Here is a 72089-nt window from a genome sequence, read left to right as displayed (position 1 = left end):
CAGTGTGAATGTGCCAGGTGAGAGCGTCCCACTGAATTTGAGGGGGTCAGTGTGACAGTGACGCAGTAAGTGTGAGGAGTTCAGGGTGATTGTGATTCAGTAAGTGTGAGATGAAGAGGCTAGTGGTGACACAGTAAGTGTGATGGGGCCAGGGTGATAGTGATGCAGTAAGTGTGAGGGGGTCAGGCTGGTATTGACACAGTAAGTGTGAGTGTGTCAGGGTTTGAGCGACGCAGTAAGTGTGAGTGGGTCAGGGTGACAGTGATATAGTAACGGTGAGGGGGTCAGGATGCTAGTGACGTAGTAATTGTGAGGGGGTCAGGGTGATAGTGATGCAGTAAGTGTTTCGGGGTCAGGGTGATAGTGCGCAGTAAGTGTGAGGATTCATGGTGGCAGTGACGTAGTAATTGTGAGGGTTCAGGGTGATAGTGACGCAGTGAATGTGAGGGGGTCAGAGTGACAGCGATGCAGTAAGTGTGAGTGGATCAGAGTGACAGTAAAGCAGTAAGCGTGAGGGGATCAGGGTGATAGTGATGCAATAAGTGCGAGGGGATCAGGGTGACAGTGACACAGAAAGTGTGAGGGGGTGAGGGTGACAGTGATGCAGTAAGTGTGAATGGATTAGAGTAATTGTGATTCTGGACGTGTGAGGGTGACAGTGACGCAGTAAGTGTGAGGGTGTCAGGGTGAGAGCGACACAGTAAGTGTGAGGGGGTCAGGTTGCCAGGGACACAGTAAGTTTGAGGGAGTCAGGCTGGTAGTGACAAAGTAAGTGTGATTCTGCCTGGATGACAGTGACGCAGTGAATGTGAGGGGGTCAGGGTGACAGTGACGCAGTAAGTGTAAGTGGGTCAGGGTGATAGTGATGCAATAAGTGTGAGGGGGTCAGGGTGATAATGATGCAAAATTGTGAGGGGGTCAGGGTGACAGTGATGCAGTAAGTGTGAGTGGGTCAGGGTGATAGTGACACAGTAAGTGTGAGGAGTTCAGGGTGATAATGATGCAAAATTGTGAGGGGGTCAGGGTGACAGTGACGCAGTAAGTGTGAGTGGGTCAGGGTGAAAGTGAAACAGTAAGTGTGAGGGGGTCAGGAGGATAGTGAGGCAGGATCTGTGAGGGGGTCAGGATGATAGTGATGCAGTAAGTGTGACAAGGTCAGAGTGGCAGTGACACAGTAAGCGTGAGGGGCTCAGGGTGATAGTGATGCAGTAAGTGTGAGTTGGTCAGGGTGACAGTGACGCAGTAACTGATGAAGGGGTCAGGGTGACAGTGACACAATAAGTGTGAGGGGTTGAGGATGATAGTTACGCAGGTCCTGTGAGTGGGTCAGGGTGATAGTGTGGCAGAAAGAGTGAGGGGTTCAGGGTGATTGTGACGCATTAACTGGGGTCAGGGTGATAGCAACGCACTACGTGTGAGGAGGTCAGGGTGACAGTGACGCAGTAAGTCTGAGGTGTAAGGGTGACATGGATACAGTGATTTTGAGGGAGTCAGGCTGGTAGTGATGCAGTCAGTGTGAATATGCCAGGGTGAGAGCGTCGCACTGAATGTGAGGAGGTCAATGTGTGAGTGACGCAGTAAGTGTGAGTAGGTCAGGGTGATTGTGATTCAGTAAGTGTGAGGAGAAGAGGCTAGTGGTGACACAGTAAGTGTGATGGGGCCAGGGTGGTAGTGATGCAGTAAGTGTGAGGGGGTCAGGCTGGTATTGACACAGTAAGTGTGAGTGTGAAATGGTGTGAGCGACGCAGTAAGTGTGAGTGGGTCAGGGTGACAGTGATATAGTAATGGTGAGGGCGTCAACATGATAGTGACGTCGTAATTGTGAGGCAGTCAGAGTGATAGTGATGCAGTAAATGTGAGGGGGTTAAGGTGATAGTGAGCAGGAAGTGTGAGGGGTCATGGTGACAGTGATGTAGTAATTGTGAGGGTTCAGGGTGATCGTGAGGCAGTGAATGTGAGGGGGTCAGGGTGACAGTGATGCAGTAAGTGCGAGTGGGTCAGAGTGACAGTGAATCAGTAAGTGTGAGTGGGTCAGTGTGACACTGACGCAGTAAGTGCGAGTGGGTCAGAGTGACAGTGAATCAGTAAGTGTGAGTGGGTCAGTGTGACAGTGATGCAGTAAGTGCGAGTGGGTCAGGGTGACAGTGAATCAGTAAGTGCTGGGGGTCAGGGTGACATTGACGCATTAAATGTGGTGGGGTCACGTTTACAGTGAAACTGTAAGTGCGAGGGGGTCAGGGTGACAGTGACGCAGTCAGTGTGAGTGCTTCAGTGTTACAGTGACACAGTAAGTGTGAAGGGCTCAGGGGGACAGTGACGCAGTAAGTGTGGTGGGATCAGGCTGGTATTGACACAGTATGTCTGAGTGGTTTAGAGTGACAATGACATAGTTAGTGTGAGGTGTTTAGGGTGACAGTGACGCAGTCAGTGTGATTGTGCCAGGTTGATAGTGATGCAATATGTATGAGGGGAAGAGGCTGGTAGTGATGCAGTAAGTGTAATGGGCTCTATCTGATAGTGATGCAGTAGGTGTGAGTGTGTCCAGCTCATAGTGAAACTTTAAGTGTGAGGAGGTCAGGGTGATAATGGCGCAGCAAGTGTGAGGGGGCCAGAATGACAGTGACGCAGTAAGTGTGAGGGGGTCAGGGTGAAAGGGTCACAGTGAGTGTGAGTGAGACAGGCTGGTAGTGATGCAGTAAGTGTGAATGTGCCAGGGTGATAGCGTCGCACTGAATGTGAGGGGGTCAGTGTGACAGTGATGCAGTAAGCGTGAGGGGGTCAAGGTGACTGTGATTCATTTAGTGTGAGGTGAAGAGGCTAGTATTAACACAGTAAGTGTGATGGGGCCTGGGTGATAGTGATGCAGTAAGTGTGAGGGGTCCGGCAGGTAGTTTCACAGTAAGTGTGAGTGGGTCAGGATGATAGTGATGGAGTAAGTGTGAGGGGTCAGGGTGACAGTGACGCAGTAAGTGTCGGGATGTTCGGGCGACACTGACGCAGAAAGTGTGAGGGGGTTAGGTGGACAGTGACACAGTAAGTGTGATTCTGCCAGGGTGATAGTGACACAGTAAGCGAGAGGGGGTCAGGGTGATAGTGATGCAGTAATTGTAATGAGGTCAGGGTGATAGTGATGCAGTAAGTGTGAGGGATCGAGGCTAGTAGTGATGCAATAGGTGTAAGGGGCTCAGTCTGATAGTGATGCAGTAAGTGTGACAGGGTCAGGGTGATAGTGACAATGTAAGTGTGAGGGGGTCAGAGTGATAGTGTCGCAGTAACTGTGAGGGGCAAACTGTGATAGTGACGCAGTAAGTGTGAGGAGCTCACGGTAATAGTGATGCAGTAAGTTTGATGGGGCCAGGGTGATATTGATGCAGTAAAGTGTGAGGAGGTCAGGCTGGTATTGTCACAGTAAGTGTGACTGTGTCAGGGTGCGAGCGACGCAGTAAGTGTGAGTGGGTCAGGGTGACAGTGATATAGTAATGGTGAGGGGGGTCAGGATGATCGTGATAATGTAATTGTGAGGGAGTCAGGGTGATAGCGATGCAGTAGATGTAGGGGGTCAGGGTGATAGTGAGCTGTAAGTGTGGGGGTCATGGTGACAGTGATGTAGTAATTGTGAGGGTTCAGTGTGATAGTGAGGCAGTGAATGTGAGGGGTTCAGGGTGACAGTGATACAGAAAGTGTGAGGGGGTGAGGGTGACAGTGAAACAGTAAGTGTGAGGGGGTCAGAGTAATTGTGATGCAGGAAGTGTGAGGGTGTCAGTGACGCAGTAAGTGTGAGGGTGTCAGGGTGAGAGCGACACAGTAAGTGTGAGGGGGTCAGGTTGCCAGGGACACAGTAAGTTTGAGGGAGTCAGGCTGGTAGTGACAAAGTAAGTGTGATTGTGCCAGGATGATAGTGACACAGTGAATGTGAGGGGGACGGGGTGACAGTGACGCAATAAGTGTGAGTGGGTCAGGGTGATAGTGATGCAGTAAGTGTGAGGGGGTCAGGGTGACAGTCACACGGTAAATGTGAGGAGGTCAGGGTGACAGTGATGCAGTAAGTGTGATTGGTTCAGGGTGACAGTGAAACAGTAAGTGTGAGGGGGTCAGGATGATAGTGACGCAGGATCTGTGAGAGGGTCAGGTTGATAGTGACGCAGTAAGTGTGACAAGGTCAGAGTGGCCGTGACACAGTAAGCGTGAGGGGCTCAGGGTGATAGTGACGCAGTAAGTGTGAGGTGGTCAGAGTGACAGTGATGCAGTAGCTGTGAGGGGGGTCAGGGTGACAATGACACAATAAGTGTGAGGGGTTGAGGATGATAGTGATGCAGGAACTGTGAGGGGTTCAGAGCGATAGTGTGGCAGAAAGAGTGAGGGGTTCAGGGTGATTGTGACGCATTAACTGGGGTCAGGGTGATAGCGACTCACTAAGTGTGAGGGGGTCAGGGTGACAATCACACGGTAAATGTGAGGGGGTCAGGGTGACAGTGATGCAGTAAGTGTGATTGGGTCAGGGTGACAGTGAAACAGTAAGTGTGAGGGCGTCAGGATGATAGTGACGCAGGATCTGTGAGAGGGTCAGGTTTATAGTGACGCAGTAAGTGTGACAAGGTCAGGGTGGCAGTGACACAGTAAGCGTGAGGGGCTCAGGGTGATAGTGATGCAGTAAGTGTGAGGTGGTCAGGGTGACAGTGATGCAGTAACTGTGAGGGGGGTTAGGGTGACAATGACACAATAAGTGTGAGGGGTTGAGGATGATCGTGGCGCATGAACTGTGAGGGGGTCAGAGTGATAGTGTGGCAGAAAGAGTGAGGGGTTCAGGGTGATTGTGACGCATTAACTGGGGTCAGGGTGATAGCGACGCACTAAGTGTGAGGGGGTCAGGGTGACAGTGACACAGTAAGTCTGAGGGGTAAGGGTGACAGGGATACAGTGAATTTGAAGGAGTCAGGCTGGTAGTGATGCAGTCAGTATGAATGTGCCAGGGTGATAGCGTCGCACTGAATGTGAGGGGGTCAGTGTGACAGTGGCACAGTAAGCGTGAGGGGGTCAGCGTGATTGTGATTCAGTAAGTGTGAGGTGAAGAGGCTAGTAGTGACACAGTAAGTATAATGGGGCCAGGGTGATCGTGATGCAGTACGTGTGAGGGGGTCAGGCTGGTATTGACACAGTAAATGTGTGTGGAGCAGGATGATAGTGACGCAGTAAGTGTGAGGGGGTCAGGGTGACTGTGACGCCGTAATCGTGAGGGGGTCAGTGTGATAGTGACGCAGTAAGTGTCGGGATGTTAGTGCAACAGTTATGCAGAAAGTGTAAGGGGGTCAGGGGGACAGTGACACAGTAAGTGTGATTATGCCAGAATGACAGTGACACAGTAAGCGTGAGGGTTTCAGGGTGATAGTGATGCAGTAATTGTGATGAGGTCAGGTTGAAAGTGATGCAGTAAGTGTGCGGGAACGAGGTTAGTAGTGATGCAGTAGGTTTAAGGGGCTCAGCCTGATAGTGATGCTGTAAGTGTGAGTGTGTCCATCTCGTAGTGAAGCTGTAAATGTGAGCAGTCAGTAATGATAGTGACGCAGTAACTCTGAGTGATCAGGCTGACAATGATGCAATAATTGAGAGTCAGTCAGGATGATAGTGTTGCAGGAACTGTGAAGGGGTCAGGATGATCGTGTCGTAGGAACTGTGAAGGGGTCAGGATGATAGTGACGCAGTAAGTGTGACAGGGTCAGGGTGACAGTGACATACTAAGTGTGAGGGGCTCAGAGTGATAGTGTCGCAGTAGCTGTGAGGGGCTAAGTGTGATAGTGATGCAGTAAGTGTGAGGGGCTCATGGTGATAGCGACGCCGTAAGTGTGAGGGGGTCAGGGTGATAGTGATGCAGTAAGTGTGAGGGGGTCATCTGGTATTGACACAGTAAGTGTGATTGTGTCAGGGTGTGAGCGACGCAGTAAGTATGAGTGGGTCAGGGTGACAGTGACATAGTAATTGTGAGGGTTCAGGGTGATAGTGACGCAGTGAATGTGGGGGGGTGTCAGGGTGACAGTGACGCAGACAGTGTGAGTGGGTCAGTGTGACAGTGATGCAGTAAGTGTGAGTGGGTCAGGATGACAGTGAATCAGCAAGTGCGAGGGGGTCAGGGTGACATTGACGCAGTAAATGTGATGGGGTCAGAGTGACAGTGAAACTGTAATGCGAGGCGGTCAGGGTGACAGTGATGCAGTCAGTGTGAGTGGGTCAGTGTTACAGTGACACAGTAAGTGTGAAGGGCTCGGGACAGTGACACAGTAAGCGTGAGGGTTTCAGGGTGATAGTGATGCAGTAATTGTGATGAGGTCAGGGTGAAAGTGATGCAGTAAGTGTGCGGGAACGAGACTAGTAGTGATGCAGTAGGTTTAAGGGGCTCAGCCTGATAGTGATGCAGTAAGTGTGAGTGTGTCCATCTCGTAGTGAAGCTGTAAATGTGAGCAGTCAGTAATGATAGTGACGCAGTAACTCTGAGTGATCAGGCTGACAATGATGCAATAATTGAGAGTCAGTCAGGATGATAGTGTTGCAGGAACTGTGAAGGGGTCAGGATGATCGTGTCGTAGGAACTGTGAAGGGGTCAGGATGATAGTGACGCAGTAAGTGTGACAGGGTCAGGGTGACAGCGACACAGTAAGTGTGAGGGGCTCAGAGTGATAGTGTCGCAGTAGCTGTGAGGGGCTAAGTGTGATAGTGATGCAGTAAGTGTGAGGAGCTCAGGGTGATAGCGACGCCGTAAGTGTGAGGGGGTCAGGGTGATAGTGATGCAGTAAGTGTGAGGGGGTCAGGCTGGTATTGACACAGTAAGTGTGATTGTGTCAGGGTGTGAGCGACGCAGTAAGTGTGAGTGGGTCAGGGTGACAGTGACATAGAAATTGTTAGGGTTCAGGGTGATAGTGACGCAGTGAATGTGGGGGGGTGTCAGGGTGACAGTGACGCAGTCATTGTGAGTGGGTCAGTGTGACAGTGACGCAGTAAGTGTGAGTGGGTCAGGATGACAGTGAATCAGCAAATGCGAGGGGGTCAGGGTGACATTGACGCAGTAAATGTGATGGGGTCAGAGTGACAGTGAAACTGTAATGCGAGGCGGTCAGGGTGACAGTGATGCAGTCAGTGTGAGTGGGTCAGGGTTACAGTGACACAGTAAGTGTGAAGGGCTCAGGGGACAGTGACGCAGTAAGTGTGGGGGTGTCAGGCTGGTATTGACAGAGTAAGTCTGAGGGGGTTAGGGTGTAAGTGACATATTTAGTGTGAGGTGTTCAGGGTGACGGTGACGCAGTCAGTGTGATTGTGCCAGGTGAATAGTGATGCAATATGTGTGAGTGGGACAGGCTGGTAGTGATGCAGTAAGTGTAATGGGCTCTATCTGATAGTGATGCAGTAGGTGTGAGTGTGTACAGCTCATAGTGAAGCTGTACATGTGAGGCGGTCAGGGTGATAATGACGCAGCACGTGTGAGGGGCCAGAATGACAGTGACGCAGTAAGTGTGAGGGGGTCGGGGTGACAGTGACACAGTAAGTGTGAGGGGTTCAGGCTGGTTTTGACACAGTAAGTGTGAGGGGGTCAGGGTGACAGTGACGTAGTTTGCGTGAGGGGGTCAGGGTAACAGTGACGCGGTCAGTGTGATTGTGCCAGGGTGATAGTGATGCAGTAAGTGTGAGGGGGAGAGGCTGGAAGTGATACAGTAAGTGTAAGGGGCTCTATCTGATAGTGATTCAGTAGGTGTGAGTGTGTCCAGCATGTAGTGAAGCTCGAAGTATGAGGAGGTCAGTGTGACAGTCACGCAGTAAGTGCGAGGGGGTCAGGGTGACAGTGACACAGTAAATGTGAGGGCGTCAGGGTGACAGTGACGTAGTTTGTGTGAGGGGATCAGGGTGACAGTGACACAGTCAGTGTAATTGTGCCAGCGTAATAGTGATGCAGTAAGTGTGAAGGAGAGAGGCTGGTAATGATGCCGTAAGTGTAAGGGGCTCTATCTGATCGTGAAGCAGTAGGTGCGAGTGTGTCCAGCTTGTAGTGAAGTTCTAAGTGTGAGGGGGTCAGGGTGATATTGATGCAGTCAGTGTGGGTGTGTAAGGGGACAGTGATGGAGTAATTGCGAGGAGGCCGATGATGTTGATGCAGTAAGTGTGAGGGTGTCTGGGTCATAGTGATGCAGGAACTCAGGGATCAGGCTGATAGTGACACAATAAGTGTGATAGGGTGAGTGTGATAGTGGCCCAATAAGTGTGAGGGGGTCCTGTTGATAGTAAAGCTATAAGTCTTAGGTTTCACTTAGACTGAATCTCTCTCCCTCCTCTCCCTCCCTACCTCTCTGACACACTCTGTCTCCCTGGTCCTTCCGTCTCCCTCTGACCCAGAGACTAGGGGTTGGGTTGATGGTGAGGCTGCATGTGCGGGGATTGGGGTGAGATGTGGGAGGAAGGGAAAATGGGGTAGAGACTGAATTGTGGGAGGGAGACAGCGATGGCAGGACAGTGAGAGTGAGAGTGAGCGGGGGGAGAGGAAAGAGTGGCGGCAGGTGGAGAAACCAGGGTTGGGGGTGTGTGTGAGAGGGGGAGCAAGGGAAAGTGAAAGGAAGAGTTGGTGAGAAAGAGTGAGTCTGCAGAGAGAGGGGGAAAGAAACGTGTAGAAAGAGTGGGGGAGAGGAAATTGGGAGTCCAGGTTGGAGTGGGGGAACAGAGGGTGTTAAACCCAGCTCCTGAGCTCAGGGCGTGGTGCCCTCCCATTTCCTGAGGACCAGGACGTGGGGCTGAGTCTGTCTCTCTCCAGCTCAGCTCCTCCAACTCAAAGACACACAACAACATCAGTCACTCTGCTCCTCAGCACGCTTTTATGAACATTTTTATTGTTTACAAATGGAAGTGCTGGATGCAGTCAGTGGGATGGTGCCTTTTTTCACTGGCCCCTTAGTTGATTGAAACGTTGAAATGTGACCCTGTAACCTCCCCACCACAGCCCCCCCCCCCCCCCCCCCCCCCACGTTGGATAAGATGGACAAACCAGCGCAACCCTCAGTCTGTTACCATAGCGACAGGCTGCTCCATAGCTGAAACACTGAACTGAAATGAGAAAATCCTGAATGGATTGATTAATGAGGGAATTTGATTCATGGATATATTCGGGTGAAGGGATATTTCAGCACATTCTTCAGCTGCTGCCTGAACTTAGTCTGGGTCACGGCATAAATCGCGGTGTTTGTGCAGCAACTGAGGAGCTGCAGCATGAAGCCCAATTCCCGCACAGAGCGATGGAGAAACACAGACTTATACCCAATATCATCCAACCGGGTCCATATAGAATACAGCATTAACGTTGACCATAACAGGATGAAATTGGCCGAGATCACAAACAGTAAAATTATGGATTTTTTTCGGTTTCTCATTTCAGTGTCAGACTGAGCGTCCCCATTGTTGTGAGCGCGGAGTCTCCTGCGGGCTCTGCTGGTCACTAAAATGTGTCTGACGGTGAGAACATTGAGCAGCAGAATCAGGAGAAATGGGACACACGAGGTTAGAATGTGGTTGAGGAGCTCGATTGTGACCCAGACACTGGAGTAACGAACAGCGTTTGTTACCTCACAAAACCAGGGAACGTTCATCAGCCAATACCGAGCCTTGAGATTAAAATACCAGAAAATGTTCTTTAAACAGCTCAGCACAGTCACTGCTCCCAGAACCACAGCCGCCGTTTTCTCACTGCAATATTTACTTTTCAGCGTCTGGCAACAAATGGCCACAAACCGATCAAAGGTGAAAGTGACGGTGAACCAGACAGAGCAGTCAGTGGCTGCAGAAAGCAAGACGGCGTGGATATTACACACGGGGACGTAGTACCTCAGGAAATAAAACTGTTCCCGATAAACAATGGGAATGTGTCTCAGGACCAGGTCGAGGATAATGACCAGGAGATCCGCCACTGCCATGGCCCCCAGGTAACGTCTGACACATGGAGACAATCCACAATCTTTATAAAGCAGGATGTAGATGGTCACTACGTTAACTGTGAGGAAGGAAAACAAACCCATTATCCATCAGCCTGGAGGCAAAGGGACCCGTTTGATCGGGGACCCAATGAAATTTTCAAATGTGTCCCTGTATTCAGGGATTTATTAAAACAATTGGAGCTGGCATAACAAATGGGAAGGTCGGAATTACTGACAAAAATGTGACATAAACCACAAGAAACCCTCCCTCCCCAAATACACAGAGACACATCCATAAGAACAGATAGGTTTTAGAACATTCCCACACACTTGAGAGCAGACACAGATCACTCCTTCCCAGTTCCTAATACGGAGGGTGGGAATGTTGCTGTCCTGAAGGATTCTCTCCCAGTTTCCTGAAGATAAACGGAGTTTGGGAATTTCTGTATTTTGGTCTAAATTGTGGTCGATCCTGTGTCGTGAAGAAATGTAAACGCAGATAAAACGTATTCACCCCTTTAACTGCCTGAGGGGCCTTCGGAACAGTGTCTCCTTCTCCCTGGAACGGGATCTCTTCCCTCGGGATCTTATCGTTTGTTCAATTCACTGACATCCGGCCATTCACAAACAATGTCAGGGCAGAACGTTCCGGTGAATGTCAGTTATAGAATGTCAGGGACAGAACGTTCCGGGGGATGTCAGTTATAGAATGTTAGGGACAGAATGTTCCGGGGAATGTCAGTTAAAGAATGTTGGGGACAGAACGTTCCAGGGAATGGCAGTTATAGAATGTTGGGGACAGAACGTTCCGGGGAACTCCTTGACCTGCCCATCACCTTTCCCCCCTACCCACCCCACCAACACAATGTACTGCGCCTGGGCACACTGTAACACTAATAGGGAGAGAGACGGAGGGTCCAATCACAAGAATGGGAACTAAAGGCATTGCCACATTAGATGAAATGGTTAGTTATACCACATTCTCAAACCACCTCACAGAAACAGCCCAGACACCATAAACCCCGAGGAGATATCTGTTCACCGTGGAACACTGTGCAGACCAGGCCAGTGGACTGCTCAGTACAACCCAGCAATCTGTCCAGATTCATCCATTGCACTGGTCAGTACAATCAAGCAATCTGTCCAGAGTGGAACATTGCATAGATCATGTCACATCACTTATCTTCAAAGGCAGGCTAGACATCTGTCCAGTTTGGGAAGCTGTGATAGAGAAAGAAAAGCTGCAGATGCTGGACTCCCAAGTAGACAGGCAGGAAGCTGTGAGAACACAGCAGTCCTGACAGCATCAAGAGGTGGAGAAGTCGACATTTCGGGTGTAACCATTCTGTAAGAGTCCTGAAGGAGGGCTAAACCTGAAACATCAAATTCTACACGTCCTGATGCTGCCTGGATTGCGGTGTTCCTCCAGCAAGTATTCAGCATGGGAAGCAACGCAGACCACAGCAGTGCATTGGTCTATAAGCCCAGACTAGATATCTGTCCAGAGCTGAAAATGTGTTGCTGGAAAAGCGCAGCAGGTCAGGCAGCATCCAAGGAACAGGAGAATCGATGTTTCAGGCATCAGCCCTTCTTCAGCAACCGGCTATCTGTCCAGCACGAGGAGCTGTGCAAACCACAGCAGTGCATTGATCTATAAACCCGAATTAGATATCTGTCCAGCACTGAGAGCTGTGCAGAACACAACAGGACACTAATGTGTAAACCTGAAACAAATATCCATCCAGCATGGGGAGCTGCACATACTACATCATTGTATTATCTATAAACCTCAACTAGATAGTCTGACCAGCACAGCGACCTGTGCAGTGATCACCCGTGAATTCATCTGTGAACCAGGAGCAGCTACCGTCCCAGAATGTAGGATTATGTACACCTCCGCATTGCATTAATCTGTAACTCAGGAGCAGTTAACCTCCCAGCATGTAGAACTGTGTACACAACCCCAATACATTAATCTGTAAATCAGGAGCAGTTACCCTCCCAGCATGTAGGACTGTGTACACCACCCCAGTGCATTCCTCAGTAACACTGTGTGAGATCCCTGCCCAGTGTGGAGAAACTTGCAGCCCATGCTGGAAGTGACGGGATATGCAGCTCTCACCCATTTACAGCTCCATCTCTCCATTGTGCCCTGACAAGGGGGTGCTGTGGGTGTGAGCATCACTGCCAGAGAGAGATGGCAGGGGAATCAGTTTAAATATCACCACACAGGAAGAGTTTGGGGTATAGACAAAGATGGGGAGTTTGAGAGACAGTGTCATTGAAGGATATGGTCCCAGGTTGCAGAATGCTGAAATGTAGACACTTCGATAGCATCCTGTCACATGAGCCAGTCTTCCCATTAAAGATGGGAAAAAGGGATTTTGGTGTGAGGTCAGATGAAACAACAGCTGCTGCATTGTTTTGAAATTGCGTTTATGTAATTGCTGAAGAGTTGGAGTGGGGTAATAAGCAGTTAAGAGAAATGGGGTTTCAGAGTTGTGAATAGTCAATGAAAAATGTTCACTTTCAGAGTTAAAAAATAAATTGACATTTTTGTTCAAACAGTGGAATTTGGGAGTTCTCTGTCACTCATATTTTTACAGTTTACAAGACAAACTGAGCATTTCTTTATGTTTAGTTTAAATTACCAGCTGAGCTCAATGTTGTGTCCGAACAATTGCTGTGTGTGTATCTGTGTGTCTCTGTGTGGGCAGGTCTGGCAGTCTCTCGGGTGCTTAAAGTGATGCAATGCCACCATCTGCTGGCCTCCCCACGCCACTGCACAGGCATTGGCAGAGGGTGAAAACCCGCAGGGATTCATTCAGAGAAGGGTAGGGGGAAGGCACCTGCTCACAGCACCATCCAAACTGATGTCTTATCCATGTATTGATCTAAATGTCCTTTAAACGTTGTAACTGTCTCTGCTTTCACCACTTCCTCTGGAAGTTTATTTCACACCCAAGCCAGATTCTGTCGAACATAATTCCCTCTCATGACTTTTGTAAATCTTTTTCCTCGCACCTTAAAATATCCCTCAGTTTTGAATCCCCAACTCTAGGCAAAAGACATCAGCCCTTGTGTAAAGTTACCGCAGAATCTCATATTCTTCAGTGAAAACAGTCCCAGCCAACCCAGCCTCTCCTTGTAGATCACTCCCTCCTTCCCCAGCAACATCCACGTTAATCTCTTCTGAACCCTCTCCAGTTTAATAATATCAAGGTCAATAATATCAAAGTGAATAGTCAAGGTATTTTCTTAGGGCACGGGGAGTCCAAAACTAGAGGACATAGACTTAAGGTGAGAGGGGAAACATTTAAAGTGACCTATGGGGCAGCTTTTTCACCCAGGGGGTGGTGTGCCTATGGAATGAGCGAGCAGGATGACCAGGCTGGACATAGTATTCCAGAAGAGGTCTCACTAATGTCCTGTACAACCACAAGATGACGTCCCAATTCCGATACTCAAAGGTCTGACCAATGAAGACAATTGTGTTAAACACCTTCTTAACCACACTATCGATATGAGATGCAAATTTTAAAGGACTATACCTAACGGCCTAGGTCTCTGTTCTACAATACTGCCAATGACCAAACTTTTAATTGTATAGGTCCTGTTCTTGTTTGATTTAACAAATCCAATGCCTCGCAATAATCCAAACTAAACTCCATCTGCCACCCCTCAGCCCAGTGTGTGATATTACTGCCGCCTCACCCTCCCCCTTCAATTTTAAAATGCTCATCCCTCTCCAGGATGCCTGCACACTCCGGCCTTGATTTTCACAAAGGCTCTGCGCTTGGGTTGCCTTGAGCGGTTAGAGGGAGGAGGGACATATTACAGACACAGTCAGTGGGAAGGAAAGGCTGGACAGTAATCAGCGGCTTGGTATCATTTCATGGTTTTAGGAAGAGGGCAGTCGCACGTTAGAGGTGGGTAACTGATCGGTGTTTTGGAGTCAGAAATTAAGCTCTTACTTCGTCTCTGGTGTTCAGTAATAAATGTCTATTTAAGACTCTTCATTGGGCAGAGTGTGTCTGCAGGATTTCTTTCCTTAATATTGCAGACTACAGATAATAGCAATTAAAGATGTTTATAGTTAATTTTGATAGCATAGCAAGTACACTCAACATCCTACAGTTGATACAAATATCTTGCATTTGTTTAACAATACAAAAGGTTTTGTGTAGCTCAGTAATGGTAACCTGATTATAATAAATCCTGACCGAGCTGAAAGTGGGCACTAAAATATGACTCAAAATCTGGGTATGCCAGTGTGGTGGGTAGTGACCCTGTCTCTGAGCCAGAGCTCTGAATTTGATTCCAATTCCTGAACTTGTGCAGGAGTGCTCCTAGCTCTGGACTAGAAGACCTGGATTCAAGTCCTACCTGTTGCAGAGGTATGTCTCATCATGTCAGGACAGGCTGATGAACAAACACACAGGAGAATACTGTTACAGCTTTATGGGTATTGCTGAGCGATGCTCACGTCCCTTTCTCTGGGCACAATGGTCTGGGTGTAAATCCCACAGAAGTGTCTCATGATACATCTGAATAAACCGTTTAAAATGGATTTAGAATTGTGACTTGTTGGAGAAGGAAGAGGTGTCAGTATTGCATTTCAGAATTTAGGCCCAGGATGAGTGAAAGTACAGCCATTCATGTTGATTGAAGTCACAATTCGCAGTAGTAAAGGTTTATAAAATCAGAATGGTCATGGATAGGTTGAGTAGTCAGGGTGTTTCCCCAGGTTAGGGGTGTCCAAAACTAGAGGGCATTGGTGGAAAGTGAGAGGGGAAAGGTTTTGATGAGGCCGAAAGGGCACTTTTTCACACATAGGGTGGTATGCGTATGGAATGAGCTGCCAGAGGAAGTGGTGGAGGCTGGTACAAATACAGCATGTAAAAGGCATCTGGATGCTGACAGACCTGTATTTTTTCAGCAATTTCTGTATTTCTTTAAAAAATGCATTCAGTTTCACACAGGTACTCTGAAAAAAATTAAACAATTTTAATTTTTAATGACGCAGGGGCATATGGGCGGCACGGTGGCACAGTGGCACAGTGGTTAGCACTGCTGCCTCACAGCGCCAGAGACCCGGGTTCAATTCCCACCTCAGGCGACTGACTGTGTGGAGTTTGCACGTTCTCCCCGTGTCTGCGTGGGTTTCCTCCGGTGCTCCGGTTTCCTCCCACAGTCCAAAGATGTGCAGGCCAGATGAATTGGTCATCCTGAATTGCCCGTATTGTAGGTAAGGGGTAGATGTAGACGTAGACGTAGACGTAGGGGTGGACTTGTTGGTGTGGACTTGTTGGGCCGAAGGGCCTGTTTCCACACTGTAAGTAATCTAATCTAAACATATCATCAAATCGACCAAGACCATTCTCTGTTACGCGTATGTCTCTGTGCATGACAGAAGCAATGATGCACCTACATGGAACAGGGAATGTGATGGAGACATAGTTTGGACAATGTACAAGGAGACCTCACACGGTCCAATTTGGGAGAAGATGACATTTCTGTATGATTCAGCTCAGAGAGGGAGAAAATGTAATCTGCCTGAGAATGAATGGCCTATTGCACTCTCTCTCCTTCATTGTTCCTCATCACAACAATGTCTGCGAGCTAAAAATCTCTAAACTCATCGTTACCATTCTTATTTTTATGGAATCCCTGCAGTGTTGAAACAGGTCCTTCGGCCCAACAAGTCCATACTAACGTTCCCAAAAAATTCCCCTATATTTACCCCTTACTAATGCACAGAACCTAGAAATCCTTGATCACTACGGACTAATTTGCATGCCATTCAACCTAACCCACACACTTTGAGCTGTGGTAGGAAACTGGAGCACCTACTAGAAGCTCACACAGACACGGGGAGAACGTACAAACGCCACACACCCAGGCTAGAGTCGGACTAAAGTCCCTGGTGTTGTGAGGCAGCAGTGCTAACCACCGTGCTACCCTTTGGATGGTCCCTGACCAGAATTCATTGGAATCTACTCACTGCCTAAAGCAAAGGGAATTCAGCCAAATCCAACTCTCCCAGGATGAAACCCCATTGCTAGCAGCTGTGTGAGTACAATATCTTCAGTTGCAGAATAATGTTTTGAACAATCTTGCAATTTTTCCTTTGTCATGAGTTCCAATAATATCTGGACAACGTTCTTTCAAGTTAAAATTGGAGAGATTGTGTGTGTGTGTGTGTGTGTGTGTGTGTGTGTGTGTGTGTGTGTGTGTGTGTGTGTGTGTGTGTGTGTGTGTGTGTGTGTGTGTGTGTGTCAGTGTTTTTAGAAAGGGAAATATTGATTATATTATTGCAATACACAAACGGTTTACCATTCACCTTTCCACCATAGTTTCAGTAACATTGCTCTGGATCATAAAAGTGCTTTTTGAGCAGATTAAAGAAACTAGCCTGACTTGTTCCTAAAACTGACCCTGACCCAGTATGAGACAAATATCATCTGCGATATCACAAACCTGGTTACATTTAACATTTGTTATGAGCAGTGGAGGAGTGGGACTAGAAAAGAAAACAGTGACCCCAAAAGCCGGGGAACTATAAACCGGTGAGCCTGATGTCAGTGGTGGGTAAGTTGTTGGAGGAGATTCTTAGGATTGCATTTACATACATTTGGGAAAGCAAGCGCTGATCGGAGTAGACAACTTGGCTTTCTGCATGGGAAATCATGTCTCATTTATTTGGTTGAGTTTTTTGAAAAGGTGACAAAGAAGATTGATGAAGGCAGTTTGGTAAACATTGTCTATGTAGACTTCAGCAAGGTGTTCATTTAAAGAACAAAGAGCAAAGAAAATTTACAGCCCAGGAACAGGCCCTTCGCCCTCCAAGCCTGAGCCGATCCAAATGTACTGTCTAAGACTGTCAGTCAATTCCTAAGCATCTGTATCCCTCTGCTCCCCAACTACTCATGCATCTGTCCAGAAGCATCTTAAATGAATCTGCCGTGCTTGCCTCTACCACCTCTGCTGGCAACACGTTCCAAATGGCCACCATCCCTCTGTGTGAAGTAGTTGCCACATGTATCCCCTTAAACGTTCCATCTCTCACCTTGAAAGCATGACCTCTCGTTATTGAATGCTTCAACCCGGGAAAAAAGGTTGTCTTTATCCACCCTGTCTATCGCTTCATGATTTTGTAAACCTCAATCACGTCCCCCCTCAATCTCCTTTTTTTCAGGTGAAAATAAACCTAACCTACTCAGCCTCTCTTCATAGCTCGTATTTCCTTCTGATTGGTAGACAGATTAGTAAGTTTCAGTCAAATGGGATACAGAAGAAGCTAGTCACAATTGGTTCGAAGGAAGAGGGATATTTTTCAGCCTGGAGGCTTGTGAGCAGCAGTGTTCTGCAAGCATCCATATTGAGTTCACTGCATTTGATCATTTATGTAAAGGATTTAGATGTGAATATTGGGGCCATAGTTAGTATGTTTACAGATGACATCAGAAATATGGTGTCGTAGATTATCTCAGAGTACAACGAGACCTCAATTAAATGGGACAAAGAGGCAAAGAGTAACACATGAAGTTTAATTTAGATAAATAAGAAGCTTTGCATTTTGGGAAGGTAACTCAGGGCAGACATTATATACTTCATGGTCAGGTCCTGGGACATGGCAGGTAGACAGAGTCATACAGAACACATTTGGTACATTTGCCTTAATCAGTCAGAGCAATGAGTATAGGAGTTGTGGTGGTATGTTGCATCTATACAGGATGTATGGTGAGGCCACTTTAAGAATACTGCGTACAACTTGGTTTTCTGCAGAAATGACTTACACGGATGTTCCAGGACTGGAGGTTTGAGCTGTCGGGAGAGGTTGATTAGGTTGAGGTGTTTCCCCCGGAGTGTCTGAGGCAGAAGGGTGACATTATAGAGGTTTATAAAACCATCAGGGGCATGGATATTCTGAACAGCCACGTTCTGCTCTCCAGGATAGGGGAGTCCAGAACAAGAGGGCATAGGTTGAAGGCGAGCTGGCAAATGATTTAGAAGGGACCTGAAGGTAAATGTTTCACACACAGAGTGGTGTGTGTACAGAAAGTGCTGTCAGAGGAAGTGGTCAAGGCGGGTACAATCGCACATTTAAAAAGTATCTGAAAGGGGAGGGATATTGGCCAAATGCTGGCAAATGGGACTGGATCAGATTTGATATCTGATCGGAGTGAACAGATTGGACTAACGGGTCTGTTTCCGTTCTGCATGACACTCTGATTCTATTAGATAGATGATGAAAAATTCTGAAAGGATCTTTCAAGTCGGAATTCTCTTCAGTGGAAGTTTATCGTGCCTCTAAGTTCACATTGATTGAAAACTGCGTTAGGTAAATATTTGACAGGGAGGTGAGTCATGCATAATAGGATGGAGACAGGAAAGTTTGGCTGAGTCCACAACCTGATCAGCCACAATCTTAGTGCCTGGTGGAGAAGGCTCAAAGTATCTAATGACCCACTCCTGTTCCTCAGCCCCATGTTTCTGTGTTCCATTTAGAAACTTAAACCTGCTAGACAGGAACAGTTGGAGTCCACTTACTCCTATAACTTGGTGCACAGAAACAGAGGAGACCATTCAGCCTTTCAAGACGGTCGCACACGCTTTGAGGTGATTTGGGAAATGTAATTGGAAAATCCAGGCTGGGTATGAAAGAGGCCCCTCATCTCTCTTTAGAAAGCGTCCCCTATCTGCAGCTTGTGCTTTATTTGTTGGTCAGAATCACTGTGAATACAGCCCACATACCTCACCCAGAGATGGGTCACAAAATCATCTTGTCTCCATGATTGCAATATGCAATACCAGAACATTCATAAATATAACACCCACTAACTTTCCAATAACAGAATGTGAGAACATCAGAAACAGCGGCATGTCATTCACTCCGCAACCTGCCTTACCCTTCACTAATGTCATGGCTGATATGCTCCTGGCCACAATTCCTCTTTCATACCCAATTCCTCACGGCCCTCACCTCTCTGACAGGTCTATATCCATCTATTTCTTCTTCAAATACGTTCAGTCATCTAGCTTGCCGAACACTCTTGAGAAGAGAAATCCTGACATTCAATACCACCTGTTTGAAAGAAACACTTGCTGCTCCTGTATCATGGCCTATTGATGTGAACAAAAGAGGTTGAGACAAGGATTCAGGTAAAAATGACTGGCCCTGATATCAAGGCAGTGGTTGACTTCTGTTGACATCAAGGAGCTGGACGTAATGGGAATCAGAGTAAACTCTCCAGTGTTTGGTGTCAAACATGGCACAAAGGAAGATGTTCATCATCTCAGTCCTGGGTCACCTCTGTGAGAGATCCTCAGCGTAGCTTACTCTTCACAAACAGCTTCAGCTGCTTCATCAATGTCTCCCCACCCTCACCCTTCCAACCATAAGATCAGAAATGGGGATGGTCTCTGAATATTCCACAATGTTCAGAACATTTTGTCCCCGTCAGCTCCTGAACTGCTCTGTGTCCATATGCAGCAAGACCCAGGCTCCATTGAGACTTGTACTGTTAAAGTGTCTGTAACATTCATGTAACACCACTACCTGACACTGCACATTGCCACAGTAAAACAAGAGTTCATTCAGCACCTCACGCTGGGTTCACAGGAATATCAGGAGGTCGTTCAGCCCATTGACAGTATTAGAGTAGAACAGGGACAGCCCATTCAGTTACTCCAGCCTATTACTCAGGAAGAGAAGGAGTCTCGTGTGATGGACCACACCAGAGCCCCTTGAAAATATTTGACGGCAATAGCCTAGACTCGAATGTTTTCTTATTTTCAAGGAAGTGTAGATTTTCTGTCCCAGATGCAATGTGACTGGTAAAACTACTCGCTGTGAAGCAAAATACCATCTATTTCAACACGAAAGAAGAAATAAAACTACAGAAAGAGGAATTTAGAATAACGTAATTCTATTGGCCAAGTTAACAGAATAATAGATCTTGGAGCCATTACTAATGAACTATTCCAACATAGAAAACTCCCATAAACACAGCCCTTGGCAAAAAGGAAAATTCAGACACAGTTTGTCATAAATATTTCTCCAATCCAGGAATTAAAAACAACATCAAGAGAAAATTCAGAGAGAGTAGCAACCAGGAGACATTCACTGATGCTTCCAAATCTATAATTTTTGATGTTACTGAGAATCCAAAACCCAGTCATGCTAATCTGTGAGACCTGGCCATACCCATTCAGGCTGCATTAATATTAACCTAAGGCCTCATTAGCTGTTTACTCAAGTGGTCTTAACTAACCAGGTTGGTAACAATCGTTCAATCTCTCTCATAAAAGAAACCCGGACAAACTCACCTCTTAAAGCTGCATCATTGTCACACTGGTCAGTACATCGAGCTGTCAAACAGGAACCAGGGGAAACCCAGTCAGGCCCTTGGCCCTGTCCAATTGGAAGAGGAAGAAGCCAGTCAGTCCATTGAGCCACTTCAGAAAGAGTAGGAGGCCATTCCCACCTTATTGCACTTACACGGGGGCAGAATAATGTAATTTATTCTGATTACTAATGAATGTTTTATGCCCAAAACGTCGATTCCCCTACTTCAAGGATGCTGCCTGACCTGCTGTGCTTTTCCAGCAATCGATTCTCTACTCTGATCTCCAGCATCGGCAGTCTTAAGTGTCTCCTAAATGATGCTCTAACATGATGAAAAAGAGGAGCAGAAGCTGCACAGACAGACTGCTCCACGTTGTTCCTCCTGGGTCCGTTGCTCATGATGCACACGTGGGACTTTAACATGGTTTTCTTGCGGTGAGGAGGGAAGCCATATGTCTTGTGTGAAGTCTCAAGATGGCATCTTTTATCTCCGAGAAGACAGCCTGGTGTTCTCAATGTAGGGCGGAAGCTGGTGGGAATGGCTACCTGTTTCAGAGGGAAGGTATTTTGGCTGCTGTTGGGGATAGTGAACAACATGGCGTTCACTACGGGTTCGCACACCGACTGCAAAATAACGTGGGGAGAGTTAATTTAGGCATATAAACTATTAGGAAAGCCATGTTAGACTGATGAATGGAGTCTCTAAGTTCAATTAATGGTGATCTTGTTCATGTTGACCTTGTCTCGTGCATGTCCTGTTCAGTGTTACCTGTGTGCCTTACTCTGTCCAAGTCTATTTCCACCCTATGATCTGCAGTGAAGAAGGCTTTTGGCACACTGGCCTTCGTCAGGCAGGACATTGAGTATATAAGTTTGGAATTTATGTTGAAATTACACAGGACTTTGGTAAGGCCGCACTTGGAGTATTGTGTTCAGTTTTGTCAACTTGTTATAGTGAGGATATTGGAAAGATTGCAGAAGGAATTTACAAGGACTTTGCCAGGACCAAATGGTGTGAGTTATAGGGAGAGGTTGGACAAGCTAGGAACTTTTCTTTAGAGTGTAGGAGACTGAGCGGGGACCTTATAGAGCTGTATAAGATCATGAGGGATATGGATAGGGTGAATGCTCTCAGTCTTTTCCAAAGTTTAGAGAATCGAGGACGAGAGGGGATCAGATTAAGGTTAAAGGGGAAGGAATAAAAGGGAACCTGAGGGACCACTAATTTACATAAATGGCAGGTACGTGGATGAGCTGCCAGAAGATGTGGCTAAGGGGGGTACATTAACAACATTTCAAAAGCATTTGGATAAATATGTAGATAGGAAAGGACTGGAAGGATATGGGCCAACTGCAGGGAAATGGGGTTAGTGTGAATGGACATTTACAATGTGGAGTCGAACCACTTTGTGAATTAAAACCAAACACCCAGAAAAGCTCGTCTCAGGTCATAATCTGTTAACATATGAGTGGCACAGATCTCCTACATTCCACTATTTAAACAAAAATTCGCAAGTTAGTTTCTTAACTTTAATAGTGAACACTAAACAAAAACTATTCACAAATTCCCTCTTTTCTTAGCTACTTACTATCTGACTCCAACTCTGTAAAAATATGCTGTTACAACAACCCACATATTAAACGTTTGAATCTCAAGACCACACAGTTTCTATCTTCCCCGCTGTGTTCACTCTTTCAGCTGCTGATCTCCCTGGGTCATGTTTTTTTTCAACTGCAAGTAAGTTTACATGAACATGTGTCTTGATAGAGAGTGTTTGAGATGGTCAGTTAAAACTCCTGCTCTACAGCAGTTACTCTGCTGTTGGATGGCAGTGGCTCTCCCTCTAGTGTTCAAAATGCTGGGATTATATACTTCCCATGATACAATAACTCTCATAATTTGATTGCTTTCCAGGTGTACGAACAATAATATTCAAATTTCATTGGATTCTGATATTCTGAGCATTATTTAAAGTCTTTGATTGCATTTAAATTGCTGTCAAAACAGCAACCTAAACTCAGGCTTCCATTTCCCAGCTAATCGTTACATTTGGAACAGTCTGACCTTTAGCTGGCATCTGTGGCTGTACGTTCGATTCAGCAAAACCCATCCTATCTTAAAGTGAACAGACATTGATTAGATTCCAGGCAGTAACACACCCCAGGCTATCTGTTATTCTGTATACTAACCTCCTTAAACCCCTCGGTTCGATTCCAGACTGTAACTCACTCCTAGGTATCCGTTATTCTGTATATAAACAACCCTGAACCCCTCGATTACATTACAGGCTGTAACTCAGTCGTGGGTATCTGTTATTCTGTATATAAATCACCCTGAACCCCTCGATTAGATAGCAGGCTGTAACTCACTCTGTGGAGTCTGCTGTTTTGTATATAAAACACCCTGAATCCCACGATTTGATTCCAGGCTGTAACTCACTTCGGGCTATCTGTTATTCTGTATATAACCCACCCTGAACCCCTCGATTCGATTCCAGGCTGTAACTCACTCCGGGCTATCTGTTATTCTGTATATAAACCACCCTGAACCCCACGATTAGATTCCAGGCAGTAACTTCCTGTCAGGGTTGAAAGGGAAGGCTGGTAGTTAGAGGGAATGTTGGCTGACTAAAGACATTGAGGATTTCGTTCAGAAAAAGAAGGAAGCGTATGTCAGGTATAGAAAGGATAGATCGAGTGAATCCTGAGAAGAATACAAAGGAAGTTGGAGTACACTTAAGAGGGAAATCGGGAAGACAAAATGCGACATGAGATAACTTTGACAAATAGAATTAAGGAGAATCCAAAGTGTTTTTACAAATATACTGAGGACAAAGGGTTACTAGGGAGAGAATACCGGCCCCTCAAAGATCAGCAAGGCGGCCTTTGTGTGGAGCCACCGAAAATGGGGAAGATATTAAATGAATATTTTGCATCAGTATTTACTGTGGAAAAGTATATGGAAGATATAGACTGCAGGAAAATCGATGGTGACATCTTGCAAAATGTTGCAGATATAAAGAGGAGGAAGTGCTCGATGTCTTGAAATGGTTAAAGGTAGATAAATCCCCAGGACGTGATCAGATGTACCTGAGAACTCTGTGGGAAGCTCGAGAAGTGATTGCTGGGCCTCTTGCTGAGATATTTGTATCATCGATAGTCACGGGTGAGAAGCTGGAAGACAGGAGGTTGGCAAAAGTGGTGCCAATGTTTAAGAAGGGTGGTAAAGACTAGCCAAGTAACTATAGACTGGTGAGCTTGACCTCGGCGGTGGGCAAGTTGTTTTAGGGAATCCTGAGGGACCGGATGTTCACGAAGTTGAAAATGCAAGGACTGATTCAGGTTAGTCAACATGGCTTTGTGCGTGGGAAATCATGTCTCACAAAATTGATTGAGTTTTTTGAAGAAGTAACAAAGAAGATTAATGAGGGCAGAGCAGTAGATGTGATCCATATGGACTTCAGTAAGGCGTTCGACAAGGTTCCCCATGGGAGACTGATTAGCAGGTTAGATCTCATGGAATAAAGGGAGAAGTAGCCATTTAGATACAGTACTGGCTCAAAGGTAGAAGACAGAGGGTGGTGAGGGTTGTTTTTCAGATTGGAGGCCTGTGACCAGTGGAGTGCCACAAGGATCAGTGTTGGGCCCTCTACTTTTTGTCATTTATATAAATGATTTGGATGCGAGCATGAGAGGTACAGTTAGTAAGTTTGCAGATGACACCAAAATTGCAGGTGTAGTAGACAGCGAAGAGGGTTTCCTCAGATTTCCACAGGATCTGGACCAGATGGGCCAATGGGCTGAGAAGTGGCAGTTGGAGTTTAATTCAGATAAATGCGAGGTGCTGCATTTTGGGAAAGAAAATCTTAGCAGGACTTCTACATTTAATGGTAAGGTCCTAGGGTGTGTTGCTGAGCAAAGAGACCTTGGAATGCTGGTTCATAGCTCCTTGAAAGTGGGGTCGCAGGTAGATAGGATAGTGAAGAAGGCATTTAGTATGCTTTCGTTTATTGGTCAGAGTATTGAGTACAGGAATTGGGAGGTCATGTTGCGGCTATACAGGACCTTGGTTTGGTCTCTCTTGGAATATTGCGTGCAATTCTGGTCTCCTTCCTATCGGAAAGATGTTGTGAAACTTGAAAGGGTCCAGAAAAGATTTACAAGGAGGTTGCTAGGGTTGGAGGATTTGAGCTACAGGGAGAGGCTGAACAGTCTGGGGCTGTTTTCCCTGTAGTGTCGGAGGCTGAAGGGTGACCATATAGAGGTTTACCCTCGGGTAAGGGAGTCCAGAACTAGAGTGCATAGGTTTAGTTTGAGAGGGGAAAGAAATGAAAGAGACGTAAGGGACAACATTTTCACGCAGAGGGTGGTACATGTATGGAGAGAGCTGCCAGAGAGGTGGTGGAGACTGGTACAATTGCAACAGTTAAGAGGAATTTGAATGAGTATATGAATAGGAAGGGGTTGGAGGGATATGGGCCGGGTGCTGGAAGGTGGGACTAGATTGGGTTCGGATATCTGGTCGGCATTGTCAGGTTGGACTGAAGAGTCTGTTTCCATGCTGTACATCTCTATGAGTCTATGACTCTATAACTCACTCCGGGCTACCTGTTATTCTGCATATAAACCACCCTGAAACCCTCGATTAGATTCCCGTCTGTAACTCACTCTGGGGTATCTGTTATTGTACACATAATCATCCCGAATCCCCTTGATAAAATTCCAATCTGTATCCGACTTCCAATTTTAAGGGGCTCTGCACATTAGCCACCTCAATCCTTTGATTCGATTCCAGTCTGTATCACACTCCTGAGTATCTGTTATTCTGTATGTTAACCATCCAATCCAAACCCTGTTAAAATTGTCCACAGTGTTCAGGGATGTGTATGTGAGGTCCATTAGTCAGGGGTAAATGTGGGTAAAATGGTCTGGATGGATTATTCTTCTGAGGGTCATTGTGGTCTTGTTGGGCTGAAGGGCTTGTTTCCCCACTGAAGGGATTATATGAATCACCCGGAACCCTCTCTATTAGATTCCAACGTGTAACTCACTTCCATGTATGTGTGATTCGCATGTTTCAAAAACACCCCAAAACCTTCAATTGTATTCCACTTGATGGAGTTCAATTTAGATAAACACGAGGTGCTGCATTTTGGGAAAGCAAATTTGAACAGGACTTATACACTTAATGGTAAGTTCTGAGGGAGAGATGCTGAACAAAGAAACTTTCAAGTGCACGTTCATAGCTCCTTGAAAGTAGAGTGGCAGGTGGATAAGATAAGGTAGGCAGCGTTTGGTATGCTTTCCTTTATGGGTCAGAGTTTTGAGTATAGGCATTGAGAGGTAATGTTGTGGCTGGACTGGACATGGGTTAGGCCACTGTTGGAATATGGCATGCAATTCTGGTCTCCTTCCTATCGGAAGGATGTTGTGAAACTTGGAAGGGTTCAGAAAAGATTTACAAGGAGGATGCCAGGGTTAGAGGATTTGAGCTACAGGGAGAGGGTGAATAGGCTGGGGTTGTTTTCCCCGGAGCATCAGAGGCTGAGGGGTGACCTTATAAAGGTTTATAAAATCATGCCGGGCATGGATAGGATAAATAGACTAGATAAATACCACTCAGAGGGTGGTACATGAATGGAATGAACTGTCAGAGGAAGTGGTGGAGGCTGGTACAATTGCAACATTTAAAATGCAGCTCAATGGGTATATGAATTGGAAGGTTTGGAGGGAGATGGGCCAAGTGCTTGAAAAAGAGACTAGAGTAGGTTAAGATATCTGGTCTGCATAGACGGGTTGGACCAAAGGGTCTGTTTCCATGCTGTACATCTCTATGACTGTATAACTCTGCGATTTTGTGACTCACGACTTGTTATCTGTTATTCTGTATGTAAACCACGCTGAACCCCTCGATTAGATTCCACTCTGTCCCTCACCTATGGGTATCTCACATGCTGTATGTAAACCCTAAACCCCTCAATTAGATTCCAGTCTAGAACTCACTCCTGGGGATCTGTTATTGGATCTGTGAAGTGATCCTTGTTGGATGTCAGACCGAAGACAAGGTAAACTATATGGTCAAATGATACATTGGGAGCAGGAACACAGAAAGCTGCTATTACATTTCTGTCCTGTACATATCTCAAAGTTTCAGATTGGGGCTGAATTCCTGTCACAATGGGGAAAGTCACAAAAGCAGTTTCTTGTCCTGCATGAATGCATCATTATAACATAAATTCCCGTGTAAGGTAGGAAATGGAGACAGCTCCTGGAAGGTGTCTGTATCTCTGTGTGTGTGATACTGTGTGTCTGTGTATGCATGTTTATGTGTGATTCTGTGTGTCTGTGTATGCATGTTTATGTGTGATTCTGTGTGCGTGTTCAATGTATTATATATGTTCGAACTGTATTGATATTGCCAGTCTCTCTTGCTTTTCCTTATTTATAAACTCAATGGCATCGTTTTGTTGATATAAAATGGTGACTGTGGACAAATCTAAAATGACTGCCTGACTGATTTGTGTCAGGAATACTTTCAGCAAGGGAGAGGGAGCAATGTGTCAAAAAGCCATTTCCATTCATTGATGCTAGCAGAGATAGGAAATGGAGACAGCTCTTTGAAGGTGCATAAAATGCAAATCCCAGAACCTGTTTACAGTGAATGCGGAGAGACAATGTGACATTTCAGTAAGGTGTGCCTTACTTTCCAAGCTACTAATATATGAAGAAACAATATACAAAACCTGATAGAGCTCAATCACTAAATTGTAGATTTGCAGCGTTCGATCAGAATCCTGCCTGGCGAGGCCTCATCCCAAATTGAAGGGTTTTTCAAATGTCACACTGACCATCTGTGGGTTCAAATTGTGTGTTGTCTACAAATAAAAGAAATTAATGCACCTGCAATTGAACAAAATTCTTTCTGGAAATTTGTGCATCTGTTGGTTTAAGTATCTTTCAACAGGATTGAAGATAAATGAGACAGTGAGAGATCGGTAGCACTGTAACCAGAATGGCAGTGCAGTATAAAAGGTATATTAATACTTTCAGTGGAAGGGAAAAACAGAGGAGGATAGTCCTCAAACTAGGAAAGTTGGGAGTCACTAAAGTTGTGTAGTTTGTGACTGCATTGTGTTTATTTGAGTCAAGATTTGCAACCAGTTGGCTAATAGTGCACTTTGTGACTCACTCCCTGTAACAAGTTATTTCACATAAAAAGGTTAACATATCCCTCGATTAGATTCCAGGCTGTAACACATTCCAAGCTATCTGTTATTCTGTATATAAACGACCCTGAACTCCTCGATTTGATTCCAGTCTGTAACTCACTCCGGGCAATCTGTTATTCTTTATCTAAAACTCCCTGAACCCCTTGATTAGATTCCAGGCTGTAACTCACTCCGGGCTATCTGTTATTCTGTATTATTAGGAGCTTAACAAAACTGAACTTAATGGGAATCAGAGTAACCTCTCCAGTGTTTGGGGTCAAACCTGGCACAAAGGAAGATGTTCATCATCTCAGTCCTGGGTCACCTCTGTGCGAGATCCTCAGGGTACCTTCCTCTTCACAAACATCTTCAGCTACTTCATCAATATCTCCCCCGCCCCACTCTCCCCACCATAAGATCAGAAGTGGGGATGGTCGCTGAAGATTCCACAATATTCAGAACATTTTGTCCCCCGTCAGCTCCTGAACTGGTCTTTGTCTGTAACTAGCAGGATACATACTCCATTGAGACTTGTGCTGGTAAAGTGTCCGTAACATTCATGTAACAGCACTGGCGGGCACTGCACATTGCCACAATTAAGCAAGAGTTCATTCATCACCTCACGCTGTTTTCAAAGGAATATGAAGAAGTCGTTCAGACCACTGACACTGTTGGAGAAGAACAGGGACAGCCCATTCAGTGCCTCCAGCCTATTACTCAGGAAGAGAATGAGTCTCGTGTGATGGACCTCACCAGAGCACCTCGAAAATATTTTAAGGCGGTAGCCTAGATTCTAATGATTTCTTATATTAAAGGAAATGTGAAGTGTCTGTTCCAGATGCAATGTGACTGGTCAAACTACTCGGTGTGAAACAAAACACCATCGACTTAAACACGAAAGAGAAAATGAAACCAAAGAAAGAGGAATTTAGAATAACGTAATTCTATTGGACAGTTTAACAGAATAATAGATCTAGGAACTATTACTGATGAACTCTTCCAATTAGGGAAATCCCATAAACACAGCCCTTGGCAAAAAGAAATATTCAGACACAGATTGTCACAAATATTTCTCCAATCCAAAAATAAAAAACAGTATCAAGAGAAATTTCAGAGAGAGTAGCAACCAGGAGACATTCACTGAAGCTTCCAACTCTGTGGAGACACCAATAGTTTCTGATGTTACTGAGAAACCAAAATCCAGAGATCCTAATCTGTGAGAGTTGGCCACACCCATTCAGTTTGCATTAAAATTATCATAAGGCCTCCCTAGCTGTTACTCAGGTGGTCTTAACTGGCAAGCTTGGTAACAATCGTTCAATCTCTCTCATAAAGTAAACCAGGACAAAATAAAGCTTCAACATTGTCACACTAGTCAGTACAATGAGCTGTCAAACAGGAACCAGGGTTAACCAGTCAGGCCCTTGGCCCTGTCCAATCGGACGAGGTTGAAGCCAATCACTGCCTTGAGTCACTTACTCAGGAACAGCAGGAGGCCATTCCCACCTCAATGCACTTACACGGGGGCAGAATGAGGTAATTTTTGCTGATCCCTGATGAATGTCTTATGTCCAAAACGTCGATTCTCCTGGTCCACGGATGCTGCCTGACACGCTGTGCTTTTCCAGCAATTGATGCTGTACTCTGATCTCCAGCATTGGCAGTCCTAACTGTCTCATAATTGATGCTCTAACATGATGAATAAGTGGGGCAGAGGATGCACTGACAGACTGTTCCACGTTGTTTCTCTTGGCTCCGTTGTTTATGATACACATGTGGGAGTTTAACATGGTTTTCTAGAGGTGGGCAGGGAAGCCATATGTCTTGTGTGAGTCTCATGAAGGCATCTTCCATCTCCACGAAGACAGCCTGGTGTTCTCTGTGTAGGGTGGAAGCTGATGGGAATGGCTACCTGTTTCAGATGGAAGGTACTGTGGCTGCTGTTGGGGATTATGAGCAACCTGATGTTCAGTACAGGGTTCACTCGCCGTCTGCACAATAACATGGGGAGCGTTTATTTAGGCAAATAAACTATAAGGAAAGTCACGTTAGACTGATTAATGGACTCTCTAAGTTCAAATAATGGTGATCTTGTTCATGTTAATCTTGTCTAGTGCATGTCCTGTGCAGTGTAACCTGTATGCCTTACTCTGTCCAAGTTTATTTCCACCCTATGATCTGTCTGGCCATGCTTACTATGATCTTCCTACACTGCTCATAAACAAAGAGTTTCCCTGTACTGAGATACACGTGACAATAAATCAAACCAATCAATCCTGGGTAAAGTATGGAATTTCTCTCACTGTCAATGTCTGTTTTGGAAATAAGTGATTGCTGCCACTCCTCGTGTTTCAGCATCACAATTTCTTCGTCTCTCACAGCTCTACAGATTAAACACTCAGCTTATTCACTCTATCCTCATGTTCCTAATACCGGTGTCTATGGTAAGGGAATCATTCCTTACGAAGGATATCAAATCTGTACAGAATGCCCCAAATACTCTCTCAGCAAGGCTCTACAACAGCCGGAAGATGGCTTTACTTATGTACTCGAATCATCTTTCAATGAATTTCAGCATACCATTGACTGCACCCATTACTTACACAGGGTTTGATTCAGAGCAGTCAGCATAGACTTTTGAGTGGGAGATCATGCTTCCCAAATTTCTTGGAGTCCTTTGATGAAGTTACCAGGACGTTTGATGAGGTCAGAGTGATAGACGTAGTCTCTATGAATTTCAGTAAGGCCTTTGATAAGGTTCCACATGGCAGGCTGCTCAGGAAGTCTACATCTCGTTGAATGCGAGGGGAACTGGCCAATTGGATACACAGTTGGCTTGATGGTAGGAAGCAGAGGGTTTAGTGGAAGGATGTTTGTCAGACCAGAGGCTGGGTCCATTGCTGTTTGTTATCTATGATTTGGTTGAGAATGTACAAGGTATGGTTAGTAAGTTTGCAGATGACACTAAAATAATTGGGAGCATGATCAGTGAGAATGTTTATGAAAAATTGCAGCAGGACCTTAATCAGGTGGGAAATGGGCCGAGAAAAGCAAATGGACTTTAATATAGAAGCGTGAGGTCTTGCATTTTGGAAACTCAAATCAAGGTAGGAGTTTCATGGTGAATGGGAGGGTCTTAAGGGATGTAGTGGGCAGAGAGACCTTGGTGTAAGGTGCACGGTTCTCTAAGAGTGGAGTCACAGGTAGACAGGGCAGTGAAGACGGCTTTTGGCACATTGGCCTTCATCAGGCAGGATATTGAGTATGGAAGTTGGGAACTTATTTGGCAGTTACACAGGACTTTGCTAAGGACGCACTTGGAGTATTGTGTTCAGCTTTGTCAGCTTGTTATGGGGAGGATGTTATTAATTTAGAAAGAGTGCAGAAGAAATTTACAAGGACATTGCCAGGACCCAATGGTCTGATTTACAGGGAGAGGTTGGACAAGCTAGGACCTTTTCTTTAGCGTGTAAGAGACTGAGGGAGTCCTTATAGAGCTGTATAAAATCACGAGGGGTATGGATAGGATTAATGCTCTCAGTCGTTTACCAAGGTGTAGAGAATCGAGGGTTAGAGGGGATCAGTTTAAGGATAAAGGGGAAGGAATGAAAGGGAACCTGAGGGGCCACTTCTTTATACAGAGGGCTGGTACGTGGATGAGTTGCCAGCAGATATGGTTGAGAGGGGTACATTAACAACATTGCAAAAACATTCGGATAAATATGTGGATAGGAAAGGACTGGCAGCGTATGGGCCAACTGCAGGGAACTGGGGTTAGCGTGGATCGATAATTACAAGGTTCACTCGAACCTCCTCTGTTAATTAAACCCAAACACCCAGAAAAGCTCGCCTCACCTTGTAATCTGTTAAAATATGAGCCACACAGATCTCCGACATTCCACTATTTAAACAAAAATTGTCAAGTTAGTTTCATAACTTTAAACAACAACTATTCGCAAATACAAGCCCCTCTTTTCTTAGCTACTTACTATCTGACTCCAACTCTTTAAAAATATGCTGTTCCAACAACCCACATATGAAACATTAAAATCTCTAGACCATACAGTCTCTATCTTCCCCGCTGTGTTCACTCTTTCAGTTGCTGATCTCCCTGGGTCATGTATTTTTTTTATTGCATGTAGGTTTACATGAACATGTGTCTTTGATAGAGAGTTTTTGAGATAGCCAGTTAGCACTCCTGCTGTACAGCAGTTGTTCTATGTTGGATGGCAGCAGCTCTCCCTCTAGTGTTCAAAATGCTGGGATTATATACTCCAGATGATATAATAATTCTCATAACTTGATTGCTGTCCAGGTGTCCAAACAATAATATGCAAATTCTGTTGATTTCTGGTATCCTGAGAGTTATTTAAACTCTTTGGTTGCATTTGGATGGCTGTCATAACAGCAACCAAAACTCAGGTATCCATTTCTCAGCTACTGGTGACATGTGGAACAGTGTGACCTTTAGCTGGTATCTGTGGCTTTAATTTCTATTCAACAAAACCCGATGTGTCTTAACGTGCCCATGCATGTTTTTGGCTTCATAACATTTTCCAGCGTCAGAAAATAAAATGAACCAGCAGAATGAAAATATGGCTATATTTCTTTTCCTCTAATTCTTTATCCCAATTATATAAAATTCAAAAGTATTAGTCTCAGTTATATCATTCATATTAATTCTGCACACTGGAATAAGACAAATCTTATCTACACTGCTTTCCGTTAAATCCGCGAAAACCCATCTGCTGTCACACTGTAGCAGCCACAGCATGTACATTTTGTGAGTTTAAAGTCGGTAAGGTAAGACTGCAATTAAATAGTCTCATATTCTGGTGTTTAAATATTCCGAAAAATGCGAGAGATTTGTCGTTGTCCACAACCATCTCTGACAATTTGTTTGTCACATAAACATTAAAATATTGTCAGGCCAGTGTGAAACTTAATCATTCTTGTTCAATAATGGAGATTTTGTATTTTTTTTCTGGTGGATATTGAGTTTTTTCAACAAGTAGCCAATTAGCCATTCAATTCCATCATCCTCTTTCGAAATCAATACATCTCCGACCCCGATATCCCGAGCATCAAACACAATTTTCAAAGAGTCTCAAAATATTTGGTGTAGCTAAAACTGATGTGGTGATTAATCCTTCTTTAAAATTCTCAAATGCCTCCTGGCATTGTTCTGTCCACCACAATTCTGTTTCCTTCTTTAATAAATCCATCAGTGGTGCCAATACGCTGCTGAAGTTTGCAACAAACGTCCGATAGAATCCATTCAGTTCCAAAAATCGAAGCACCTCTTTCTTCGAGGATAGTCGTGGAAATTCCTCAAAGTCCTTCGTTTTTATGTTCCATGGGGTCAACCTTCCAATCCAATGTAATATCCCAAGAACTTTACCAAATGCCTTCGTGAATTCTGTTTTCTTTAAGTTTATTACCAAGTTTGCTTCCTGTAATCCTTCAACATGCTCTGCCAACGGTAACATGTGAGCTTTCAATCATTTGCTAAAGATCACTACATCATAAAGATAATCTGCAAAATTTGTTCATATGGCCACAACTCTGTTTCTGAGTCTTAAATGTAGCTGGTGCATTATTCATCCATATGAAATACTCGATAAAGTTTTTTGTCATCTCTAGTATCTTTACTGGGTAGTTTAACTGACTCCACATTTTTTTTATTTGAAAGGGTCCACTAAACCTGGCTTTGAAGAGATTTCTTACCACTGGTGGCGATACTAATACGTCATCCCCACGGGAAATCTTCAAAGTTTCAGTGTTTTTATCTGCCACCTGCTTCACTCTATGCTGTGCTCTTCAGATACTGTCCAGCAAACTCACCTACTCCATCTACTCTCTCCTTCACCTCATACACATAATCCAGTTGTGAGATTTCCGACTTATATTTATATTTAATTTAATTTCAAAGGAGCTCTCACTTCATGCACGAATATTAACTCAAAGGAAGTAAAGTGAGTAGATTTATTTGGGACATCTCTAATGGCAAACAATTTAATGGGGCACCTTTATCCCAATCATTTGGCTAACCCTGACAGGTACGCTGTAAACATAGTCTTCAGCATCTGATGCTAACTTTCGAAGGCTCTCTGGGATTCAGGATGGGACGCACTTGATTTGAAGTGCTGTCTGCCTAAGTCATCCATGACTTCCTTAAACAGCTGAGCGGTAAAATGAGACCATTGGTCTGACTGAGTCTCTCTGGGCAGCCCACAGCGAGTCAAGAAAGCTATCAACTCCTCCACCTCCCTTTTTGCCTTAACACTCTAATAATGGAATTGCCTCTGGAAATCTGGTAGACACATACATTAAGGTCAGCAAGTATTGGTTTCCACTTTTATTTTAGAAAGGGGAGCTACACAATTAATCATAATCCACGTGCAAGGTTTTTCGAATGCAGGAATTGGCAAGAAATGTGCTGGTTTTATTACTGCCTGTTACTTATCTACCATTTGGTATGTATGTCACGTACAACAAAAATTAACAGCGTCCTTGTGCATTCCAGGCCACTAAGAAATGCTTCTGTACCTTAGCCTGAATCTTCTGTACACCTAAGTGACCGCCTGCAGTTAGTTTATGAGCTACCCGTAACACTGGAGGGTGAGGGTGGAGCTGGGTGTAAGGGAGCTTGGAAGGCGATAGGTAGATGCAGGGAGGGTGTGATGGCGATAGGTCGGACAGGAGGGTGATAGGACTCCTATCGGTGGTAGGACAGCTGGAACCCTCAAACTGTATAGCATCAACGTTGACTTCACCAAATTCCAAATCTCCCCTCCACCAACCTCTCCCTGATCCAACCGTTCAATCGAGCACTGCCCTCTTGGACTGCCCTAACTAACCATCTTCCTTTCCACCTATCGACTCCATTCTATCCTCCGACATATCACGATCACTCCCACCTATATCTTCATATTGCCTTCACAGTGAGCCTCCCACCAGCTCAGCTATTACCCTCGTATTTATCTTTCAGTCCCCTTGTCCCCCTACCATGTTCCTGACGATGGTTTTCTTCCTGATATTCGATTGTCCTGCTGTTTGGATGCTGACTGATCTGTTGTGTTTTTCCGGCGCCTCACTTCTCAACTATTAGAGACTGAGCAGATCCCGTATCTCACAAAATTATAACTTCTTGTCCTTCTCCCCCTGTTCTTTCTGAGAAAAGTTTATATACAGAGGTGAATTCTTTAGAGAGATCTGGCACTGCCTCCATACCCAGCCCTTGACTAGGCTGTGCAATTTACTGCAGCTCCTCGGCTCCACTTGGGGTCTCCTTTGCCAGTTTCACTAATGCCACTGAGCTTAGCCTCTTCTGCCACATCTTTCCCCAAAGTGTCTTCCTTTAACGCCCAGCATGGTGTGTCCCAGCTTACTGCAGTTAAAACAACATTTTCCCTGTGCCCTTCTTAAACCACCAGCACTGTAATTTTATGTGTTACACTCCCTTATCGTGAGAGCACCTGAGGCCTTTCACCACCTTTCAACCCCCTTGAGCTACTTTCTTCACCTGTAGTGAACTATTGTGAGCTACTGTTCGCTTTATAATGTGTGATCGTCCCTTCTCCCAATTTCTATCTCTCACAGGATGAAATTCCTGCCAGACGCTAAATTTCATCACATGCCACAATGCATATTTACCTGCCTTTTCTGCCGCGCTTCTCACTTCTTGAACTTTGTATTCATTCACATTAATTCTTACTATCTCTGGAAGTGAGTCTTTTAACTTCTCCAGCAGATTAGTTTCCCTTCAAGCCTCACAGGTCTTATCCATTTTTAAGGCCAGCACCCACCTGTCAAAATGACTGTGGTTAGTTCTTTCAAACTCAATATAAGTCTGACCTGGTTCCGTCTCTATTTTTCTGATCTTCTGTCTATATGCTTCTAGTACCAATTCATAACCAATCAAAATAGCCAATCTGACATCTTGATAATCTCTTGATCCCTCATCTGATAGCGCTGCACATACCTCACCAGCTGTGCCCACCAGCTTAGTCTGAACTAGCATTACCCACAAGTTCACTGAACACGTCATCTGCCTAGCCATTTTTTCAAATGAAATAAAAAAGTTTTGACATTTTTCTCATCGAAATATGGCAAGTTACTAACCTAGTTGTATACATCCCTACGTTCTCCCATCATCTCCATTCTGTTAATTTAACTTTCTTGTCTAATTCCCAACTTGTGAATTTCAAATGCCCTCTCTCTTTCTTTTTTCCTCTCTTTCTCTTTCGTCTCTCTCTGTTTCCGTCCCTTTATTTATCTTCTAACTCCATTTGCCACATTTACAATTTAAGTTTTTTCTAACTCTACTGCAGTTGCCTATTTCTCTGATACATCAAAGTGCTTAACTTACTCCAAAACAATTTCAGTTTCCCTTTTCTCCCTGGTTAAACACAATTCCAACCTATTTGCTAATTCTAAAACATGTTCTCCTTCTGTCTTTCTAAACTTCCTTGGAAAATTTGGGAACCTCTTCAGTAATGTTAAAAGCCATTTCCCTCACTTTTCATTTAACTAACCACAAGTAACAAAATTAAACGAATTTTCCCACTGGTTTCATTTGAAGATCAAAGTCACTAATTGCAATGAGTTGGAATTTGCTGGGACCTGTTGTTTCTCAACTCTGTTAAAGTCAGTTCAAGTGCCACACGGTAAGGCCCCAAACTGTTATGACATCAATGTCGAACCCCTTTGTTAATTAAAATCACACACCTAGAAAAGCTCACCCCACATCATAATCTGTCAAAACATGAGCGACAGAGAACTCCTAAATTCCACTAGTAAACAAAAAAATAACAATTTATATCTATGCAAGTTAGCTCGCTGAGCTTCAAGATATGTTGTCAGAAATTTCGTCACCATGACTAGGTGACCTCATCAGTGGGAGTATCTGCTGAAGCGCTGGTGTTATGTCCCGCCTCTCTATTTATAGGTCTTGGTTTCTTATAGTGGGTGATGTCATTTGCGGTTATTTTAACAAGAGAATGTAGACAGGATCTAAATTGATGGGTTTATTGATCGACTTCTGGTTAGAATACCATTCCTCTAAGAAGGTCCTTGCGTGTCTTCGTACGTGTGTGCGCTTTGCCCCAGTCAAAGTGGTGCCCTTCTTTGTCTGTATGTATGGGATATAGTGATAGTGCGTCATGTCTTTTGGTGGCTAGTTGGTGTTCATGTATCCACGTCACACAACAACAGGACAGTTTAAATAGTGGAAAAATGATTTTGTATACACTGTTTAATCAATGTGTGTGCAGATAAGTCACATTTTTCATATGTGCGCAACACTTTGTAAATGAACAACAGAGACACTGTTAACGAAAAATGATGCATATGATGTATAAAGTTGACAAAACATTAAAACATGTTTTGATCCTCTCAACGTACCCTCCTTTTGTGGGATTCCAAACTCTAATCTCTCATTCTCACGAGGATGTGTGCTCCAAATTCTTGATTCTGGTGTCCCAACTTATTTCAGTTAATCCCCTTTCTACCGGGACTTCAATATGTTGGCCTGCTGGGTTCTTTCCAAAACTAGTGTCTGTCATATTATTGGAGATAAATATTCTGGCATCAGACTCAGCATTTGAACATATTACTCTGTTGTACATGCACTGTACAAAGGACCACAGCACACAGGCTTTGCCAAAACATTGGGGGATGTTCATCTACTTCTTTGGATAATGTGGTTGCCTCATTTTCCACATCTCCATATCTATATCCTCTCTCTCGTTCCCTTTGTATCTAGTTAAGAAATCCACCAATTATTCTTCGTGTCCCATCTCCCAAAGCATCTTCTTTCAGTTTATATCTACACTCTCTTCAAGATGTAATGTGGTTATAATTAAGCAATGTAACTACAAAGACATGCGGGCGTTGCTAGCCAGAGTTAATTGGAAGGGGAGCTGAGCAGGAAAGACCATGGAGCAGCAATGGGAGGAGGGTCTGGGGATAATTCGGAAGATAATACCAGAAATGCAACCCAAAGAACTTGAAACATTACTCATGGGAGAACAAGGCAGCCATGAGTGATAATGCATCAAACCAAAAGAGAAAATATACAATGTGGTGAAGATGATTGGGAATCCAGAGAATTCATTGGCTCTGAAACTACATAACGCTGGCATCACTGACACTACAAAGCTCTTAATCATGGTCAGGGAAAGAAACAGAGGAAACACATTGACTTTAAACTCAGAAGATGGTTTTTCTCAAGGAAAAAGATTCAGGTGAGTTAAACATTTGCATTAAGATCAGTAAAATGCTTTTGCGGAATGTGTCAGGTTGGAAGCAAGACTCGGGGAGAGAGACCCTCAGCAGGATGAGAGTATGAAAATGGAAGTATTGCCACATCAGAAACCAGGTTAAGTCACTGAGTGCAGGACTGATGGGTGAATGGGTCTCAGTGAAAATTGGGGAACAGACAGCAGAATTGCATTGCAGATATTGCAGCTCGAAACTGCGTATTCACGTAGTGCTGTAGACCACAGCAGCAGGAGAGGCAGACATGCATTAAACCACAACCTGTAACTTTTTGCCAGGGAAACACCTCAGTCTGTCATTACCATCAACATCATCTATGGCTCAGTGACGAGTGTGGGTGAACATGTCAGAGTCAGAATCACGTGAACTTTAACCTGATGTTAACTGATTAAAGCTACCGGACTTGACCAACAGATCTGATCGAAGCACATTCAGTCATAAATGATGATGGATGATTAAACAAATGACTGGAGGAGAGGGCTCCACAAACATTCCCATCCTAAATAATGGAACAGACCTGCACATCAGTATAAAAGAGAATGATGTTTTATCTGCACCATCTTCTGTTGAGTCGATGATACACCTCACCCATATCATGATGCTCACAAAATCACAGATGCCAGTCTTCAACCAATTTGATTCGCTGCACGAGACATGAAGAAACAGGTGAACACAGTAGATACGACAAAGGCAGTGGGTCCTGACTCCATTCCTGCAATAGGACTGAAGACTTGTGCTGCCCAACAAGCCGTGTCCCTATGGAAGCTGTTACATTCCAGCTCCAACTCTGACATCTCCCTGGCAATGTGGAAAATTACTCAGCTAAGTCCCGTCCCCTAAGACAAGAATAATTACAATCTGACCAATTACCACCTCCTCAGTCCCATCATGACGGTCAAATTGGTGGGAGTTCTTTTTGACAGAGCGTTCACCAGCACAGAAATAATCTGCTCAGATGGTTTCCGATAGGTCTCCATGTGGAGATGGTGCTGTTGTGGTAATGTCACTGGATTACTAATCCAGACCAGGCTAATGCTCTGGCAGTGGGTGGAAGTTAAAAACAATTAATAAAATATCGAGATCTCAAATCTGGGGTCAGTAACAGTGACCTTGATGCCAATATGGATTGTAAACAGAATTTCCTTCTCCAATGTACTTTTAGGAAGTGAATCTCCCATGATTTCCTGGGCTGACCTAAAAGTGACTCCAAAGACCCTGACATGTGATAGACATTTCAATGGTCTCTGAACCCCAAGCAAGGGCACTCATTTGTATCAAACTACTCCGAGGTCTGAAAGGATGAAACCGGACAGAACACCCAGCCTCAGCATCAATATCAGAAAAGGGAATGAGAACACAGTCCTGCCTACCCTGCAGAAACCTCCTTCCTAATATCTGAGAGCTTGTGACAACATTTACAGAGCTTTCCCACAGACCGCACAGAAACATCGGGAATGGAAAACACATTTAGCCTCCTCATTCTAGTTCATGGAAAATATCTCCTCAATGCACTTACCCCACACGATATACATATCCATTAATGTGAGTAACCTTGGGAAGCTACAGAATACGTGGTGCAGTAGTACGTTTGGTTCATCGAGTTTGCTACCCAATTCAATATTATGATGGTTGGCCCTTCATTTCCTCACCGTACTCCTGCTCTCCCACCATCCCTTTACGGTCTCTAAATCCTTATTTATAAGCAGTGTCTCGGTTTCCAGGTGCGAGTGAATTCCTCACGTTCCCCGGTCAGCGAGAGCAAAAATTTATTATCATTTCAATGCAGAGTGCCTGCCTGTACCTAATACTGTGGCCCCTTGTTTTACAAGTCCCAGCCAGGGGAATTATCATCCCTGCTTCCAATATATCTCACCCTGTCAGAGTTTTGTATATTTCACTGAGATCTCCACTCATTTTCCTAAACCTCATGAAATACTATCCCAGTCACCACAAACTCTGCTCCCACCACAAGCCTGTCACCCCAGAGATCAGTCTGGTCATCCTTCACTGCTCTCCATCAATGTCAGGTTTGTCCTTTATTAGGTAAGGAGATCAAAACTGCACACAATACTGCCCAATGTTCAAGAAGATATCTCACCAAGGCCCTGTACAGCTGCAGTAAGACACCTTTTCTCCTGGACTCACATCCCCCTCAAATGAAGATCCACACACCATTTATCTTCCTCACTGCTTTCTGTTTCTGCAATATTCCTTTCAGCGACTGGTGTACAAGGAGATGCAGATCCTTTTCAGTGTTACAGCTCCCCACTTGAAGGGTCTGTATACACTGGTCAGCGTGCCAATGCCATGTCCAGTATTGACTTCTGGTTGCAGAACTCACTGCGCTGCAGGGACCTCAGAGGTTTATGCAGAAGGAAACAAGAAAAAGGAGCATACGTCCCTTTGTAGATCAATATGTTTCAACCAATCCTTTGCAAATGGTAGGCTGCCAATATATCGTTTCCACCAAAGAGCACACCGTCACCTCTATCCACATTGTTCTCCATCTGTCACGTATTTACCCATTCACTCCGCTTGTCTTAGTCTTCTCGGTGCTTTTTTATAACCTCCTCACACACTCACAATCCCACACCCGTTAGAGCTGTCAGCAGGCTGGGATATATTTTATCTGATTCCAGCAACCAAATGTTTAAAGGGCATTGTGAACAGCTGGGCCCCAAGCACCGATCCCTGCGACACCTCAGCAAACTTCCTCTGTTAATTTCTATTTATTTATTTCATGAATCTGGGTGTGGCTGGCTCGGCCAGCATTTATTGCCCGTCCCTAGTTGCCCTTGAAAAGGTGGTGGTGAGCTGCCTTGTTGAACGCTGCAGTCAACCTGCTGTTGTTGACCTCCAGTGCCATTAGGGAGGGAATCCCAGGATTCTGACCCAGTGCCGGTGAAGGAGCGCTGATATATTTCCAAGTCAGAATGGCGAATGGCTTGGAGGGAACCTGAAGATGATGGTATTCCCATACATGTGTAGCCCTTGTCCTTCTAGATAGACATGGTCGTGAGTTGGGAAGTTGGCATCTGAGGATTTTTGGTGAATCATTTCATGGCAGCATGAAGATAGTAAAACACTGCTGCTGCTGCTGAGCGTTGATGGTGGAGCATTGTGGATGAATGCACAGTCTAACTGGCTGCTTTGTCCTGGATGTCATAAAGATTCTTGGGGCTGCACTCATCCAGGCAAATCGGAAGTCTCCTATTACACTTCTGACTTATGCATTGTAGACGATGGACCGACTTTTGGAAGTCAGGATGTGAGTTACTCGCCGCAGTATTCCTAGCTTCGGACCTGCTGTTATAGTTACTGTGTTCATGTGGCGAGACCAGTGAGTTTCTGAGCAATGATTACCCACCAGGAATTTGACACTGGGGATTCAGTGATAGTAACACCATTGAATGTCAAGGGGAAGGTTAGATTGTAGTTTATTGGTGATGGGCCCGGTCTGGCATTCGTGTGGGCTGAATATTACTTGCCACTTGCCTGAATATTACTTGCCTGGATAGTGTCCAGATCTTGTCGCGTTTGAGCATGGACTGCTTCAGTACCTGAGGAACCACAAATGTTGCAGAACATTGTACAATCATTGGCGAACATCCCCACTTCTGACCTGAAAATGGAAGGAAGGTCATTGATGAAGCAGCCCTGAAGATGTTTTCGGTCACTGCTCGAGGGACTCCTACAGATTTGGAGCTGAGTTGACTGACCTTCACCAATCATGACAACCTTCCTACTTGTCAGGTATGAATCTAACCAGCAGGGATTTTGCCTCTGATACCCATTGATTCCAGTGTTGCTAAGGCCCCTTGATACCACACAGGGTCGAATGCAGCCTTGACTTAAAGGGCTGTAACTCTCACCCCACCTCTGGAATTCAGCTCTTTTGTCCATGTTTGAACCACGGTAATGAGGTCAGGAGCTGAGTGGCCCTTGTGGAGCCCAAACTGGGCGTCATTGATCAGGGCATTGCTGAGCAAGTTGTGCTAAAAAGCACTGAGACCTTCCACCACTTTACTGATGATCGAGAGAAGACTGATGAAGTGGTATTTGGCCGGATTGGATTTGTTTTCCTTTTTATATACAGGAGATGTTTCGGGTAATTTTCCACATAATGAGGAAAAGCCATTGTTGTAACTGTATTGAAACAGTTTGGCTCGGGGAGTGGCAAGATATGGAGAACATATTTTCAGTACTATTGCCAGAATGGTGTCAGATTATGCACCTTTTGGAGTATCCAGTATCTCCAATCGTTTCTAGATATCGAGTGGACTGAATCGAATTGGTTGATGACTGGTAACTGAATTGCTGACGACCACTGGAGGAGGCTGAAATGGATCATTCACTCAGCATTTCTGACTGAAGATTGTTGCAAATGCATCAGCCTTATCTTTTACATTGAAGCCTTATCTTATACATCATGGAGGAAGCGGTTATTTGTGGAATCTCTTCCTCCAGTGAATTGTTTAATTGTCCGCAACGTTTCTCGACAAGATGTGGAAGGACTGCAGAGCTTAGATCTGAACCGTTGCATGTGGGATCACTTAGCTCAGTCTATCACTTACTGCTTATGGTATTTGGCGCACAAGTAGTCCTAATTGGTGGCTTCACCAGGCTGACACCTCATTGTCAGGTATGCCTGCTGCTGCTCCTGCCATCCTGCACACTCCATTGAACCAATGTTGATTCTCTGGATTGATGGCAATTGTTGCGAGGGGGATATGCCAGGCCATGAGGTTATGCAGGAGTACAACTAAACTGCTATTGATGACCCAAACACCTTATGAACATCCAGATTTGAGCTGCTCAATCTGTTCGAAGTCTGCTCTATGAAGCACCATGATAGTGCCACCCAAAATGGTGGAGGTTATTCTCAATATGCAGGTGTGACTTTGTCTCCACAATGACTATGCGGTGGTCACTCTTACCGATACGGTCATGGACAGATACTTCTGCAACTGGCAGATTAGTAAGGCTGTGGTCAAATATGTATTTTCCTCTTGTTGGTTCCTTCAACACCTGCCGCCAGTGATATCCTTTAGGACCTGGCCAGCTCGATCAGTAGTGCTGTAGCTGAGATACTGTTGGTGGTGAACATTGAGATTCCCCACCCAGAGTACATCTTGCGTACGTGCTACCCTCAGTGCTTCCTCCAAGTGTTGATCAGCATGGAGGAGTACTGATTCATCAGTTGAGAGAGGCTGGTACATGGTAATAAGCAGGAAGTTTCCTTTCCCATGTGCAAGCTAATGCCATGAGACTTCATGGGATACAGAGTCACTGTTGAGGGCTCCAAGAGCAATTCCCTTCCAACAATATACCACTGTACCGCCACTTCTGCTGTGTCTGTCCTGCTGATGAGACAGGAGATATCTGGTGAAGGTAATGGGGAGTCTGGGACATAGTCATACTCACAGAATCATACCTTTCAGAAAATGTCAGGGTGTTGCTTGACGAGTCTATTTATTTCTATTCACTGTTTCCTGCCAGCTGTCCCATTCTAGAAACATGTCCATATATTCGCCCGAATTCACTCAGATTTGATTTTGTAAATTGAGCTTGGAGATTTACCAACATTTTTCTAAAAATAATGTTTTGCATCATTGCTTCTCTTTCATTTGTCTCCCAGTTTGTTTCTCAAACATAATTCCCAATTCATAAATCTATGTTAGTGTTGTCTATGACCATTACTTTCAGCCACAATAATTTCTGCTAAACCATTTACTTACTATGTTCTATATTCCATGCACTCTATCATTTTCGCACAACAGACTCGGTTTTCCTTGTATTGTGAGAAAGTTTTGTGAAGACAGAACGGAAGTAGTGGCTTCATAGTCCTGCCGTTTCCCTTTTCCCCATTCTTCATTCTCTGGTTTCAAACAGTAAGGAAACTGCACTTGTTTTCTCATATTTCTAACATTGACGTAATTTAACAAGCAAATACAGTTCACTCTTATAACCCTTATGAATATAACTCTTCAGAAACTCATCAATTCCTGCCTTAAACTGCTCAATAATTGATCTTCCACACCATAAACTCACAGGGGCATAGACTCTGTGCCGACAGAAATACAGTACGATCTATACTAGTCCCACTTTCCTACACCAGACCATAGCCTGGAATGTTATGACACTTCCAATTGCTCGTCCAAGTGATTTTTAACGATTGTGAGGTGATCATTCCCCTCTCAGGAAATAATCCCAGAACCCCACACCCCTAGGTGAAAAAATGTTTCAATCATCTCTGAACCTCAAACTCTTCACTTTAAAAGAGTGCTACTTTGTTCTTGACCCTCTCACTAAAAGGAACAGCTGCTGTCTATCCACCCTGTCCATGTCCCTTATAATCTTATCCTTCTGAATCACTGACTCCTCAGCTTTTCTGCTCCAAAGTAAACAATCCGATCTTATCCAGCCTCTCTCCATAGCTGATATGCTCCATCCCATGGAACATCCTGGTGAATCACCTCTGCACCCTCTCCAGTACAATCACATCCTTCCTGGAATGTGGTTCCCGGAGCTACATACAGTATTCCATTTTGTCCGAACCAAAGCCCTGTATAGCTCTTATAATCTACAAGGAGAAAGTGAGGACTGCAGATGCTGGAGATCAGAGCTGAAAAAATGTGTTGCTGGAAAAGCGCAGCAGGTCAGGCAGCATCAAAGGAGCAGCAGAATCAACGTTTAGGGCATAAGCCTTTTCAGGAATCTGCCCGAAACATCGATTCTCCCGCTCCTTTGATGTTGCCTGACCTGCTGCGCTTTTCACAACACATTTTTAAGCAATAACCTGTCCAGTCACATTCAGGGATGTGTGGAGAAGCACAATCTGAGCTTCCCAGTGTGCTGCCATTCATCGAGTCCTCCCCTGCCTGGTTACTTCTCCCAAAGTGCATCACCTCATATTTATCAGGGTTACATTCCATCTGCCATTGATCTGCCCATCTGACCATTCCATCTGCATCTTCCTGTAACTTAAAGCCTTCCTCCTCACTGCGAACCAACCGGTCAATCTTTATGTCAAACATACACTTACTTATCACACCTTCCCCACTCTCCACCAAGCCCCATCCACATTCACATCTATATTTTGTTATGAATAACACAAAAAATAAGGGACACAGCACTGATCCCTGTGGTACACCAGGTGATACTGGTCTCCAGTCACACAAACAGCCTTCTCCCACCACCCTCTGTCCCCTGCCACTAAGTCAATTTTCGTTGTAACTTGTGAAGTTATCCATCATATTGTGAGATTTTACTTTATTTTTCAGTTTTGGAGGTGGAAATTTGTCAAAGGCCTTCCTACAAAACTAAATAATCGACCTCCTCAAACGAATTCAATCAAATCCATTGGATGTGACTTCCTTCTGATAAAGTCATGATACTTATCCCTGATCAAACCTTGTGACTCTGATTGTAGTTCGATTTTCTCCTTCCCTATTTTATCCAGTAGTTTCCTTAACAGTGATCAAATACTCACTCGTCTATAGTTCCTTGGTCTATCTCTCCCACTCTTACTGTGGATGCAATAATATTAGCAGTTCTCTAGTTCTCTGGCACCTCCCCTATGCTCAGATTCTAATTAAAATATTCAGTCAGGGTCTTTCCTCCTTCGACCCCAACAGCCGCCTGTGATACAACTCATTCAGACATGGAGATTGGTCCAAATTTGTACAGAACAAAGCCTCAAATCCTTTCCAATGTTTTACATCAATCTGTTCAAGAGCTTCCCACTCCATCTTCTTGAATTTTGTACCTGCCTCCTCCTTCTTCCAAGTAAAATAGATGTGAAGGTCTCATGTAACAATCTATCGATGTTCTCCAGCTTGACACACGGATTACCACTTGGTTTCTAATGGACACTAACTATTTGCTGATTATTCTGTTCTACTTGTCCGTGTGGAATATCGTGGGATACTCCCTTATCTCGCCTACTTGTTCTTCTTCATGTCCCTCTGTTATTCAGTCCTTTCGATGTTTCTAAGATTCACCACAATCAACTCTCATGTTTTAAAACTCGAGATTACAGGCTGAGGTTCCCCATCAGACAATCTTGCCATTGTACGGATTAATCTGGATATTACCTTTTGCAGTTCCTCTGTAGTCAGTATATTTTTTCTTAGATTGGGACTCCGAATGATACACCATATTCTACGTTTAGTCTCACCACCGCTCGATGCAACTGGTGCACGACATCCTCTATCTTCCAATTACATTCACATGAATGTAAACCTAATTTTTACTTTCCCATTTGCATATGTTCTTCCCAATACCTCTCGCATTAATTTTTCTTATGAACTTGCTGTGTGAGGTCTATAAAAAAAGCTCATGAATATCCAACTATACGTTATCCAATGGTTCATCATTGCCTATGTCCACAAGAATCATCTTCAAACCACTCCAAATAATGTTTGCCACTTCTGGTTTTCCTTCCATCGGTATAATCTCACACTCCCCAGTTATGTTATTACCTTCTAAATATCTAGTAGCATGTTCTTTGTAATCGAGTCCAACAGATACCCGACTGCGGATGACAAGATAACTGGTCTGTAGTTCACCATTCTCCTAATCCATCCTTTCTTAAACTATTGGACAATATTTATAACCTTTGCCTTATCCAGATTGGCTAAATGCCTTTCAGGAATGTGTCGGAAAATAAAGTGAAAATCCGCGATGCAATCAACATGTCTATTACTGCTTCCTCTGAAATTCTTGTATGATGTGCATCTCGTCTGTCAGATTTATAAATACTCAATCCAGCTTTCTTTGCAAAGATAACCCCAACACTGATAAGAATGATCTTAGACGTTACTTACACAATTCCCATGTCACTTTGTATTTCTGGAAGAAATTCTGGACATTCTTCCATGAAGATAGACACAAAGACACTGTTTCTTTTCCCTGCGATTTCTCTGTTATCTGCAATAAATTATCCTGAACGCACACCAACTGTTCCACATTTGACCTTGTTTTTATTTTTTTCATAGACGCTTTTTAGCAGTCTTTATGTTTTTCTTTCATTTGCACGGTTTTTCTCTTTCTGATTTTCTTCTCAGTTTCTTGGCCATCCTTTGTTGGGTCCTACATTTCCCTGAATCCACTGGCTTACTGCAACACTTGGCATTTTTCTAAGCTGCCTCCTTTCATCCAATAGGTAGATGAAGGTGGGGTTGAAAGTGATAGTCAGAGAAGAAGGGGGAATGGAACAGACTGTTAGGGAGGAAGGTGGACACATAAGAATGTTCAAAAAGGCGGTGCTGATTTGGAAGTTTGGAGGAGGATATGGTGGAATTAGGGGAAATGGGGAAATAGGGAAATCCATTATGATCCCCTGTGGTTGGAGGGTCCCATGGCAGAAGAGAAGGCTTTCTTCCTCCAGCCTTCTGGTGGCTTGGATTTGGCCATGGAGCAGGCCCAGGATCCTCATGTACTTGGCAGAGTGGGAAGGGGAGTTAAAGTGCTCAGTCACAAGATGATGGATTTATTCAATGTGGCTGTCCTAGAGATATTCTCTGAAATGATCCACAAGTTGAACTCCTGCCTCACCAATGTAGAGAAGACCACATTGGGTTTAATGGATGCAGTAGATGAGGCATTCTGTCTCCCTTTGTCACCTATCACTTTCAACCCCAGCTTCATCGACCTATCACAATCCCAGCTACCTCCCCACTGCCGTACCCCATCCCCATTTATCTCTCATCCCCCTTGGCCAAGAGGCTGCATTCCTGATGAAGGGCTTATGCCCGAAACATCGATTTATCTACTCTTAGTATGCTGCCTGACTGTGCTTTTCCAGTACCACACTCTTCGATTCTGATCACCAGCATCTGTAGTCCCCACTTTCTCCTCACACCTTCATGGCTTGCATGTCTCAGATTTATAACGGTTACTGCAAATAAAACAAAAACTTTCGTGTACTCAAACAGCATAAAACAAAACCAATACATTGTGGTCACTGTTCCCAAAAGGTCCTTGACAGCAAAATTTTCAATTAGCTCTTCTGATCACTCAACACCAATTCCTAAATAACCTGATCTCGAGCTCAGTGCTCGACATAATGTTAATGTAAACCATCTCACAAGTGGTTATGAAATCCAGTTTTCCCAGCATTAGCATTCAATTGGGTTAACACAGTTTAGATATAATTTAAACAGTACATTATAACTGAAGTACATACAAATGTGTATATCATATCCTATGTTATAACATGTCCAACATTTGTATTGCAGCTTTCACTTTGATAAAAACTCCCATCAATGTTTGCTCCTCCTTGCTGTTTTTGCACTACACCTTACTAGATTCTGTGGAATCTGAGCGACGTGGGCTCTGGGGAGATTAATGGTTGAGATTATCTCGCCACATCATTTATGATCTTCTTAAACTTTAATTTCTCCAGAGCTCCCATTATGCTGATGGAGTAGAGAAGGACAATGATAGTCTAACAATGCTCTGTTTCCCCGAGAGAGCTGAGACAGCTCTAAGCTGGGTGGGAACCTTATCAAAGGCTGGTAAAGTGTTGCTGCTGCTGTACAGGTTTTTAGTGAGATGACATCTGGAGTAGTGTGTACAGATTTAATCTCTTCAATGAAGAAAGGATGTTGTTATATTGGAAGCAGCTCAGAGATGGTTCCCTCAACTGATTCCTGCAATGAAGGTGCTCGCTTATACCGAAACGATGATCAGGTTGACCCAGTAGCCACTGGAGTTTACAAAAATTAAAGATGATCTTATTTGAACATAGATGACAGAAGGAGTCAACAAATGAAGCGAATTATGCAGATAGTGGAGGAATCCATTCCGTTCTCCAGTGTGTTACACAGGAACAACATGAGGATACTCAGGCCTTCGAGCCTGTTACATCAAAACAGGACGAGGCTATTCAGCCCCTGGAGCCTTATATACATTTACAGAAGGAGGTCAATCAGCCACTCGAGCCTGTAACAGTAGGCCATGCTGCACCAGTATCCTGTTAAACAGCAACAAGATCAGTCCATTCAGCCTCCTCACGTCTGTAACATAGGAACTGGAAGAGGTCACACAGTGACTGGAGATTGTTACACAGGGATAATAGGAGGCCATTCAGACCTACCGAGACTATTGCAAGGGAATTGGATAAGGATAAAAAACTATCTGAGAGTTATTTCTTGAGAAAGGAAGAGGTAATTTAGACAAGTGTCTGTTGTATGGGAACAAGACAAGACCAATCAATCCCTCGGTCCCATCTCTGGGATACATGAGGAGACCTTTCAGTATATCCACCTGTTATGGAAAAGTATGAGAAGACCCATCAGCCTCTCAAAATGTTACACAGCAACAGGAAGATTCCATAGTCTCCCAATCTTCTAAAGCATCAACTTGAGGAGGTAATTCTGGCCTTGGAGATGACAAAATGGGAACTCCAGAAAGATGTCAGTCCATCGCGTTGGTACACCAGCAGGATGATGAGTCCATTCAGCCACACATGGATCTTTCACAGCAATTGGAGCAGACCTTTTAAAGCCTTGTGCCTGTTAAACAGGAATTCAAAGAAAACGTAAAGGCTGTCGAAAGGGAAGAACTTATAATAATGGTATACATTAAAGACTAAAGTGTAACAATAAACTATTATAATTTAAGGCTAATTGTTAGAGTCCATTGTTCAGGACATTTGCAAAGTTAAACTACAATCCGTCAGAGTCAACATGGTTTTACAAAGGACAAATCAAGTTTGAATTGTTTGCTTGAGTTATTTGACGATGTCACAAACAAGGTGGATCGTGGGAGATGGAACATATCTGGTCTTCCTGAAGGCATAAGATATGTCGCTTCTCCAAAGAGTAAATGGTAAGATCAGACAACATGGGTTTAGGGGTAATTTATTATCTCGGATGGAGGATTGGTTAACCAACAAAATGCAGTCACATAGAATAAATGTGTCATTTTATTTTGCCAAATGCAATTTGTGGGGTGCCATTGATTTCAGTACTCATGCCTCAACCATTTGCGATCGATGGTATTACTGTCCTCGGTTGATGGGATAGAAAATACGATGCCACATTTTCAGTTGACACTGACATCGGTGGGAAATTACTTCGGAATGATGATGCAAGAGATTTTCAAACTACATGGATAGGTAGGGTGAATGGGCCAACATTTGGCAAGGACACGTTAAGTGAATAAATATGGGGCTATTAAAGTTGGCCAGTACAATAGAAAGATAAATGATTATCTAAATGGAGAGAAAGTTCAAAGTGCTTAGGTGCAGAGGGATCTGGGTGTCTGCTTTTATATCACAGAAAACCTGCCTGCGGGTGCTGCAAGTAATGAGAATTGCAAGCATAATTTCAGTGTTTACTTATAAAAGGGTAGAGTAGAAAGGAAGGGAGTGTTGGTGTAGCTATGCAAGGCATTAGTGAGGCTGCAACTGGAGTACAGTTTGGGTGTCCTGCAGAATGAGGTATTTGCATTGGAGGCAATTCAGATGAGCTTCATTAGATTGATTCCATATTTGAAATGTTTGCCTTATGAAGAGAAATTGAGCAGTTTAGGCCTATACTCTCGAGTTTATAAGAATGAAAGACGATCTCATTGAGGTCTGTAAAATGCTAAAAGTAATTGAAAGTGTCGCTGTGGAGTGGATGTTTTTCCAGTGGCGCAATCTACAACAAGAGACTAGAGTTTTAGGATGGAGAGATGGCAGGAAACTGGAACAGAGGCCGCGGTGACATCAGCCTCATCGAGGGGTTGGATTCCTCACAGATGCTCCTTGTTCTTATTCAACCCTTTCTGTTTTGCACAGGAATGGGGCATCATACAGGAGCAGGCACTCTGGATAAATCAGTCTCAATCAGTAAGAGGGAATGTAACCGGTGGAGTGACAATGTGACCAGTGCTGGGTTCTCAACTATTTACAGTCTATATTAATGATCAGGAGGATGGAACAGATATACAGATGCTGAGTTTGGTGATGTCGCTGTGGCAAGCAAAAGATTAAATTATCAAGAGAGGGTGGAGAGTCTGCAAATAGATTCAGAGAGGTAAAGGCAATAGATAATAGTTTGGCAGGTGGAAGTTAACATGATTTAACCTGTCATTCCATGTACAGGAATAATGGAAGGAAATATGATACTGAAGTGGAGAGGGATTAGAGGACATAATGATATTGGATACTGGGGGTTTCCCGCAGACCCGTTCAGACATGGGAGGTTTTGTTCCATCCCTGATCGTCTGCTCCCAGACACTCCAAGTGACCCCATTGCTTTCTGTACACATGGAATACTTTGTTGTGGTTGATTGGTAGTGGGGATAATGTTTTGAAACGTGCATCAAGGGGACAGCCTTTATGCAAGATATATTCATTTCTTTCTACATGGAGACATGATGATGATGGGAATGGCTGACTGCTTCTGAATGAAGAGGCCATGACTGGTGCCAGGACCAGAAGATGTATTCACCAATACTATATACTGTGAAGGGCACACTGTAACATTGAGAGAGAGAGAGCCTCTTCGGTTCTTCTAAATCTCTCTATTGACATGGGTACTCTGCAGATGCCATGTACACCATCGGGAATCCCACTATACTGGAAACACCCGGCAGTTCCCTGCTGTGAGAGAAACAATGTATTCACCACATCCACGATATATATCCTCCATCACCCAATGGTGACATTGATGTTGAGATACTGGGAAATGATTGATATGTCACCTAGTACTTCCTGGAATGTTATCGATTATCGAAGCTGAATGAAACTGTGACCCTAACAGGCACTGGCAGCACCATCCTCCCCCTGGTGTGAAGCGGCAGGTCGTGTTGAAGGAGGTGACACCGCTCTATGTACAATCAGTGTCCCCTTACACTCTGCTCCTGGGTTAAGTGGAGCTTGGGAAGCTGTTCCTGGAAAACCCCGTTTGGATACAGCAGATCCCCTTCCCCACACACATTCACTCTGTGGTTTCAGAGCTTCCCCTCTCTGCAGCCGCTGCTGCATTTGGTATTCATGTTGCAGACCCAGATGCTGTATAAACAGTCTCCATGCTCCATCCAGAGTTGGGGCACCAAATCCTCAGGTCTCCCTGAATGTCTGAGGCAGCTCACAGCACAACCTCCAGTAAACCATCCCCAGCACCTCCACAAAATTTTCAATGACAGGAGCCAGTCAGAAACCCCTTGGTACAAATGTTGTGGACCAGATAGATCCCTGCAAAATATTTTACGAAGGCCGTTTAGACCCAAACCTTTCCTTATTTTGAACATAGATGTGAAGTGTGCGTTCCAGATACGTTGCGACTGGTCAAACCACTCGACATTAAGCAAAATATAATCTATTCAAATGCTTCAGTTATAATACAATCAAAGAAAAGAACGTTTTGGGATATCTTATGTGTTGGAACTCTTACACAAACCATAGATACTGTACCTTCTTGGTTTACACCGCTTGGCACAAAGATATATTCAAATACAGATCCTTCCAGCAGTTTTCCAATCCAGGAGGAAACAACATCAACAGAGATCTCAGAGAAAAGCAACTGGGGATCATGTATTGAAACTTCCAACCCTTTTGGGATCCCCAGCAGCTTCTGAATGCTTCAGCTAAAAACAAAATGAGATACCCTGGTCTGGGAGAGCTGGCCACTGCCCTTCCATTGTTAACACCGTTTTAATGAAACCTAAAATCTCAATTATTTACTCTAACTGATTTCAGACAGCAGTTCTGCACCTCTGCCTTTAAAACTTCTCTCCAAAACAAAAAGACCCAAGAGAAAATAACCTTTTTACAGTGATAGTATTCTCACAACTCCATCTTTAATAGAATCATCCATCAATATGCAAAGGTGGATTCATTTTAGACCACCTAATCTCCCTCGATTAGCAGACTGGAATGAATATGCTTGACATTGATTCTGAGCTTACAAATGTTGACAACTAGTTTTGATTTCAGTCATTTTACTCCTGCCACAGAATGCCTTTGTCTTTCTTCATCCAAGTCTCCACAACGTGTCAAAACTTAGGTTTTCTCGCCCTGTCACCTGTATAATTTCAAACTTAATGGCAGCAATAATAAGCTCAATCGAAACAGACTGGTATTTTTCTCCCTAAACTTCTCCAAAACCTTTAAGGGGTCACAATCAGTAATAAAGATTTGTCTCATGTATGTTATTCGCAATTTAAATGCTGAAATGTTGTAACGCCAACACCAAGCTAAAGGGCTCCTTGCTAATTGTTGAATAAATCTGTTGATGTTTCCACTGGACACTCCAACCACACTTTACATAATGGAGCACTTCTCATCTCTCCAATAGTTCTTCTGAATGGCATAGCTCCTCATGTGTCAGCATAAAAGGGTTACATCTTAATGCGCTAACTTCTTTACCTGCTAATCCTGGCCTATGCCAGTAAACCTTACTCTCACAGGTATATGTTTTAAAAGGATCTTGCACATTCTTCTCAATCTCTCACAGAAACCAAACTTTGATTTCTGAACTCAATTATCATCATCAGCCATTTCAGCTTCTAATCTTGCCATTGTTACTCTCTGCTCTTCCACACGAGTTCTCACGACTGCAGGAAGTCAATTGTTGAACTTCTCCAAAATAAGAATCTCTCTAAGAGTGCCATAGGTTTGTTCTGTTTTTAATACCCTTACCCACCTTTCAAAATGATTTTGTTTGATCCTTTCAAACTCAATGTCCGTTTAACCAGGGACCCTTTTTTAGATGCTATCTATTGGCTTCTGGCCCAAGCTCATATGGATTTCAGATGGCTTTCTTCACTACCCCATACTGGCCAGATACCTCCTCCGATAGGGATGCAAACACCTATCAGCTTTGTTTGGATCAACTAAATCCGCATGGTCACTGGGCACTGCATTTGTTTAGCCACTTTCTCAAATGAAATTCAAAAGGCTTCCCCATCCTTCTAATCAAATTTAGATAATGCCTGGATGTATTTAAACAGAACCCTATTAGGCCATTGGTTACAATCGGGTTGCTCAACCTCACTATCCTCCTCATCCTGCCGACCTTCTACCTTCATCACCGCCCTCTATGTCAACTGTCCACTCTAATTGCCAACATTTTAAGTTAAAACTCTCTGCTTTTCTTCTGTCCTTTCCTCTCTTTCTTCTTCATTTCCTTTTCTTTTATTTCTACTTTTCAACATAATTCAAACTGTTTCAATTCCTTCTCATGTTCAAAGTGCATCATTTGAAATTGAATTCCAGGTATTTCCAAAGAGTGTAATGGCAGTTCTACCAAATGTAATTGCTGAGCTATAGCTGTAATTATCTCTCATTTTCTCACAGACGAACACAACCCCAACTCCAGTTTGTCTGCCAATTCCTAAAGCTTTGCCTTCATTACCTTTTGTAAAACCCCCAACTTTACTTCTTCCACACCCAGAGAACTCTTAATGACTGAAAGAATCTTTATTCACAAAACACTGTTTAAACCAACCGAATTCAACATCGCAACAAAAGACACTAACAAATACCATACACGACCTTTGAACCCAATAGTCTACAGGTGCATAATCTCCAGTGGCTGCATGAGCTTATTCTGGATTCTCTGGTTTCCTCCCACAATCCAAAGATGTGCATGCCTGGTAAGTTAGCCATGCTAAATTGCTCATAATTTTCAGGGATGTGTGGGTTAGGAGCCTTTGTCGAGGTAAATGTGTAATAATAGGGTAAAGGAATGGGTCTGGCAAGGTTACTCTTCAGAGGTTCGGTGTGGACTTGTTGGGTCGAATGACCTATTGCACACTGAAGGGATTGTAATTCTAAACCCCATATGGTGTTATCGATATAGAACCAGACAAGAGACCCCAGTTTGCTCTCGACCAACCAGATTGCCTCAATCTATTTTAAGAGGGTAGCTTGGATGCCAAACCTTTCTTATTTAAAAGGTAGATGTGAAATCGGTGTTCCAAATGTGATGCTACCAGTCAAACCACTCACCATTAAGCAAAACACAACATATTTAAACAGTCTAATGAAAATCCATTCAAAATGAAGAGGAATTTAGAATAATTTAACTATTGGAAACCTTAACCGAATAATGGATACAGTATCTTCTACAAATGAACTGTTCCAATATAATAACATCCCTGAAACACACCCCTTTGCAAAAAGGAACATTCAGACATACATTCTTGCATACAGTTCTCCAATCCAGGAGGAATCAGCATCAAGTCAGGTTTCAGACAGAGTAGCAGCTGGGGATAAGTTACTAGGCCATTGTTACTGCTATTTATGAAAAACCCTAAAAGCGTCGTAAGTTATTTACTTGAGCCGTTTTCAGTAGGCAGTTTGGCCTTTAAGATCTCTTGTTTAAAAAAGGAGAATATAACTTTTTTTTTAAAGTAACAGCATTGTCACACAATTTAGATGCCAGGTCCTTTACTCTAGGGGCTTCCTCGTGCTACTGATCACAAGGTCACCTGAGAGGGACAAATTCTGGTACAAACCGAGTTACAAGGATGTATCTCATAACTTCTGAAACATCCCTGTCCGTGGACCATCACGTGGGACATACAGGGAAGTGAAAAACAGCCTGACACACACTATTTCACTGTTTCTCAGCTTCACAATGCCAGCACTCCATACACTAGGGAGCCATAAACAAAGGGCAGGGAAAGATACAGAGGGACAGAAAGATTCACATTAAAGACAGAAACAGGCAGTTAATTAACTGAAAAATGTTGTGAAAATGTGGAGAAAAAGACAGGGCAGTGGGACTAACTGGAGAAGTGAGAATCTTCGAGAGTAAACTTAAAAGAATGAGAACATTGAAGAAAGGCATTGTCAGATCAGCTGAAATGGTTTGTTACATCAAATTCTGAATCTACATCGCAGAACACCACAAACAACATAAACTGGGACAAGATGACAGCCCAGCATGGAGAGCTGTGCAGAGCAGGCGAGTGTGTTGCTCAGTAAACTGCACTAAATGCCCAGCTTAGAGAGTATTGCAAACTTTTCTATCATATGCGAACCATACTTGCATCAAATTACTGCCGACAGTGGGAAGATTTGCTGTGTGTGTGTGTTCATCAGAAACTGAGGGAGAGTACGTGTGTATGCGCGATAGGCGTGGTTGAATGCGAAACTCATTGTTTGAGAAGGAATGCACATGGAGGAAATTATTTTAAATAAGAACAACTGGCAGGCGTTTTGTTAATCGACAGAGAGAGAACGAGAGAAGTTTCATGGACAGATGAGGTAAAGTGTTTGAGAATATTAAAACAAAGGCATTGCCAGACACAATAGCAATATACATCGGCGTGCACATGAATGACGGATGGTGAGTTTGGTGTGAGTTCGAATCAGATTTGCTTCGGCAGGTTTGAAACCGGGAGTGACAGCAGCAGATTATTAACTTTATTAAGACGGTATTTCATAGCTCAAGGTTCAAACAGCAGATGGAACAAACCAGTGAGATATATTCTGGGCTGGTGAGTATTTCAAGTTCGAAATGGTCAGGGAATGGTGTCAAGAATCAGCTCAAGGTCAAAGGGATCTCCCACAATTGTGACTTGTCTGCTTCAGCAGCTGATATTGGCCAGGGATGGGATGAAAACAGTGGAAGGAAGTGAAGTTTGTAACCAGAACAGTAGAGAGTGACCTCCATGCTCTTAATATGTAAATCCTAAGGCAATGATAGAATAAATTGTAGTTCGCAGCTGGAACTGAGTAAGTCAACATCGAGACCCATGAGTAACATTGCCAGAGCAGAGAGGGAGACAGTAAGTGAACACAGTCATTGATGTAGTTATTAGCGGTCTGTAGAGTGAATATATGGATTGAAAGTTTCAACAGGAAAATAATAGTGACAAGAAGTGTAGACTATATGAAAGAAGAGTAATACAGTCATAACCAGTTTATAGAAAAAAATCTGTTCAGTGACACTTACCAGGAACACCAACTATAGCCAGGAAAGGATAATAAAAATATTGAATAATGAGAAGAGCATAATAGATCCGCAATGATAATGACAAGCAATAAAATGCAGAAAGATACCAAACATAATGTGATAAACCCCTGTCTATGGTTGGAACATGCTGGTAGAATGTTACCAGATTCTGATACATTTTTGGGACATTTCAGTCTAATGTTCTCAGATTCTGATCTCCTTCCCCTCTGTCCAAATCTGCTGATCCCTATCAGTGCTGTGATGCTCCGATCATGTTATGGGATAACACATTGAACTACGCATATTTATCACTTAAATGTGGAAACCTTCCATGGAATAATTAGAATCCATGGAGATTGGAATGAATCACAGTCTCTGAACAAACTCTGGGAAACCGAGCAAAGGCTACGACAATGGATGAATGGGCACCGCACAACAATCAACAGACAGGAGGGTTCCCTCCCAGTTGGGAAACACTTAAGTAGTCCAGGACCTTCAACCTCGGACTTTCTGGTGACCATCCTCCAAGGCATACTTCAGGACAGGCAGCAGTGAAAGGTGGCCGAGCAGAGGCAGATAGCTAATTTTGATGCACATAGGGAGGGCCTCAACTGGGACCTTGGCTTCATGTCACATTAGAGGTGACCACCCTTGAACTATACACACACACACAGGCACTCTTATATGCACACATACATACGGACACACATGTACTCAGACATGCATGCAGGCACTCACACGCACCCTTACAGACACACACACTCCCACACTCACACAGGTGCCCCCTCACAGACTTAAGACACACCACATTACTACACACACATGTACATTCTCTCTCACACTCACAAACCCCCCAATCCAGACAGACACACACACACACAAACCGACAAAGACCCACATGCACACATATATTTTGTGGGATGAATTTGTACTTGCAGAGTTACATTGTAATTTGTTCAAAAACTTCGTGAATTCATGTAAAACCCTGAGCTCAAACATTGCATGGAGTCATGTAAAACTCTGTTATCTCACTTTTCAGATTACAATCAATCTACACATCATGGTATAGACAGAGAACACAGGGGGCTAACACCTTCAACATATTGTCTAGCTAACACTCACTGTTACAGCTAACCCGAGAATGCAACATTTTATTTTTTAAAAAAATGTTCCGTGATTTACACAAATGAAAGAAGTGAAACTATCATGGTATTCAAACAGATGAAAAATCTCAACAGACAATCAAGGTATTTTTCAATGAATAATTTCAGTTACATCACACTGTAAATTTTTGCTATAAATTCTGTTCCTTAGAAGTGTGTCCTGCACTATCACCTGCTGAAGGAGCGGCGCTCCGAAAGCGAGTGTGCTTCCAATTAAACCTGTTGGAATATAACCTGGTGTTGTGTGATTTTAACTTTGTACATCCCAGTCCAACACCGGCATCTCCAAATCATGACTGAGCAAACAGGTTCAATTAACGAGTTCCACACATCACTTTACATATAACTACAAAAGAGAATATTTTCTGGGTTTGGATGGAATGGATGGGGTTGCTGAGGGATGGATCATAAATCTTCAAATCTTTGTTTAAACTTGGATATGAGAGTATTAACAGAAAACTGCATGGGTATATATATGTTCCACACTGTTTATGAAAGAGGCTGTTATAAAATAACAGATCGGCTGCATAAAGAAAAGTCGGGTGAGCAAGTTTCTCGATTCCTTATTGACCAGTGTGAGTCTACTCCTGTTTTTAAGTGCCCTGCTACCAAATCCTTTCATAACCTTGAGACAGAGCATTGAGACTGCTGCTCAATAACAGGCCGAAGCAATTCTGTGCCTCTGGGCCTCTTACAGAGGGAGAATATAAGGCCATTCAGCCCATATTAGCCTGTTGCTACTTGAAAAGGTGGTAATCTAGAATATTGGCACATTTTGCCAACAAGGAGAAAGTGAGGACTGCAGACGCTGGAGATCAGAACTGAAAAATGTGTTGCTGGAAAAGAGCAACAGGTCAGGCAGCATCCAAGGAGCAGGAAAATCGACGTTTTATGCTTTTCCAGCAACACATTTTTCAGCACATTTTGCCAACAGAATCATTCAAAACAAAGAGATGTGTTGCTGCAGCTGTATGAGGTGTTAGTGAGAGGGCACCTGGAGTACATTGTGTTGGTTGTGTTTCTGCAACTGAGAAGGGATGGACCTCCATCAGATACAGTTTAACAACTGCTCGTAATCCACGGGTTGCTGTCTCATTTAATGTCTCGGGTCTGTTACACAAGGACAAGACAGGAGGCCATTCAGCCTTTCCAGTCTATTACAGAGGGCCACGAGGAGCCCATTCAGCCTCTCGAGCCTATTACAGAGGGGCAGGAAGTGTTTCGTTATCTTTCTGTTACGCATAAATATTAGTTTTAAATTAGTTGTGGAATAGGAAAGACCTGATCTAAACGTTAAAAGTCTAACTTTGAACAAGGCCAATTTTGAAAGTGTTGGGTGAGCCCTGTGAAAGGCTGATTGGAATACCCTATTCACAGGTAAATGGATGGTTGGAAAATGCAAGGCCATCAAAACCTGGTTTCAGAGAGTCCAGAGCCAACGTGTTCCTTTTAGTGAGAGGGGCAAGGCTGGTGGGTGCAGGGAGTGCTGGATGGCTAGATATATTGATGCTCTGGTCAAGGTAAGGAAGGAGGCATATGTCAGGTAAACTGAGCTAAGATCAAGTAAATCCCGAGAGGTGTATAAGGGCAGCAAGTGCATAGTCAACGGGGAAATCGGGCCAGAAAAATGTGGACATGAGATGGCTTTAGAAATAGGGTTAACGAGGCATTGAAGAAATTGTACAACTCCTTTAATGGCAAAAGATTAACTAGGGAGAGAACAGGGCCCCTTAAAGATCAGTAAGGCTACCTATGTGTGGAACCACAGGACATTTGAGAAATACGAAACAAAACCTTCTCCTCAGTATTTAATGAGGAGGAGATTACAAGGGCGAGAGAATGAATAAATATATAGTAATACATTGAAAAGTGTCTATATTACAAGAAGGTGTTTGACAATTTAAAACACATAAAGGTGAACAAATCCCTGGGACCTGCTCAGTTGTATCCCAAATGTATGTGGGAAGCTAGGAAAGACATTGGTAAGCATTTTGCTGATGTATTTGTATCATTGATTTTCACAGGTGAGGTGTCAAAAGACTGGAGGGCTGTGAAAATACTGTCATTATTTAAGAAAGTAAGGAAAAAAAACAGGTAACCATAGATCGCTGAGCCTGACGTCAATGGTGACTAAAGTGTTGGAGGGAAGTTTGTTTGAAAGGATGTACATGCATTTGAAAAGACAAGGACTGAAGAGGGTCTTTGTCCATTGGGGATCAGGTCTCACTGACTCGGTGTAACCTTTTGAGGAAGTGATGAAGATGATTGATGAAGACAGGCCAGTGGATGGTGTCTTTATGGGACTCAGGAAGGAAACCACAATGGTCTACATGGGAGACTGGTTAGGAAGGTTAGACTGGCTGGGATCCAGGGAGAGCTCGTCATTTATATCCAAAATTTTCTTGAATATTGGAGACAGTGGACATTTGTTCATTAAATTTGGAGACATTTGACCAGTGGCGTGCCACAAAGATCAGTAGTGAGTCCACTGCATTTTGTCACTGATACAAATCATTTGCATTTGATATATGAAGTATGGTAAGTAAGGTTGTAGATAATTCCAAATTTGTTGGTGTAGTCGACAGTGAAGACCTGTCAGACTATAATGGGACCTTGTTTCGGTGAACCGAGTGGCAGGTAGCGTTTATTTTATTTAAATGTGAGGTGTTGCATTTTCGCAAGACAAATCAAGGCAAGACATACAGGTAGGTTCCTGTGGAAAGCTGAAATCAAGGAGAACTCCATAGAAATGATCGAATCCCTACAGTTAGGAAACAGGTTTTTCGGCCCATCGAGGCCACAACAACCCTCTAAACAGTATCCCACTGGACAAACCCCTGCCTTATCCCTCTGAGCCTGCATTTCCCATGGGTAGTCCACGTCCCCTACACATCCCTGGGTACGGTGCGCAATTTAGCATTGCCAATCTACCCTTACCTGTATATCCTTACACTGTCGGAGTAAAACATAGCACCCGGAGGAAACTCACGCAGACAAGGGGAGAATGTACAAACTCCACACAGCCAGTCATTCAAGGTTGGAATTAAACCCAGGTCGCTGCCCTGTGAGGCAGAAAAGCTAGCCTCGTGGTGCAGGTTCTCCGTTCCTTGAAAGTGCTGTCACGGGTAGATAGCGCACTGATGAAGGCACTTGGTGATCTTTCCTTTATTGGTGCGTGCTTTGAGTCGAAGCATTTGCATGAAATATTAAATCTGTACAGGACATTGGTTTGGCTAAATTGTAATATTGCCTTAAATTCTGGTCTCCCTGCTGTCGGAAAGGCGTTGTCAAACTTGAAAGGTTGCAGAAGAGATGTAAAAGAATCTTGCAGGTTTTGGAAGGTCAGAGTGACAGGGAGAGTTTGAATAGGCTGGGGCTATTTTCAAGTGTTGAGGCTGAGGGGGACCTGGAAGAGGTTAATAAAATCATGAGCGGGCATAGATAAGGTAAACAGTCAATGTCTTTTCCCAGGATAGACGAGTCCAAAATTAGAAGAGAAAGGTTTAAGGTGAGAGGAGAAAAATTTTAAAAAGGGACACGAGGGACAACATTTTCACACAGAGACTGCTGTATGTATGGATGCAACAGCCAAAAGAGGTGGTGGAGGCAGGTACAGTTACACCATTTAAAAAGCATTTGGATGGATACATGCATGGGAAGTATGAAGAGGGAAATGGGCCAATTGCTGGCAAGGGGGACGAGATTAATTTCGGATATTTGGCGGTATGGATGACCAGACGGAACGATCATTTTCCGTGCTGTACATCTCTGAGAGTCTATTGACTCTTCAGTGTATAACACGGGAACAGGAGGAAGCTATTCAGCATCTGAGTTCTGCCAGTCGGCTTGTTTGCTCAATTACTGAGAGTCAAATACAAAAATACATCAGTCAGATTTTGATGAAGTTTTACAGAAATAGTAGAATGGCCTTTCATCAAGAAAAGCTGTAAAGAATGTGAAGAGGCCATTCAGTCCCTCACCTCCATTCCACAGGAGCAGTAGGTGAGCACAGAGCTATTGGAGCCTGTTACTCAGGAGCAGGAGGAGGACATCTACTTTCACAAACTTGGGATCAGGAGGGAGTCATTCAACTGCTTGAAACTGGGGCACAGGGACAGGAGACAGTCACGCAACTGTTCGAGGCTGGGACACAGGAACAGAAGCCAGTCATTAAACTGCTCAAAACTGGGGCACAGGGAAATCTGGAGGCTAGTGAGGCCCGATGATCCTGTGACGCAGGAATAGGAGGAGGTGACGCAGTCCCCACCAATATGGGACACTGGGAGAGAAGGGAAGTTTGCTTGGAACAAAAAGAAATATATGAATAAATTGCATTAGTTGTCCATTCAATCCTGCCCCACCATTCACTCAGACCACGGCTGATCTGATGGTGATTCCCTCATTCCATTTTATGGAGACTGTCCTCTCTGCAGCCTCTGCTCCATTTATTGGTCATGTTGCAGACAGAGGTGCTGTAACAACAGTCAACATAACTCATCCACACGGATGGGTCTAACCGGATGAGTCAGGATTTGAAGAGTCCAATCACAAGAATTAAAACACAAAATAAAGGCATTGCCAGATGTTTAGTTCTCTCATATTCGCAATCCAAATCACATAACCAGCCATTCCATTACATATTCAGGATGGAGCACTGTGTAGATCCGACTAGTGTCTGCTGAGTGCAACCTCGCTATGTGCAGAGTGAAACTATGTGCAGCCCACACCAATGCTGGATCTATAAAGGAAACAATTTAAATAGCAATAGTTCTGATTAAGGCGCATATCACTCTAGAATTTAAAGATGAAATAGCTGAGATAATAACCAATGAGATTTTGTAAATGATGCAAACAATAAGAGGGGTTGGTAACGTTATAGTGGTTGCGCTATAAGCCTTCAAATAATCAATGGGAATTAGAAGAACAAATATGCAGGGAGACTGGCAAGACTTACATGAGCAATAGGGTTGTCATAATTGGTGATTTTAATTATCCTAACATAGACGGGGACTTGCAGAGGGTTAAAAACTTAGATGGAACATAATTTGTTAAGTGTTCAGGAAAGCTTCCACAAGCAGCATGTAGAGGGTCCTACTGGGGAAGGGACAACTCGACCTACTGTTGGGAAATTGGGTAGGATAGGTGACGGACGTAAAGTGGGGGAGCATTTTGAGAAAAGTGACCAGAGCTGTATTAATGTTAAAATAGGTATGGTAGGGACAAAATTGGTCCACAGATTAAAGTTCTAAATTGGGGCAAGGCGAATATTGTTGGAATTAGACAGCGGATTGCAGGGCTTGATTGGAGTCGAGTATTTCCAGGTAAAAGGATCCCGGGCTAGTGGGGGGGCTTCAAAAGAGAGATAGCTCGAGTTCAAGGTCTGCATGTTCCTGTGAGGGTGAAGGGAAAGTGAGGCTGGAAGAGAGAACCATGGATGACAAGAGATATTGAGGCTCTGACCAGAAAGAAAGGAGGCGTGGCTCAGGTACAGGCAGCTGGGGCCAAGGGAATCTCTGGAGGTGCACAGGGGATACAGGAGTTTACTGAAGAAGGAAATCAGCAGGGCTAAAGTGGGGTCTGAGATAGCCTTGGCTGAGCAGATTAGGGTGAATCCAAATTCAGTATAGTAAAGTAAAAGAAAAACTAGAGAGAGATAGGACGCCTTAAAATCCAAAATGGGCATACATGTGTAAAACTTCAAGAGATGGGTAAGGTCCTCAATTTCCCCTCTGCGTTTATCATGAAGAAAGACATGAAGACTTGCGACCTTTGAGAGGTTAGGTGCGATATCTTGGCACAGTCCATATCACAGTAGAGGTGCTGTTGGACATATTAGAATGCACTAAGTCAGATAAATCTCTTGGTCCTGACCAGATATATCTAAAGGCGCTGCACTAGGCGAGAGAAGATAGTTCAGGGGCAAGGTCCCAGAAGACTGTTCAGTAGCAAATGTTGTGCCCTTATTCAGAAGGGCTGAAAAGAAAAGCCTGGGAAATATAGACCAGTAAGTTTTCCATCTGTTTCGGAAACCACTAGAGAAGGTTCGGAGATATAAGTTATGTATGCATTTGGAAAGACAGAGTTTGCCTTAGAGCAGTCAGCATAGCTTTGTGCGTGGCAGAGCATGCCTGACAAATTTTGATAGAGTTTTTTGAGGAAGTGACCAGGAAGGTTGACGAGGGCAGGGTGGTAGACATATTCTACATGGACTTCATTAAGGCCTTTGATAAAGTTCCACATGGTAGGCCAATCTGGAAGGTTAGATCACATGGACTCCAATGTAAACTGGCAAATTGGCGACACAGTTGGCTTGACGTTATGAAGCAAATGGCTATGGTGGAGGTTAGCTTGTCGGACTGGAGGCCTGTGACTAGTGGAGTGCCTCAGTGGTCGGTACTGGGACCATTGCTGTTTGTTATCTATATCAATGATTTGGACCAGAGTGTACAACGCAACGTTAGTAAGTTTGCAGATGACACTAAGTTAGGAGACATCATTTACAGTGAGGAACGTTTTCAGAAATTGCAGCAGTACATTGATCAGCTGGGGAAGTGGGCTGAGAAATAACAAATGGAGTTTAATATAGATAAGTGTGATGTCTTGCATTTGGGAAAGTCAAATCCAGGTAGGAGTTTATTGACGAATGATCGTGCCTTAAGGAGTGTAGTGGAACAAAAGGACGTTGGAGATCAGGTGCACGTTTATCTGAAATTTGAGTCACAGATACACAGGACAGTGAAGAAGGATGTTGGCACATTGGCCTTCATCAGCACATTGAGTAAAGAAGTTGGGGCGTTATGTTGCAGTTGTACAGGATGTCGGTAAGGCTGCAGTTGGAGTATTGTGTTCAGGTTTGTTCACCTTGCACTAGAAAGGATATTATTGAACGAGAAAAAGTGTAGAAGAAATTTGCAAAGGTGTTTCCTGGGCTAAAGGTTCGAAGTTTTAGGCAGAGATTGAACAGGTTAGAACTTATTTCTTTACAGCATTGGAAACCGGCGGTGGGGTGGGGGTGGGGGTGGGGGTGGGGGTTCTTATGGAAGTGTAGCTCTTATAAAATCATGAGAGGTGTGCATTAGGCGAATAATTCAAATTTTTTCCCAGGTTTGGTGAATCGAGTACTAGAGGACATCCATTAATGTTTGGAAAGGATAAAAAATGTAAAAAGGAAACCGAGGGGCAACTTTTTAACATAGAGTGTAGTACGCATATGGACTGATCTGTCAGTGGAAGTGATTGAGGTGGGTACAATAACAACATTGAAACGGCATTTGGACAAATACACAGATAGGAAAGGATTAGAGGGATACAGAACAAGGACAGGGGAATGGGGTGAGTCTGGATGGACATTTTGTTTGCCATGGACCAGCTGGGCCAAATGGCCAGTCATAATGTCAGTCTCGTGCAATAGGACTGTAAAGCAGTGTGTTTTGGGGTGGAGACAGGGTGGGGGGTATACACCGAGATAAAATGTCATGGAAGGATATGTTCACAGGTTCAGAATGCTGAAATGAATTAATTCCGATAGTATCATGCAACACGGGTCAGTATTTCGAAGAATTATGAGTGAAAGTGATATTGCTGTGAGTTCAGGCGATGGGGAGTTTTGGATTAGCATTTGTTCTGCAGCTTTGTAACTGGGAATGAGGACAGAAGAGTCTTCGCCTCACTGGGCTGAATCTAACGAAAACCTGTCTCAGTGACATTTTCATTGAGTGTGACAGAGGGATTGTCTGCACGAGGCTGAGCTAGTTTCCTGGTGCTATCTTACCAAACTCACCTCATTAATTACCCACCCCACCCCTTGGTGTCCCTTTCATTCAATGCCAGCCCGATTCTCCCAACCATCATGACTGAAGGTACTCACAGTCGCCCGGATGCCCCTGGATATTCCGTGATCCCTGACACTGGTTCCATCTTTAAAAGGCCAATGGGCACACGGTTGCGCTTTCTCAGTTTGGAGCTGCCCTGCACATTTTCCCCGAGCATGGCAGCGAAGGGGAAATTACACCACGGTTTGTCAACAGTAGCACGGAGGTCCTGGTGGATGGGCTAGTACAAAGGGGACCATGCTGTTCTCAGAGGGGGCCACACTACCAGACCCACCCAGCATGGCCTGAGCTCACCACCCAGCTCAGTGCACTTTCTGGGGTCTGACGAAATGACCAATAAAACAGAACAAGCATCAATAAGCTTCCCCGCTCTGTCAGGATAAGGGTCACCATATTTTCTCTGCTCCCTCACACTCACTGTATATCTGTTATAGCACCGACCCCCGAACAAGGCTCATGCTCCACCACTCACACTACTGCATGCAGCACCTTCCATCACTTTCTGTTTTGCCTTTCTTATGCCCCCCACATTGTTATAGAATATTCTGGAGAATGTGAATTATGGAATGATCCAGGTACTGTTCCAACTTATTCCCAGTTTCAGTAAAGCAGCTGTGCCCCAGTGTGTAACATGTAAGAGGATGGAGTAGAGATGTACGCCTTTCAAATCACACACAATTAAAATCCATCATGAGGCCATTCAGTACTTCAAATATGCTCCAACATTCAATACGTTTGGGGGTGATCTGATGGTTTTCTCAGCTCCATGTTACAGGAACTTTCAGTCATTCGACCCCCAGGTTCCTGTTACCGAGCAGACGATTCTCAGAAACTTTATACCCCGGGTTTCTTCTAGCATGTGTTCAGAAGGCATTTCACATGGGGACGGACTCTCCTTACAATATATTTCATCTGATTTATAAATTCATACAACAGTCAGTATGGTTTCCACAGACCATTCAAAAACATGCACTTATTTTATCGTTATCGATATCCAATCACAATTAGTCATTCTGGTTATTTCACTGGTCTCACCGTATATTATTCAGCCAAAGACAACTTCCAAACACTTGTCTCATTATAAAATATAATCTGTAGCAGAGAATATTTTTGTCTCAAATACACCTTTTTCCTTGTCATTAAAATTTCTCTTGCCCTTTTTCTGTGACTGATTCTATGTGTAACAGTTGCACAGTCTACCACTCAGTTGGCTGGATGGTTGGTTTGTGATGCAGAGGGAGGCCACCAGCGCAGGTTCAATTCCCCACACAGACAGAGGTGATCATGAAGTGGTTGCTCTCTCAACCTCACCCCATCACCCGTGTGGTGACCTTCAATGTAAACCAGCATGAGTGGTCTCTCTAATCAGAGTTATTTGGGACTCTAATCTATCAATGTTAGCATTTTAATTTTATAACATTTATTTTATTGAAAAAGATTTTTTACTATTTATATCAAACCAACAACAAAACAACGCAAATGACTGAACAAATTTACACCCATGTGCATGTATATACAAAATAAGTTAAAGTCTCTAAACGGACAGAAGAAAAACAAAAATAAACAATAAATAATAATAAATAATACGGCTCAGCATTACAAAGTGATAGCTCTCGTTCTTCGAGAGCATGAACTGATACAGATTCATACATTCACAATTCTTAATATGTGATTCATTAGACAATATCGTCATGGCTGTACAAAAGCCCTTTTTAGAGTGTCAGATCAGCCTGTATCGCGGTAATCCAAAAAGGGTTGCCATATCTTATATAAATCTCTGCTTTTCGGTGCACTATACTTGTGAGAATGTCCAAAGGGATATTCTCCATGACGAGCTTACAATGACACAACAGTCCCGGAGGTTTTTCAGACATCCAACACAACAGAATATTTTTACTAGCACAGGAAGTATGTGGCAGATACTAAAAGAGTATTGTGCAGCAGTATTTACTGTAGAAAAGGATATGGAAGATATAAAATGTAGGGAAGTAGGTGGTGACACCTTGCAAAATGTCGATATTACAGAGGAGGAAGTGCTGGATGTCTTGAAACGGGTAAAGGTGGATAAATCCCGATCAGGTGTACCCGAGAACTCTGTGGGAAGCGAGAGAAGTGATTGCTGGGCCTCTTGCTGATATATTTGTAGTATGGATAGTCACAGGTGAGGTGCCGGAAGACTGGAGGTTGACTAACATTGTATGAGAAGGGTGTTAAGGACAAGCCAGGGAACTATAGACCATTGACCCTGACGTTGGTGGTAGGCAGGTTGTTGGAGGGAATCCTGAGGGACAGGATGTGCCTGTATTTGGAAAGGCAAGGACTGATGAAGGATAGTCAACATGGCTTTGTGCGTGAGAAAATATGTCTCACAAACTTGATTGAGTTTTTTGAGAAAGTAACAAAGAGGATTGAAGAGGGTAGAGGGGTAGATGTGATCTATACGGATTTCAGTAAAGGTTTTGATGAGGTTCCCCATGGGAGACTGAATGGCATGGTTAGATCTCATGGAATACAGGGAGAACTAGCCATTTGGATACAGAACTGGCTCAAACGTAGAAGACAGAGAGTGTGGTGGAGGGTTCTTTTTCAGACTGGAGGCCTGTGACAAGTGCAGCGCCACAAGGATCGGTGTTGGATTCACTACTTTTTGTCATTGACATAAATGATTCGGATGCGAGCATAAGAGGTACAATTAGTAAGTTTGCAGATGACTCCAAAATTGGAGTTGTAGTGGAGAGCGAAGAGGGTCACCTCAGATTGACCAAATGGCCAATAGGCTGAGAAGTGGCAGACGGACTTTAATTCAGATAAATGCGAGGTGCTGCATTTTGGGAAAGAAGATCTTAGCAGGACTTATACAATTAATGGTAAGGTCGCAGGGAGTGTTGCTGAACAAAGAGATCTTGGAGTGCAGGTTGAAAGTGGAATCACAGGTAGATAGAATAGTGAAGAAGGCGTTTCCTTTATTGATCTGAGTATTGAGTACAGGAGTTGTAAGATCATGTTGCGGCTGTGCAGGACACTGGTTAGGCCAGTGTTGAAATATTGCATGCAATTCTGGTCTCCTTCCTATCGGAAATATGTTGTGAAACTTGAAAGGGTTCAGAAAAGATTTCAAGGATGTTGCCAGTATTGGAGGATTTGAGCTATAGAGAAAGGCTGAACAGGTTGGGGCTGTTTTCCTTGGAGCGTGGGAGGCTGAGGGGTGACATTATCGAGGTTTACAAAATTATGAGGGGCATGGATAGGGTAAATAGGTAAAGTCTTTTCCCTGGGGTCAGCGAGTCAGAACGAGAGGATATAAGTTTAGGGTGAAAGGGGAAAGATATAATAGAGAACTACGAGGCAACTATTTCACACAGAGAGTGGTGCGTGTATGGAATGAACTACCAGGTGATGTCGGGGAGGCTGATACAAGTGCAACATTTAGGACGCATTTGGATGGGTAATTGAATAAGAAGGGTTTGGAGTGTTATGGGCCAGGTGCTGGCAGGTGGGACTAGGTTGGTTTGGGATATGTGGTCGGCATGGATGGGTTGGACCGAAGGGACTGTTTCCATGCTGTACATCTCCATGACTCGATGATTCTATGACTTATATTAAGCTCTGTTTTTGGTGCACCATGCTGGTGAGAAAGTTCAAAGGGATATTCTCCATAGTAAGGATACAAAGTCTCAACAGACCCGGGGAGTTTTCGACATACAACACAACATAATATCTTTCCTCGCATAGAAAGTAAGGATATATTTTTTTTACCATGTGCATCTGTGTAAGATACTCTGGGCAGGTTCCGGAAAAGAGAAACCGGGTCCATCTCCAATTCGGTCCCCATGACCCACTCTACCACACCAATATATACGAAGCCTGCAGCAGGACCACAAGCAATGAGTAAGATTGCCTGTAGTCATTCTGCATTTAGGACATGCTGAAGATAATCCCACTTTGAATTTTGAGAGAAAATCTGGGGTCAGAAAGAACCTATGAAGATTTTTCAACTGCATGGAATGGGTTTTATTACTGATCAAAATCCTTCGAGCATTTTCACAAATATCCTCCCATGTCTCCGAAGAGATCTAAAATCACAACTCTCTCGCACAGACGTCACGAAGCTGCACAGTCTTGTCTGCGGGGACACTATCCAACAAACGGTAAAGGGTCCTGACAGAGAATGTATTCTTTACAATAATCACCTGCTTCTCTGTATCGGATCTATAAGTGTCTTGTAAAATTATGTTTTTTAATCAAATTTCTAATCTGGAAAAAAACAGAAGACGTCGCTACTAGGTAGTCCATACTTACGAGTTATTTGATCAAATGGTATCATTGTTTCTCCTTCAAGTAACATGTCGTGGCTCGGTGGTTTGCACTGCTGACTCACCGCACCAGGGTCACGGGTTTAGTTCCAGCCTTGGGTGACTCGCTGTGTGGAGTTAGTATATTCTCAACTGTGTCTGCGTAGGTTTCCTCCCACAGTCACAAACATGTGCATGTTAGATGACTTGGCCATTGTTCAATCGCTCATTGTGTTCCAGGATATGTAAGTTGGGGCATCAATCAGGGTAAATATAGGATGGTAGGGGAATGGGTGTGGGTGGGTTTCTCTTCAGAGGATCGAAGTGGACTTGCTGGGCCCAAGGACCTGCTTCCACACTGTAGGGATACTACTAATTCTAAATCACCCAAGCAAGGTACCCCCCCTCGCTGTCCACAGTTTAAACCTGGAATCCATTATCCCCAGTATACCAATTATAGGAGTAAGAAACAAGGTTTTGGCTGTATTGCCTCGATCTGACGCATTGGCCTTGAAGTTTTAACAGAATTGATAATCATTATTTTATGACAATATTCCAAAATGTTGTCATTTTATCTGAGAACAACAGATTAATAAGGGTTCACTTTGTCTGAGAGGGCTCAATGTCTAGCCATATCGATGCCGAGAACTCAGCGGCCCAGGCACTAACATATGATGAAAAAAAAACTTAATTGATTGGTTTTAATCGGGGAGATCGAACCTACACATCCCCGGGTACTATGGGCAATTTAGCATGGCTAATCCGCTCTAAGCTGCATATCTATGGACGATGGGAGGAAATCCACACAGACATGGGGAGAATGTTCAAAATCCACATAGAGGGTTGCCGGAGGTTGGAACTGAACGCAGCTACTTGGTGACGGGAGGTATCAGTGCTAACCACAGATCCACCATGCGCATCTATTAGTTCTGTTAGTTACTTGTGGCTAACTAAAGAAATCAGCCTGACTTGTTCCTGTCACTGAACCTGACTCAGTCTGAGAACATTATCATCGGCCATGTCACCAACCTGGTTACATTTAAAATTTGGTGTCAGCAGTGGAGGAATGGGACGAGAAAACAAAACAGTGACACCCTCCAACATACGTCAGAGTAGGAATTAGGATAAATCCACAAAGTGGGATTTCAGTCAAGTGGGAATTCTCTTTCCCAGAAGTTTGGTGTGGCTGGACCTTTATATTACATCGGGGCTGGCTTTGCCTGATTTTCCATGGACAGGTGAATCAGGGATAATGGTGCATGGAAAGAAAAGTGCAGCTGGGATCACAATGAAATGAGCCATGACCTTATTTACTGGTGGAGTCGTGTGAAAGGGCTGAATGACCCATTTGTGTCCCTCAGCCCTATGTTCTGATGTTCCATTCAGCCCTCGGACATGCTAAACAGGGACAGATCGAGGCCACTCCGATGGTTAGGTGTAGTTTTGGAAATGTACTTGGAAAATTCAGGCTGGATCAGGAAGTGACCACCACCCCACCCCCCAGTCCCTGTTTCCAGGCTTCCCCTCTCTGTAACTTCTGCTCCAGATGTGGGTCATGTTGCAGACCCAGATACGCTGTGAATACAGCCACATACCCCACCCAGGGTTAAAACAACAAATCCTCTGCTCTCCCTGAATGCAACATTGTACAACACGATTTCCAGCAAAATAACCCGTTACTTTCCAAAAGTATAACATGTGAAATTAATAAATAGGAACAGGAGGAGGTCAATCGGCCCCTCAAGCTAACCCTGCCATTTAATAAGGACATGGCTGATCTACTCCAGGGCTCAACCCCACTCTCTTGGCGACTCCTTGTATCCCTCCACACCTCTCTGAGTTATTGAATTCCAAACATTCACTACCTTAGGAGAGAAGACATTACTCTGCATCTCAGATTGAAATCGATGTTCCTTATTCGGTATCTATATCATCGAGTTCGACACTTTGCTCAAGAATGGAAAAAACTTCTCAACCTCTACCTTCTCCAACCCCTTCTGCGTCTTGTAGGTTTCAGCATTATCACTCCTCATTCATTTAAACCCCAATGAATTATCGCCTCACCAGCTTAGAGATTCTCAATAACACAACCCTTTCTTCCCAGGAAACCACCTAATATACC

The sequence above is a fragment of the Chiloscyllium punctatum genome, chromosome 31 (genome assembly GCF_047496795.1).
Source record: "Chiloscyllium punctatum isolate Juve2018m chromosome 31, sChiPun1.3, whole genome shotgun sequence".
In the NCBI taxonomy this organism is placed as follows: Eukaryota; Metazoa; Chordata; class Chondrichthyes; order Orectolobiformes; family Hemiscylliidae; genus Chiloscyllium; species Chiloscyllium punctatum.
Note: the sequence above shows the minus strand (reverse complement) of the source record.